This window comes from Rhopalosiphum padi, chromosome 1 (assembly GCF_020882245.1).
Source record: "Rhopalosiphum padi isolate XX-2018 chromosome 1, ASM2088224v1, whole genome shotgun sequence".
Classification (NCBI taxonomy): Eukaryota; Metazoa; Arthropoda; class Insecta; order Hemiptera; family Aphididae; genus Rhopalosiphum; species Rhopalosiphum padi.
In genome coordinates this window covers 83,273,646-83,345,734 of record NC_083597.1, presented here as the reverse complement: position 1 = coordinate 83,345,734, position 72,089 = coordinate 83,273,646, and the positions used below count along the sequence as shown (strand labels likewise).

At 34.2% G+C, this 72,089-nt stretch overlaps 1 protein-coding gene across 2 annotated transcripts; it reads left to right on the top strand.

Moving 5' to 3' along the window:
* The first annotated feature begins 11,486 nt into the window (after nt 1-11,486).
* On the top strand, nt 11,487-71,474 carry LOC132918733 (headcase protein). Of its 2 annotated transcripts, none has more exons than XM_060980169.1 (5): nt 11,487-13,100; nt 30,707-30,806; nt 61,368-61,556; nt 64,742-64,930; nt 65,653-71,474. In XM_060980169.1, exons 1-5 carry the CDS (start codon nt 12,190-12,192, stop codon nt 65,803-65,805), a joined length of 1,542 nt encoding a protein of 513 aa, XP_060836152.1. In that variant the 5' UTR covers nt 11,487-12,189; the 3' UTR covers nt 65,806-71,474. The 2 variants fall into 2 exon arrangements, with proteins under 2 accessions (XP_060836152.1, XP_060836154.1); XM_060980171.1 differs by lacking the exon at nt 11,487-13,100 and adding an exon at nt 22,214-22,350.
* Nucleotides 71,475-72,089: the final 615 nt, after the last annotated feature.

Genomic DNA, 72,089 nt, shown 5'->3' with positions numbered 1-72,089 from the left:
AACATTATTTTTGAATAAATTACGTTTATCTATGCTCCTTCAGTTACAAAACACATTGTTCTCCGATATTTTTATTAATATTAAAAAGTTGTTTGATCAAATTTCAATTCAAAAATGATGAGTCTCTTAATGGTAAAATATTTTAGATTAAATGTATTTTCAATAGACATCACGATCACGTAGACGATTTTTATTATTTTTTCCCTGTTCATTTTTCACAATTTCTGTAAAAAAACTAAAAAGTAAAAGGAATCTTTCAATTTCGACATGTCTAGAGAGGACAATATTTATATGAAATTTCCTACTTCATACATAAAATATAATATTATTCAAAACCGAAGAATTGGAATACCTACTTATTTATAAATAACGTGAAAACGTGCAGTTTATATAGAGATGAGCGAATAAAGCACACAATTGTAAATCCAATACTATAGACTATATATGTATAATAGGTATACACTTTTGAGTCTCGATTGCTTGTCCCGTTTGAAATGTGTAGAATTACTTAGGTACCCAACATTTTTTTCTCGGCATTGAATATTTCGCATAAAAAGTAACTACTAAAAAATATTTGAAAATGCCGTGTTATAATTGTTTCGAATTCCTTAGTCTATGCATAACTTATCGTAACCCAAAACCTAAACTCGGTCGAATGTGTCATTTTTAATACTTGCGTAAATATTTTAATAATCATTATTAATATTACATCGGGATAATCGACTATCGAACGGTATACATATTTTCGATACGAGATCCGTTACAATGGCGATAAAAAAGAACCATTGCGGCTTTAATAGGATACTTGTAATACATAATAATAAATAAAAATGCATGTGGAGAATGACCTCGTGCGTTTGGTTTGTTCTTATAACGCCTGAATGTAGGTTGATGAGCCGATTACCATAACTAGTTTACAATAGAAAAGATATTTTCGTCGTTGACCAAAGGACAAACCGATTTGTGTGCGGGGTTCGCTGTATACCTTCTGATTGTACCTATCGCGTGTTTTTTAACAGACTTTTTTATAATGAAAAATATTATACTAGAAAAAATCTTGACATAGAATGGCAGTGAAACATACACCTAAATACAAGAGTTTTGGAGCAGTACATTTTTTTTTAAAGCAATAATTGCAGTTGAAAAACAAATCTAAGGTCGAACTTGGATTATCAAAAAATCTTTAAGATATTGTAATAACTATTATACCTAATGTGAAATAAATTGGTACATGTTTCGTGGTATAATTTGTGTTTTCGTGATTTTAAAAACACGCATACATATTAGAAAAAAAACCTGGTATTGTCTTTGAATTGTGAATGGTATTGATGATCAGATCAAATTTATACAAATTAACATATTATTGTCTTATTTTCTCTTCTATTATTATTTAAATTTATACTTCTTTTAGATTATTAGATTATTATATTATTCTTTAATATTTTGATAAGAGCGAAGTATGAAGAATATATTATATCAATTTTACAATGATAAATGTTATTTATTTATTTTTTTTTTTATATGTGAAGACACTTTTTAGTTTTTATAGTAGAAAAATGATTCAATTTTCAATTTCATCTTTTCTTGTTGAAAAGTGAATTTAGTATCAACTTGTTACTTTGGAGCCTTAGAGGTTTAAAAGTAAAAATTCCCAGTATTTTTCTCGATAATTTGGAAAAACGCATAAGCGAATAACTGTAGATAGGTACTTGAAATTTTTATCAAATACTTATATTAGCATTTTTTACGTATATCATAATATCTAAAATAGTTTCACAATTTTTAAGCCATTTAAATACATTTCACATTTTAAATTTTTTTTTATGCATATTGATAATAATTTTTTGCTCAATCATAAAACTAGAAATTAATTACATAATTCCTCATATATGCTGCCATTATATAGCTATTTAAAAATATCAAAAAAAATACCTAATCGAGATTTTTTATTGTAGCATTTCAAATTCAAATTTTGTCAAAATTGCATAAATTTGAAAATTATCATGTAGTTAGAAATCTATAAAATGTTTAAAAATGTAATACAATGTAGTAATGTACAATGTTTTTCATAAATTTAATAGTTTAAACTAAAACTAAAAATCTAAAATGTATATAAACACCAATTTTTTTTTTTATAAACATTTCAAGTTCAAATTCTGACAAAAATTACATCCAATAATAAGAATTTTAGTTATTGTGTTGTATTTTAAAAATATTTTTTGTGGTGAATTGAAACTTTGACTATTAATATTAATAATATTATTATATTTTATACTCACAGTTTGACGAACTACCTCCACTGGGATGTCTCTCCATTCTCTGTTTCCCGTTATGTGTACCAAATATTATATAAATTAAGTTTATTATTCTATTATTGAAACAGATCACTTAACAAAAAATACTGCCGAAAAAAAAATATTACTGAAATTTTAAATGCAAGTGGCAAAAATTAATTCAACTTACCGCAAATTACACCATTGCTAATATTATCAATATTAAAATAAATTAATTAGTTAGCAATACGTTTATATCATAATATATCATATTTTGGAATATTAGCTTTCTTCGTTCAGAATCGTTTTTTGATTGCAACGATTTATCATTGAGGTCTATTGTAACATATATACATTACAATGACTTAACTACTCAATGACGAGATACACTCGATACCTATACTGTACTGTAAACCGATTACTAATACCTACTTTCTCCCCTTTTTTAATAATTACCCCACGGTGATAATTCTCATTTATAAGTTTGGTTAAGGTTACATATATTTTATTTGTATATACATAGGTAAATATAATCGGCATGTTTATGAATAAATTATAGATCACATTCACATTATATTATTATAGCGTCTGTATGATGTCCGTGAGTGAATAGATATTCTGGAAGGCTGTAGGTCTTGAGGCGTTGTTTCATTATATTACATTATGTATTCAGTGAGCATATGTATTGAACATTGAATATATACTTACATTACCTACAATACTCAAAGATTAGTGGAATATTTTTTCACATTAGGCAAATACATGTGCATTAAACAGGTTTGTCTAATCCTTTGAAGTCCCGTATGGACTACAATACATCTGCTATGATTTAAAATGATTGATGAAACATTAAAATGCTTTGACTTAGTTTAAATGAAAAATCCCAATAGTAAATAAATATTTAATGTTATCTATTATTACATTATTTCATGACATAATACTAATATAAAATATGCTGGACCCATATGCTTGATGCACATATATGTTGAGAAAACAACATAAATAATTGTGTTATGTATTTTATAGATTTCCAACCATTGTCCCTCGTTCCAATCACTTATTATCGATTCAATCTCATCTCAAAACTTCCGGAGAAAAATATTTTTCTTCCTCACAAATACAATTATTATTAGATGATAAAAAAACAAAGTAATGTTTACTACTTTAATAGCATACGACTTAGAATTGAAAAACAATTTGTCAACTGCCGGATTAATCTAAAACGTTTTAATTCAGTGTCACTGTCTTGTCGGATCTTAGACAGCTGACTTATCTGTTTCGGGAAACAATTTAAACGAAAAAATCACGAGGGAAATGAAATGCCGTCCAATTATTATTATACATTTACGAGCATTTATTATTTAAGGAGCAGCGTTTAGGCAACATTTCGAACACGCTCTCTGGGAAGTTATCCATCCTGCAAATAGGGTAACAACTAACGTATACAAAATCCTAATATTAAGTATTGAAAATTAGATTAGGTTTTTAAATTTTTTTTCAAGCATGCTAATAAAAATAAATTCTCATGTTTCATCATACTTTCAATTTTTGTGTATTATCGTTATTGTTGAAACTAAACACTGTATTATAATGGAATTCGATAAACATAATATGCAATTTTCTAGATACTTTGTACCTACAACACATCTCTTTAACACCTTTTTTTGAATTACTTTGATTATAGGACATAAATATATTGAAAAATATAATAATATATAATCTACAAAATATTATTATCATTTTACTGATACATTTTCCATTATTATCGTCGACAGTCAGACGAGGAGTAATTGTGTAGGCAACTTGCATACATTGTAACGTGATCATGACGTGTACAATTTAAAACAAATAAAAATTCGAGCTGAATTTTTGAAATGTCTATCATACAATACAATTTCGATGTCTTATAGATTGAGCAAAATTTATAGAATTGATAATTTCACAATCGTAGGTATACTTATTTTTATTTAATTGTATTGTCTATTCGATTCAATATTTAAAAAGACAATTTTTAATTTTGTGTTATAGAAATGTACTTACGAGTTTTTAATTTTAAGAAATGTTGACATAATACGAGGTTTTATTGTGACTTTTTTCGAAGAAAATATTATTTTAATTCACTCTACTAAATTCATATTTTATCATAATACTATTTTATTAAAAAATAAATCACAGAAGAAGAATTTATTATTCTGTATTTTGGTAAAGCTGGCAAAAGCAAAACCTCGTAAGTCCGACTTATGTGATTTTACTATTGTAGATTGGGTCGATTGGGATACGGGTCTTTTATTTTGTATGTTATCATAATATGAAAAAATAATAACTGTCATAAATTAATTATTACGATATCAAAATATGTACAGTGTATCCATTTAAAACAAAAAAAAAATTTCAATTTTTCGATTTACGAGGTTTTTCCACGAACCCGACGCTGTAAATGCTATAATGCTATATCATAATATTATACCATTATACGGTTTATAAGATGATTTGTTATGTTTTTCCAAGGCTTACCGCGATATGAATATAATATTAGATTATTAGATATTAATACTACTGTAAGTGCTCAAATGCTCAGTCAAATATTATTCGATTTACGTCCATTTATAGAGCGATAATAGTTAAAAAAACGAACGTTTTCAGTTTTTATACGTCATTATTTCCTTGTACACGAAATCTGTTTGTGGTTAATGGTTATTACCGTATGATTACATAACTGCATCCTTAATAAATAGCGTGCAACTGAATAATTGGAATCCTGCCGGCAGTCTCGGCTAGTTTGAGTATGACAATTGGAACGATTCCAAATGGTTTAAACCCTCTTCTCAGCCATTGATAATAATAGCAATAATAATTGATTCTTAAAAATGCATCGAGTAACGGTAAGCTAACATAGTCACATAAAATTATATCAGTTGTACATTTTATGATCTGCAGAACATTAATAAATTGTTACCTACGTTTTAGATCTTTTTGGACAGTGGGGTTGGGCTTGGATTTTTGATGGGGTTATTTTTATCATGATTCTAATATTTCAACTATTCTGTCAATCATTATAAATATTGTTTCACGTCAATTGTCATAGTTTATCGGATTTTTATTCGATATTTCTAACAGAATGTCAAAACTAAATCACACAAACTTTGTACAAATTTAATTCTGTACATTTTATGCTTTAAAGTTATTACTTAACATACAATTTATTAACAATATACACTATCGTATATTATTATTCAAACGTTTGATAAGTAGATTACTAGTATTCTAGTATTATTATTATTTCGTATATGGTATTTTGGTTACAGCGTTAGACACATTTTGATCCGATCGATTATTTTATTTTGTCGTCAAAGTGTATTAATGTGTAAATGTATAATTTCTAATCATATTAAACACTAATGGACTAGACTATTGCAATAGTGCAATATTATGGAATGTCGATAAACACAGATCCATCAGAACAGTTATATGACATAAGGGGGAAAGGAATATGGGACTTCAACAAAAAGATAAACATACATTTTATGATTATCTAATGAAAATTGAAAATTGATGTATATTTATAGTATAAAGGAGATGCAACTTACCTTTTAAGTTTTATACTCTGAGCGGAGCGACGTATTGATTTTACAATGCGTTTCTTTTTGTGTGTGTAAATACGACAAGTAGTTCAAAAAATGCTTCAATTTTCAACTTTGAGGGTATTTTCAAATAGTAAATTGAATCTAGTTTGTACTTTTGTGAGGTCGAAATTAAAAACTCAGTATTTTTCAAAATAATTTTGGTATTACTCAAAAACGAAGATCCATAGATACTTTAAATCTTTACTAAATATTTATATCATATTTTATATACATGATAGGATTTATTTTGAATTTTATTGAAAATATGTTGACTATTTTTTTTTTTAATTGGAATTTTTAATTTCTTTTGATTGTTTTTCTATAAATATAAATAAAAATGTTTACTTCAGAAACTTTGAAATTTAATAATTTAATAATTTTCCCTATAAAGTGTTATAATAGTTATTTAAAAATATTAAAGATACACAGGTACAACTTTTTTATAAGCATTTGAAGTTAATATTAAGACAAAAATTCGTAAAAATCGCAAAAATTTGCAAATTATTTTATAGTTAAAAATTAATAACATTTTTAATATTCATATAATTCCAAGACATTTAGATAATTTTATGTTATTACCTATTTATATTTTATACCATCTGTATTCATATAGTAATCACTAATCAATAGTCAATACAATACTATGATATAAATATATACTAAAATTATTATAGCAATAAAAATACCCATTAATAAATAAATAATTTTAGTCAAAAATTAATTCAAGTTACCGTATTACTTGTACCATTGATTATAAATAGTATTTATAAATTATGCTATTACTAAAAAAAAATACTTTAATAGCGAATAACGATATAAATATATCATACTTCATTAATTTATAAAATATATGAGATATAGATTATAGAATGAAATATATAGTCCTCATTCAAAATCGGTTTTCTTATTCAATAATTATTCGAATTAAAATTTAATATAACCACTATCACTTTTTATCAATCAATAATAAATATCTCAGAACAATATAATATTAAATCATAGAATAGATAAAAATTAATAAATATAATGTTATTAGTTTATTACCATTAACTTTGGTTCAATTGCGTTTTTGGTAGCTGATCTACACGAATACACTATAGCGAAAATGAAAATGTATTAAAAACAATTTATAAATGTATGTATTAAAAACGAAATATATTTATTGTAAAATACTATAATTATTAATGTTTTTTATTGCATGTATAAAAACCATTGTAGTCAGTATTAACATGTAGATTGGTCGTTTGGTATATTGATACATTTCACAAGATAATGCAATATTAAACAATATTGATGCTTCAACTAGTTCCATAGTTCTCCGTTACGGCATGGCTTTTTTTATAGTATATTAGTATGCATGGTGTCTGTAATAAATTTCCAGGTTGATTATTCTTATAGTTTATTTGTGTCCCATGATTTCAGACACCTTTTAGCTATTGATTTAACGATATGTTGTCATTGCTATAAAATAGGAAATCGAATAAATAAGTATTTTATCGTATTATTAAAGATAAAAAAAAACTACACTAGTCATTACTGATTACAAACAATTATAATCATTGTGACATTAAATTAATTATTAATATTAATAATGATAATAATAATATTATATCATTATATGGTAATGCTATATTAGTAAAGTTATACCGATAAGATTTTTCATGTTATAATTATTAATACCCATCGTGTTTTAATAAAAATTTTATTTTTTTTGTCTATTATAAATACTACAGTTAAAAAAAAAACCATGAAAGTCATCGTCACTGTAGTTTTCTATATTATTAAGAATATTGTGTTATATTTCTATATTATTATTTATTTGTCCTTTACATTTTTATTAAGTACATGTTTATTGAACATATTTTTTCAAAACCAAATCGTATTCGCTTATATTTTATAAAGATACATTTCGTAGAATATTGCTATAGCTCTCATTAACTCTCATAAGTCATAAGTCAATGCCGACAAATTGTAAAACGGTGTGAATAGGTTCAATGATTAATTTATCTTAAATATATGAATCAAAAATGTTTTGAACATTTAATTTTGTATAGTAAATAATTATACATTATTTATACATATTATTAATATATTAATTATATATTATGTAATAGTGACAAGTTTCAAGTCTTCAAATAATTTATATTTTTTTAACGCACTAAAAATCTTGAAATTGATTAATTTATAAATTATAACAAAATAACAAATCTGATTTCATCAAAAATTCTTATTTTTTTATTTCCCCTATTATATTGAAAAGTATTTATTACTTGATCTAAGAAACATACTGAAAGTTAAGATAAAATAATTTGTTTTTCTATTTTTTGAAATTAACAACTGGAAAATTGTATAAAATATTTTTATTAGGGTTTTATGCATAAATATAATATTACATTTTCGATGTATTAATATATTATAGTTTATTTTGAATTATATGTTAATAACATTTTTGTTTCACAGTCAATAAGGTTGAAAATATAATTAAAAGTTTTTCGTCATTACTCAGTTGATCTAAAAAAATAGTTAAAAATATTAAACATTTATTAGCACAACTTTTACAGGTATTTGTAGTTAAAAATTTATGAAATTAAATATTTAAACAAAAAATAACCATATTACTAATTTTAGTTATTTTGTGGTAGTTAAGTCTAAAAAAGACTAACCCCATAAATTAGAGTTATTATACTATTTATACTTATAAATATAAATGTTTCGTTTTCAAATTTAGCAACAATAAAATTTTGTAATTATTTAGTAGACAATTATTTGTCCGTCGTGTGTAAAAACAATCCAACGTATATTTCGTATCGCGTGGGTGTCAATATGGTTTTCACATAGTATTTATATTTGATTAATGAATAATGATTCCTTTTTAAATAACTTATTATAGTTGAAAAATTGAATCGAAAAATGAATTCACACAAAACACGGCAACTATGGCTGGAATGTTAGGGATGGCGAACGTGCTTGTATTTTTATAGATCAACTGTTGTATGTATAAAAAAAAACTATTTTAATAACATCTAAATACAAATTATTATTATAAGTCAATATAACACATCTATGTGAAAAAGCCCAAACCCATAACACGAATTTACATACACGATGTACATTATAGTATTATACATTTATTCACATTGCATATTATTATTATATAAATATTATATTTTGTATTCATAAAATATATCGCGTAAAGCTGTCATCAGCAATTCAAATAATATGAATAATCAATTAATGTTGTCGATCATTATGTTATTATTTTAAATTATTCTATTTGATATTTTTTTCTATTAGCTATTTATGGATTATTCTTATACAATTGTGTTTTAATTCAATTATTAAACATGTGTAATTTTTTTCATATTATAAGTTAAATATTAATTATTTATATGACAATTTAGTTTTAGTTTGTACACTTGTATTGACTTGTCAAATGTAGAGCACCGTAGATAATTTATATACAAGTTAAAATTGGATTTTCCGTTCCCAATTATCGAAAGTAAATAATAACTTGCGAAAAAATCTATAAATAAACTCAATAACTTATGTTTTTTCTTATTAGGGCACTTGGTGGTAACGTGTTTAGAATGCTCTTACATTTTATTGTGATTCCTTATGAGCTGTGAGTAAACATAATAATATTATATATAGCTCATTGCACGAAGTACACATTTATAGTATTATTTTAAACGGCATTAAAATTGCTTTAGTTCTGAAATGTTTATCAAAAGTTTATCTTTTTTATATATTTTATTATATAATTTGTTTTCTTAGAGCTAAATAAACGTAAATAATCTCTTGTTACAGTTTTGTATATATTATATACACATGAATCGGTTAATCAGTATTTTTTATTATTATTATTATTATATTATTAAAATTGTTTTGAACAAAAAAAAAACGGTGTTTCTGCTTATGTAATCATAATACAATTTAATATAGGCGATGAAATTTAAAACTGAATTTTTATCTTTAAAACTCACATTTTAATAAGTACTTGGTCGACGCAGGTTTGTAACATATTATATTCATTTTACCATAATATTAGCTCATGGAATATTCGAGAAATTCGATCGATGGACGTGCACGACTCTGCGAAATTTATTTTCGACGCGGAACACTCGAATCAAAAAAAAAAATTTAAAGTTTGGGAGGTATTACCTACCGTTGGTGAGTAATCGGCGGATCATTAGAAAAAGAATAAACGAAGCCGGTAAGTACGTTAATAATAATAATAATAATAATAATTCAATTAAATTAACCTGAGGGCTGAGAGTAATATTATCTTTATTATAGAGTAGATTGTGAACCACATTGATGTATTTTTCTTTTACATTCTAGATTGTTGAAGCTTTTAGAAGTACTTAGTTAAAATTAAATATTGTGCAACTATATATTATATAGTAAAGCTTGTATTTCATTTTCAGATATTAATATGAAGTAATAATTGTCAATTTTATTAGCTTTAAGAAGTCAACAAAATCTCATAAGTTTTAACCATTTTATACGACCAATATCTATGTGCAAATACTTTTTATATAACAAATTGTTTAATTTTTAAGATACTTTTTAATATTAAATCAAAGGCTTTGGTTTATTATATTTTAATGTATACCTATATATATCTATGTACACTAGGTAGTTACTAAATGCTTTTTTTTTGTAGATATTTTCATTTCAAATTATTCAAATATTACTTTATAATATTATAACAAACCTTTTAAAGTTTTAAAGGTCACCCGTGAATATCTCTAAATAAATATAATATTTTAAATGCAATTAATTCAATATTATAAATATTAACCGATAAACATGACAAAAATAACTATATGTAACATTTTTATTATTATTTATTTTTTCACGAGTCGTGAAATAATATTCGTGGACATAATATTTTCTATATTTAGATGGACATTATAAATTGAGTATAGGCACGAACTTATTAAATCTAACCTTAACGGAAGTAATCTGCTTTTTTAACGGTATTTAATTTTTCAATGAAATATTAAATTTATATTTCAATCGTTTCGACGAAAATGTAGTATTCATATATTATTGCCGGGTGTTTAAAATCAGTGCCGCCCTAATAATATTAACAATAATAACAATAATAATAAATAGCTAATAAATCAGCGGGGACGCGTTCGCCGCAACGGTACTACTACAGCGCCGGCTATACGTGTGATCGGTGTGACGCTAGTGGGCGGGTGGGGCCAACTCGGTGTCCGAAAAATTGCCGAAAATTTCACGGGGACGCCGCCCTCGCGACCCCCCCGACGGCGTCGCCCAATTCTCACTGCGCACTATCGCCGCCCCCCGAAAAACGCATTCGCCGGTCACGTGACGCGCACGCCGCGATACTACCCCGCGACGGCGGCCCGCGGCGGAGCCGAGTGATTTCGTATCTCCGCACCAGTGGGCGCCACAGACGCCGCCGTCGCCGCCGCACCACCGCTGCCCTTGACTGTGACCGTCACACGCACACACACGCACAAGCCGGTACACGGTTTTGGGTGGCGCGCGCACGCACACAAACGCACGTCGACACGCACACGACGGTAAACCGGGCGGGCACAATCGGGATCTGTGAGAGAGCGCGCGCGCGCGGGCCCGCGTACGTGTATCGTCACCGCCGCCGCCGCTGTTGTCGCGCGGGTGTTTCGCGTTCGGGTATCTCCGCGCAGTCGGTCAACGAAACAGAAAGTGGCCGTACGTCGTCCGTACCGCACGCGCCGCGACACACAAAAACACACACAAATACACACACAAACACATACACACAAACTCAAACACAGATACAAACACACACGCACTCCTCGCACACCTGTGACGAAGTACAAATCGTTATTAATAATAATAATATTATTTTTTGTTTACCACGATTTTCGGTTTATGATTATCGTTTTATTATTTTGGTCGTTTCGTCTGCAGACAATTTCGCGGGTTTCGTATCGGAGAGCATGACGATCGTTTCCGTATCATCGTCTTCGTCGTATAGCGTATGTTTGTCGACATCATAATTCGAAGAGAGAAAAATATTAAAAACCAGTAAGACATATAATAATATTATTGTTATCCTTCCACGTCGTGCCGGTTTGCCGAGTGTTTACCTCACGCCGGGCCGATACGTATAATAAAGACTATAAATTGAAATAAAAAAAAAAAAAAAGCACACCGCACAGCAGTCGAAAGCCGCAACTTCACGGACGAGACACCGACGTCCGCCGTCTCGCGCCGAGCGCGGCATGCGATCGTCGTCGTCGTGGTCGTCGACAAGCGTCGCTCGTCGTTGAATGGCTCCTCGCCGGAACGCAATGGGTTTCAACGGTATGGGACATTTCGCCGACTTGTTCGGCCCGTCCACCACAACGGCCATGGAACAGTTGTTCCATCAGCAGCAGCAGCAGCAACCCTATCAACTCGTCCAGCAACAGCACTACGAAGAGTGTTGCGTGCCCACCGGCGACTGCGTTATGCGGTCCGCGCCCATCAGGCCGGATGATCCGCGCGCCGCCGAACTCTACGCCCGCGTGGTGTGCAGCGACGGCGGATGTCCGGCCGGCCGGTACATGCACCGCGAGTGCTTCGACGCTTGGGAACGGCTGGTGTTGGTATACATGAAGAACGCGGCCGCGACGTACGCCAACGGTAACGCGATTCCCCAGTCCAACGGCCGGCGCATCAAGGACCTGTGGACGGTCAACGTTAACAACAACAATGTGGTGAACCTCAACAAGAAGGGCTACGAAATGGCGTTCAAGGCTTGCGGCTGCCGTTGCGGCCGCGGTTACTTGAAGAAGGACTCCGAGTGGCCGCAACAGTCGTCATCCGGCAGCTCCGTCCTCCGCAGACGGTCTTCCGGCGGGAGCGGTGGCGCCGCCGACGACGCGGTGGACGGTGGCAGGACGTCGGCCGCACCGCCGACAGTCGGCAAGAAGAAGAAGCGCCGGCAGCCGGCCGCTAGACAACCCGCGGCCACTGCTTCCGCGATGATGATGGCCGACTACGCCGAGCTGCGGCTCCGCGCCGGCAGCCTGTCCGGTTCGTCCAACGGTTCCAGTTCGCCCGTCACCAATTCCGCCAGCAGCGTGTCGCCCGCCCACTCGGGATCATTCGGTTCCAGCACCAGCACCGGCGCCGGTTCCGGTTCCGGGTCTTCGTCGTCCAAGAGGCGCGGGGCCTGTTTGAAAGACGTTTTCGAGAGGTAAATAGAACAAAAATTATACTCTTAAGTCGAATTTATGGCAAATGTGTCGTGTCGGGTCGGGTCAATAAGTCGAGCTCGACCACTTACTCTAGAGGTTTCCTGGGAGTTGATGGAGTGAGTGATTGAAGATAGTTGGTGAATTAGTGGTCGGATTGAGAGAAGGGCGGTGTCACACTTCAAAAAAAAAAAATTCATATTTATGTAACCCTTATAATATTCCTTCTAATATTTCATATTAATCAATAACATACTTTAATGTTCGGGTATGCACATTTTCCTACCCTCGTGCAACCCTCACTGAAGTTATTGCGATTACCACGACCAATTTAAATACGATAAATGCTACACCTTTTGGCCAAAGAAAACCCGGCTTGATAGTTTTCAGGTATTATTATTTCGTTGTCGCCGCCTATTATTTTTGTTTTTTTAATTATTATTGTCGTTTCGTTGCGTCGTGTGAGAACGTTTTTCGTGTGAGGGTATCGAGATTAAGTTGGTATGCGGCTCGCGTGTGTAAACACCGCCGCCGCCTGTTATTGTGTACAAGTCTCGGCGTCGCGTCCGTAAACACACGAATTTAATATTGTTGCCCTAGTCATACTGTCGACGGCGTGCGTGAGTAACCGCCGCCGCCGCCGACGCCTTCCCTTTTCCCAGCGTGTCTGTCGTACATTTTGGGGGTATAAAGAGGGCGAAAACGTGGCCTTTTTTTCCTCTCCGTTTTGGGGATTGGGATTTCGACCCTCTTTCGAAAGTTCCTGTCTGGTACCCCGTCGCCCCGTCTCCGCACGTCGACGCACGTAATGTTGTTGTCGCGCCCCCAAGACCGTCTGGAGAAAATTAATCGGTGGCCTTTTTTTGTGTGGGCGAAGGATCGAAATATGTACGTAGAGAAAGTCTTAAACGTACCTTTTTTTTTTTTGGGAAAAATCAGACTCGAATTGTAGTTTTCATTGCGATCGCGCTAAAATGACCAAAAGTTGATAAAAATTGTAAAACACGCCGACCAGGCGTTGTATTTACGATTTTGTCTATATATATATATATATCCAGAACTCACCGACTTGACACGTACACCTCAAAAGTTGCCTTAAAATTGTAAAAATGTCTTCAAATCATAAACACAATACATAATATGTATATAGCCAGATAGCCTGTTGTAACCTGGCAAGTTAAATGTTTTTCCAAATCAAAATAGAATACCCATTTTATACGATTGAGTATACATATTTTATTTAATGGTAATCTTAGTATAGTTTTAATCTTCAATGTTATTTCAAAATAATATCAATGGCATTTAATGCTTAACAATGTTGAGCAATAACATCTATTGTTAGTATTATTACAATAGCCATCATAATTTTTATGTTTTAGACAACTACCAATGACTTAATCTGGCATATTATTATTTTTATATTATGTTAAGAGGCCGTCCCAGTAGAAAAAAATCGACCGAAAAACATGCTTTCGTACTTCCAATAGTACTCGGGCCTCGTTGATCGTAGAAACATGATTTTGGTATCAAAATAATCACGAGAAGTTGTACTAAATATTCTTGGAACAGAATTTTAAAATTTTTTTTCGTTCCAATTTTATATGTGTTTGAAATTTGTAAAATTTTTCTTTTTTTTAAAAAATCATATAAAATCGGCAAATTTAGATATCGAAAATCTGTTCCAAGAATATTTAGTACAACTTCTCGTGATTATTTTGATATCAAAATCATGTTTCTACGATCAACGAGGCCTGAGTACTATTGGAAGTACGAAAGCATGTTTTTAGCAAAAAAATTACGAATTTGCCGTCGTCATGTGCTGCTAAAGCGATTACAGCGGCAGCGTTCTGAAATAGTACTTCTTCCACCACCCCGCTTGCATATGCAGCCGTACCGCACCATAGGTCAAAACTGGTTATTTATCGCAGCCGCGCACTGGTTATAAATAGCCAAGTACGTCAATACGAAAATAATAATTTTGTCAATAAATAATATTATTTTATTTTTCGATGTTATAATTCGTAATTTTATTTACTATCGTATTTTACGCAAAATGGAACTACGACATAATACTATATCGTAAAATTTTCACAAATCAGCTAGAAAACGTACGATTTAAACAATTTTTTTTTTCAATTATAGACAATTGTTCTATAAAATTAGCGTATTGACATTCAAGACGAAATTTTTTAAATTTAAATTAGTATAACTGTATAAGTAAAAAACGGTAGGCAAGTGGGTGTCGATCTGCTTTACAGTAGGTTACAAGTGAGTCACTATATACTTACTGGATTATTGTGTTAAATTTGAATTCAATGATATAATATCACTGTATAAGAAAAACGAATCTTATCGAAGACGGAGAGTCAACCTTGATATATTATAATATACATTTTTAACTACAAAATAATTTAAAATTTGACAAATTTTTTCAAAATTCAAACTTAAAATGCTTATAAAAAAAATTGTACCCATTTATTTTTAATATTTTTCAAATGCTATTGTAACGATTTATCTACATGAGCCTTGAATTAAATTTTCACGCTTCTTGACCCAACAAATCTAATAACTAATTTATTAATAACTGTGGAATAAAAAATTGAAAAAATTGAAAATGTCCGTAAAGAGCTCAGAAAGAGTGAAAATTTTTTGAAAATTTTATCAAGTATAGCAATTGATAAAATAGACATATAGTGTAAATTATTTAAAATATCTAGATACAGTTATTTGTTTTTTAATTACAACAAAATAAGAAAATCGCTAGGTACATGATAAATCGAGTGAATACCAATTTTGTAAAAATTTGAACTTTTCAAACACTCATAAAAATTCTAATTTAGTTTCTGGTAGAGATAATTTTTTTTTAAAATTAGACAAACTTACGAGGAATCTTGTATTAAATTTTTAAATTTTAGATTTAAAAAGAAAAATTTTTATGAATTTTTAACAAAATAATTTGCACATTTTCTTCATTTGTTTGTATTTTATATTTTGTCAAAATTCGAACTTTAAATGCTTATAAAAAAAAATGTGATTACTGACTATGTATAAAATGTATTATTAATATTTTTCAATTATTATAATTTATATAAGGCGCCTCGTCCTTAATTTTTAAGTTTTTATTACCCAACAAATAACATTTGATTGACATTCATAGAAAAAAAACTAAAAAAATTGGAAACTTAAAAAGTGAATAGTTAAAAAATAATTTAAGTATTTTAAAAATGTTATCGTGCTTAGAAAATTCTATAATACAAAACAAACAAACAGTTAAAATTCCTTGTATCTACGGTCATTTGTTTTAAAGTTACACCAAAAACCAAAATTGATTTTGTGATTTTGTCAAAAACCGATTTTGCGTGAAAATGTCTGTTTTTCCCTGCTCTTTAGAAAATTACTAGGAATTTTTAATTTTGACCTTCCCAATGCACCAACTTGTTTTCGTGTATGTCATCACGTTTTGAAGGAGTAGAAATAATGCTTTAATTTTTAACTTCAGCCCCTCTTTGAAATGGAAAATGAATCTAAATGATACTTTGGTGAGTTAAAATTTCTAGTAGTTTCAAAAACGTCAAATAAAAACCTAAAAAAGGAACGGAAAAACGGGAATTTTTAAGCATAATCAATTTTCGAAAATATGGATTTTTTTATTTTGCTGTAACACAAAAAATCATTTTAAATACTTGAAATTTTCATCAAGTCTAAATATTTTGACTTTTTTAAGCTATTTATTGACAATTGAAATTTTCGATGTACCTATATCTAAGTTTTTTTGTTTAAAAAATTTTTAAAATAGATATAATACAAGGTTTATAATAAGTTGCACTTAGCGTAGTAAAAAAAAAATTCAAAAATTGTTAGTCACAATTGTTGTTTATAAGCTAAGCATTAAAAGTTAAAATGTTTACTAAATGATATGTCAAAATCGCGAAAATTTGCAAGATATTTTTAAGTTGAAAATTCATAATGTTTTAGTGAATTATATCTAAAACCCAATACAAGGTTCTCTATAACATTTTCTTCAAATCACTGTAAAAAAAAAAACTCCAGCGACAATGTAGAAAAAAATGTACGAGCGTATGAAATTAAATATTTTACGAAATTGCGTAAAATAATAACGATATGTCACTATATTACAATTTAAATATAACTAATAATATAATATAATCCTAGACTGACAAATTATCTCCATCATCATTCAGAATCGATTTCGTATACAATAATGATACCTGTCATTGCATTCAAATTTAACACATCCATTATAGTGACCTACTCTCCAGTCTCCATCACTACTATTATACAGCAGAGCGATACTCGCTTTTCCACCTTTTTTAAATTTAAATACGGAAATTGTCTTACAAATTTTAATTATTTAAAATAGTAAATATGTTAACGGCAAATCAACGTTAATATATTTTCAATATTTTTGTTTTGTTGTTGTTTTTGAATTTCAATAACTCAAGTTAAAATTATTTAGCCCCCCCACCATAAAAAACCCCTGGCTACGCCTCTACATTAAAATTTTGATAACTCGAAATATTTGTAGTTAGTCGAATTATTTTTTTCCCCGTGAACTTTGAGTTACCGAGAGTACACTGTAATATTGTATTATCATTTTCTATACACCATAAAATTTTCAAAATATTTTAATTTGTTTTGAACTGTTTACGGATATATAGGTACTCTGCAGTTTCCAACTTTTTAGGTTTTTTTTCTATAAATGTCAATAAAATGTTATTTGTTGATTTGTTGTGTAAAAAAGCTTGAAAATTTAATAGAAGGCTTCTAACAGTAGTTGAAAAATATTAATAATACATAGCCACATTTTTTTTTTATAAGCATTTAAATTCTAATTTACAAAATATAAAATACATAAAATTGAAAAAAATGAGCAAATTATTTTATGTTAGAAATTCTTAAAAATTTTTCTTTTTAAATCTATGATTTGAAAATTTAATCAAGATTCCTCGTAAGTTCGTCTAATTTTTTATAAAAAAAAATCTCTATTCGAAATCCAAATTGAATTTTTATGAGCGTTCGAAATCAAATTTTTATGACATTGGATATTCACTCAATCATTTCTCATGTAACGATTTTCTTATTTTATTGAAATTCAAAAACGAATAACTGAAAATACTTGAAAATTTAACTAAATGTTTATATTCTCATTTTCTATACATAATAATATTCTTAAAATATTTTGACTCGTTTTGAGCTATTTACGGACAATTTCAAATTTCAATTTTTTTAGTTTTTTTGTTAATAAATGTCAATAAAATTGTATTCGTTGGGTCGAAAATCTTGCAAATGTAATACAAGGCTCCTTATATATATTGTTAGAATATCAGTTAAAAAATATTAAAAATACAGTGTTTATTTTTTTATTAGCATTTAGAGTTCGATTTTTTACAAAAGACGTAAAAATAACGAAAATGTGAAAATTATTTCGAATTAGAAATTCATGAAAATTTAATAAAAGATTCCTCATAAGTTTGTTTAGTTTTATCAAAAACAAAAATCTCTACCGGAAAGTCAAATTAAATTTTTATGCGCGTTTGAAGTTGAAATTTTTACGACATTAGATATATTCACTTGATTTGAAAAACGAATAACCTTAGACACTTGGAATGTAAACCATATGTATATTTATCAATTACTATACTTAATAAAATTTCCAAAACATTTTGACTTGTTTCTAGTTGATTACGAACATTTAAAATTTTAAAATTTTAGATTCTGAGCGGAGCAAGAATTTAATGTATTGGTTTTACAATGATGTGTTTTTTTTATATACCTATATTTTTTTTTTGGGGGAGGTCAAAATTTTAATTTCCCAATATAGTTTTTAAAAGCGCCCAAAAAAACAAAATGAAAATTAAGAAAAAACGAGAATTTTTACGCAAAATCGGTTTTTGACAAAATCGATTTTGGTTTTTGGTGTAAGTCTAAAACAAATGATCGTAAACATATGAAATTTTCACTAAATGTTTATGTTTATACTAGCCTTTTCTATACATGAAAAATTTTTCAAAATATTTTGATTTGTTATAGTATAAAAATCCAGTCACTTTTTTTTTTATAAGCATTTAAAGTTAAAAATTAAAATATTAACAAAATACGTAAAAATGAAAACAATTTGCAAATTATTTTGAGATATAAATTCATAAAAATATTTCTTTTTAAATCTCCGATTTAAAAATTTAATACAAGATTCCTCATCAGTTTGTCTATACCTTTATCAAAAAAAAAAAATGTTTACAAAAAAGTCACATTAAGTTTTTATGAGGGTTATTTTCACTGAAATGTTTTAATATTAGAATTTTCTATACATGAAAAAAATTTCAAAAAATTTTGATTTGTTTTGAGTTGTGTACTGATATACTCAGTTACCAACTTTTTAGGTTATTTTCTATAAATATCAATAAAATTTTTGAAATTTATTTTTTTATGATTTTTAAAACAATAAATTCACAGCCCTGATTATAACATTTTTTATACTTATTTTATGTAGGTATTATATGTTTAAAATTAAAATAAGTAAATACACCAATATTTATTAATCAAAACTATTTAAAATGTTGCTAATATTTATTTAGGAGATTAAATTATCGAACAAAAATTGTTTCATGTCACTTATAAGTTACAACGTAAAATACGCAACACTATTGCTAAAAAATCTATTTAATCGTAATGAAATTATTATTTCACATGTATTTTAAAAAGTAATTGGGTTAGAAATATAAATCGAGTTCTGGTGTATAATAATTTGTAGGCTTAATTTATTGGTTAATATTTTTAAGCAAACAGGAGCTTTAATTAAAAAATAGGTTTGCGACTTGCGAGCTAGTAGCGACGTATAGAATTCACGTGCGACAATTTACGTAACGGCCTGTAATGACGTTTGATGCGAAACGTTCAGCACGACCGTCCGTGAAATAATAATGTACCTCTCCCGCGATTACAACACGCGGACCCCGTCGCGTACACGATGGGCGTGGTTACGGCCTACCGCGACGGCGGCGAGATGGAATTCAACGCCATCTCTTGAGCGTTGTATACGTAACACTTTTACCACGACGGCCTCTTAACATGTCAATAAAGCCACGCATTTAGTTCATTATTACACCCGTGTGAGATCTTTTGGATAGTTGGGTTTTAGTTATAATAATAATAATAATAGTACGTTGTACGTTCCTACTTATAACTATTTACAAGTGTTATAACAATATTGTATGTAATATAAAATAACAAATATATATATATATATATTTATAATATTGTGTATACATTTAGAATATGTTCCCATGTTTATTTTTAAAAAAATGGTCATAGAGCATTTTAGCATTAATTATAATTTTTGTATGACACTTTTCGATATTTCAACGCCAGATACTACGAACGTGTATTATATTTCGGATTTCCAGCACTATATAAATACATATCTATTAACGAATAAGTTTTTTGTAATATAAAATATTAATTAAACAAAAAAATGTCAGAGGGAATCTATCTCTTATTTTATCTGTAAATACGTCATTGCGCCGACAAGATGAAATCGATCGCGAGTTAAAGAAATTTCGACAATAGTATTAAGACGTTCTCTAAAGGAGAGATTGTTAGGAAGGTTTTCTGCGATGGCGGGAAAATAATATATTTCGGTAGACCACGTGGGTCTTTTTTGTGCGCGAGCGCGTTTGTGTTGTGTTTGTGTTGATGAAAAATTCGTCGAAGGACGTCCACTACGATGGTGTACATCGGGTTTTGTTGTTGTTTAGACGGGATCATAAAATATATCTTATTAAACGTTTCTTTGTATTACGTTTTTTAAGATATATTAGACTTGGCTATAATTTTTTCATGCATTACTGCGCAGCTTGTCTAAACTTCTAAAGTGCTTATATCATAGACCCGAGGGTCACCAAATGGCGGATTGTGGACTAACTTTATCTGTCCTGCAGACAAGAAATTAATTTTTAAATATTTTTAGTGGTAATATAAATGATGTGTTCAGTTTATCTTAATTTTGCGATTTACCTAAGATCAATGTGCGCATTGTTTTCGAAAAATCCTAATTCCTAAAGTAGTCCTACAAAAATATTAAATATTGATCAGTAATATGGTTTACTATTTTACCATATTCACGTAGAGCAGTGCGAGTGCGACCGAAGTAATCGCTTCGAAACCGTACTAGATAGATTCCTGGAAACGGTTATATATTTTTATCGTAGTCGTCATAGTATTTTCATCAATATTCTTTTCGATTTTTAGTTTTTACCACGGGCTTTGGTTTATTTGTTACAAAATCTGCGTTTCTTTTTATTATCTCGAAAAAATCCCACGGTTTAAGTTATTTAAATACTTACGTCGTTATTTGATTACGATTGTTCTCTATGTGTATACGATCAATCTCCACGCATCCCGGGTTTTTTTTTTTGCTTGCGTAGAATTATTAGAAGTGTAAAAACGACGGATAAATAAAATGTTTACAAATATTCTTTTTTAATAATAATGACAATATTATAATATTATCGCGTTTCTGTAAACACTAGTGGTGTTCAACAACAACGGTTATTATTCTATACGATAACGGGTTTTCGTAGTACAATCTTGTAAACAACATTCATCAATAGATGTTTTTAGGTAATTTGCCAGAATCCTGTCAGACGGTAATTAAAAATTGTTATCGTTTCAATTTCAACGTTTCAAATTAATTGATTTTATTTATTTTCCTATTTCCTGGTTGCGTTTTTTAAGTGGTTTTCCCTGAGTGTCTGCGTTCATTCGGTTTACTTGTAACCGTGAGTTCGGTACTGAATCAACCTGTGAGGTATGCATTTTTTTAATTGTCAGAAATATACTAGTTTTTGACGTTTGTATTTTCAAATTCTTTATTATAGTCACACAAAACTCGTTGTCTCAAAATCTCATCATATTACAATAATAATTCTTAGTTGTGTTACACTTAAAATTATGAATACAATAAAAATTAAAAAATAAACTACATAATTAGATGTCAATGCCCATTTCGATATTTTTAAATCTTCATATTTAGTTCTATGTTTGAGTTATTAAACTGCTAATAGTTAAAAATGTAAATCATTTCTTAAGACGGGATAAATTTTAATTTAACACCAAAATATACGATAGTTTATGATACCTAGTTCAAATATTATTTCATAACTGTATTATACTTATTGTTCGAATTCTACGGGATGGATCCGTGATAGTGTGACGCAATGGAATTTCGTTCAGGTGAGCATTTATTTTAAGTACTTCCCTTTTATTTGGTACCCGGCGGCGTTGAAGTTCGTTTTGTAAGCAGAGCCACGATTTTTTTCGTTTGTAGTTGCCAGCGGCGAAAAAATCGTGTGGTGCAATGGTGTGTACAGGATCGCATTGTCATAAAAACTAAAACTGGGAGGAAATAATAAAAAACCAAAACCCTTTTAAAATATTTAATTAAGCGTGTTCGTAAACACTTACGGAACGTCGTGTTGACATCGTATTCGGAAGCAATGGCTAGCACGCGTATATAATATTAATATCGGTATGTCACACACTCGATGTACACTTTTTTGCTTTTTTTTTTTGCTCAAAAATGAGGGTCAAAAAATCTACGGCCTAACGGTGAAGAGAGGGTCGCCAGGTCGGCGTATTCGCATTCCCGTCGTATGCATATAAATATGTATACATCCTTTTTTTAACTACGGGTCTGTTATTCGCTTGGAATACAAACCCTTTCGGCGTGGGCGGAGGGTGTACGTACATGTCGACGAGTTGTCGTCATTGCCCTCACTCCTCTGCAGATCATGGTCGAGCATCGTGATGAAGTCCGTAGGGTGTTTTGCGTAAAATATTGCGATCTAATTAAAACCCGAATTTTTTTCACCCTCAGTGATGTTGTGGGGGGGATCATTGGGGAGGGAGATGTCGACGATGACGCACCACGTGCTCTAAAAATGCCAGGCGTTTACTATTATATACGTAAATACGTTGTACAACTATTTTGTAGACTATTACATGCCAACCTCCGTCAAAACATAAAATATATGGATATTTATCATTATATTCTTTTTCATTCTCTCAACAACGAATAGTAAATAATTTATGTAATACCAGTGTGCGGTGCATATGTGTTTATTATTGTTATTAGTTTATTACTTATTATTATTATGGGGGTCTGCCCTCCATGACTTGTGTGTGTGTGTGGTGTGTTCTCTTCCCGGGACCGACTAATAGAATGTTTCATAATTATTAAATATCAACAGCACGGTTGTTAGGTATGGTATAATATATTCCATTTTGGTTTCGTATACGATAGCGGCGGTCGTGTTTTTTTTTAAATTCATCGTTTTCGACAACAGTCATGGTGTTGTAATTTTCAATTTTTACTCAAAACTATTGCCATGTGTGTTTGTGTGTGTGTGTATCACATTAGATTTAATTACTGTTTTTGAATTATTAAAAAGTAACGGTGGTTTTTATAATTGACCACTAGATGAAATTAATAATAATATGTATTATATTACCCGACGTTTGTTTGTATACATTTTTTTAAATAAAAAATCCGTACGCTCCTCCAACGATAACCTTGAAATATCCGTCACGCTACCGTGCACCGCGCTTTGCCCGCGTTCTGACACCCAAGTGTTATAGTACACTATGTGTGCACTAACAGCTGTACTATATAGATGCGTACAACACGAAAACGCACCGGAGCGGTGCAACAGAATTGTGTTGTTTCCACTTTGGGTTGTATGGGTGGTAAATAATAGTTTCGTTTCGTTTAAATTCCTCTGTCTCTCTCACTCACTCTCTCTCTCCCGCGAGTCGATTATAATTCTATAATCGCTCGCGCGCGTGCAATATCGATTTCCATATTAGGATTTATCGTCGTAAACGTCGCGATAATTATAGTGGTTTGTTGCCGATACATACTCTCGTGTCGTGTTTCGATTGTCGTCGTCGTCTCGATCTAATTTCGAAACGAATTTGGGTACGACTGGTTTTTTCGTGCCGCTTTTCCTCCATTGACGCACAGACGTGCCGTGAATTACCGACTCTATTTTACGTCGCATCGCGTACCGGTGCGATTGTTCTTGGCGCCGCCGTTTGGTACCTGCCTTATAAATACGTCGCTCTGACCGTTTTGACGTTTCGAATTCGGTGTGCGAGGAAGATATATTAAATATTATTATATATTATTCGAACTGTGAATCGCCGCTAACGGCACCGGTAATCGACAACAACGAATAACGTTTTTCGGAAATGTCCATGGAACCGTTCGTATACATTGTTGTGTTTAACTCGGCTCCGGTGGAAAGGTGGCACTTTTTCTCGGACCACATCGTCTTTGAACTCGTGCCGAACGCCATAAACATACGTACGACGGACGCGTCGCGGGCGTTATATTATATTATTATTATTATTATATTCCTGATGATAATAAAACTCGGGACCTGAAAGAATTTTTCGGAATTCACAGATGCCGGGACCCCTCCCCCTCGCCGGCAGCAGCTATCATCGTCGGTCACAAACACCTCGTGATAGTGGTTATAATAATAATAGCAGTATATTATTTATTATTATTATTATTCTTTATTTATTTACATCGAGTCCCTTTGGTCGTGTGAGAATATTCGTTGTAATTCTCGGAAAACCGACACAATAACGATAGGATCGCCACCTCTCTCTCTCGCTCTAACGGTCATTCAGTAATATTACTACGCTTTACTACTACGTGCGAGTCCGTAGGGGCGTGCGAAGAGTGCCCAAGACGACGACGACGACGACGACGACGACTACTCTCTTCGTCTTCGGTATAATAATAATAATAATAATATGTGTGGCAGTGGTCGTCGGTTATAAATTATTATTTTATACATTTAAACCGATCACCGAGTGTGTGTACGTTTTTTTCCTCGAATCACCGTGGCGGCGGCGGACTGCATTGTCCGCCAACCGGTTGTCCTTGACTTTTGTGTGCTCATGTGTGTGTGTACGAGTCGGCTAGCATTTATTGTTTATTCTGTTGGTCTTTATTTTTTACGTTATTTATTATTATTTTTTAGGTTAGTGTTATCCGCGGGCCAATTAAAACGCGTGTTAAACGAGCCGATACGGATACCACATAATATTATATTATTACCCGTGTATTATTGTAATTACAGTGGCCCGGGCAAACGTATCGCGTAGTGCCCGTCCGTTATTAATCAGTGGCGTAATTATGGTGAGAATCGGGGGGGGGGGGGGTGATTTGGGTGCCGTATCCCAGTATGACTATTTTTTTTTCAAAGACGGTGGGCGCACGCCACGTTTTTCGTGTTCTCTCGTACGCACTAATATGGTATAAATGTATAATGTTGTTTGGAAATAATAATAAAAAAAAAACCCAATCCCCTATGCTCGCTGTACATAACTTGAATAATATTATTACTTGGTAATGAACACTATTGCACGAACATAATATTATAATATTATATTGCGTTACAAAAATAATCACTGAGCAGTCGAATATTGTTTATTATTATTATTATTATTATTATTTTATCACGGAGCGACGACGCACATCGTCAGCAACGTTGTATTTATAATGTATAACTATATCAATTTATTGTATGTGAATATTTAATTATTATGTAATTATTTGTCTCCGCGTGTGCATGTATTTATACGTCGTGTACTTACGTTTTACATAATATCGGAATGATTGTATTGAGAGGTGTTTATAATATAAACGAAAAAATTGCTGTGAGGTAATAATATGTAAAATATACAAAAATGTCATCCCTCCTCACAAATGACCAAATTACGTCATCGCCACTGGTTATTATTATTATAATATTATATTACACGAATATAGTTAGTTTCGAACAAACGAAACGCATCGCGCGCGGAGCTTGATTTTTTTTTTCAAGGTTCGTTTTCTCGCCTTCACTCGGCCTACGTTTTATTGTCACGAGACCCCGACCCGCGTATGCTAATTTCAACCTTTTGGGCGCCTATATCATTATTCCGAGTCCACAGTCTGTCGATAACAATAATTAATGTATGTGTTGCAGTGTCGGGTGAGATTAGCTCGTGATTACACTCGAACCAGATCGAAAGCTCAGACGATGTAAAGACCTCGTAATAAGTTTCTGGTTTAAAAACGTGTGTAATGTTATTAGTCTATTACGCTAGGTTACGCTGACCCCTTCCTTCAATCCATCATCTACCGATCAATCCATTAATTTTTGGTCGGCATATTATATAGTCTACTCGATGATACTCTACCTGTAGTTACTTAATATAAGTTGTAATAATAATAACAAATGTAGGATATTTTTATATTACAAACTTGACGAATTGATGGCTTTACGAAGTTGTTTTTATCTAACCAGTTGGCCTATAGAACTTAATAAGGACGCGTATCATATACATTTATCATTATCAATATTAAATATTGGAACATTTAGGGTCATCAATATGACAATATGTTATAAAAGCTGTAAATGTATCTAATTTATTACTCGCATGTGTTATATCTGTTAACCTTCTGATAATTTATTTTCCACTTCACTTTACTTTCGCAATTTACATATTATATATAGTTTTATATTATATATTATTATATATTTTTATATAGTTCCAAGTTCCATAATTTTATGATACATGTATTTTTAATGAATTACAACTGACTACTGAGTGTGAACGATTGAAAATCAGGCTGTATGCATAGATTAGCTTAATTGGGAAACTCCGGTTATGGTATATTTTATGTTATGAAAACGGCAAAAACAGTATTAGATATCAGCTATATTATTGTGATATAGGTTCAACCTACGTATCTAGTTGAGATAATCTTTGTTTAATCAGTAGTTTTTTATTCGAATTTCAGCTTCATAATAGGTACGTATAAACGCTTTGGAATGCAATTATGTGGCGCGGCGTAATCAAAATTTTCTGAGCGGCATTCGCACCATTTTGCGATTTACTTTATAATCGTGTGTAATAGTTTCGCTAAGTCGATGTTTATTTTCAAAAACCTTATCCTCGAGAATGTATTACGTACTGAAAACGTGCCCTTTTTCTTTACCACTTGTTCATATCTCCATTCTTTTCGCAATTAACATCCCACCTTTGTTCTTTGGTTAATTTAATTTGTACTTTTTTGTGGCTATAAATAACTGTGTACTAGGCGTTTGAGCAAAGGTGATCGTTGTTTTGAATCTCATTTGGTATTAAATCCGTACGTTGATTCTACGCACTAGCCACCGCCTGCCCTATCTAACAGTAGAAAACAGTGATCGAAGGTCCGCCACACACGCGATCTAAATTTTGACCTACGATAACTTAATGTAAATATAACATTTTGGGTTGGTAATAATATAATGTTATTATTATTTTTGTTTTCGTGCGTTGTGAGCCACTCACCCTTCTATGTGACTCACCCTGTGTGTGCACCATTGTATGCATGTATATTATATTACGTTCGTTTCGTCGAACCCACTGTGTAGAAAAAAATACTCGCAATGTTGTGGACCGCCGTACCGCCGCGGTTCGGTGGTCTAGATGAGGAATGGGTGTCGGAAACTCGGAAAGTGATGAATGATTACAGATTAGCGGTAACAACTAGCAACTTAAACCTTTTAAACATTTTTCGTCAAAACGCAGTTTTTGTATGATTTGTTGTCGTATTTCGGAATTTCGGACGTAGTGCTGGAATACATTTCTTATTTTTCAAATGTGTGAGCGCCGTGCCAGCTGGTTGTGTGCATATCCGGTTCCTCGTCGGCGGTACACTTCAGTTATTATTCCAATGCGCCATAAGAGATTGCCGTCGTTGCACTGCTGCCGTCACACTGGTTGGGTTGGTTGGGTTAGGTTATGTTTTTGTGTTATAACACATATATTATTTTGGAACCATTATTATTATGAACAGCGGAGTCCCGTGTTGCGATTGGATGAAATTGTAGGGTTCTTTTATTTTTAAACGTATATTTTTTTACCGTGTGAAGCCCACACAAGTCTTTTTGGCTGTCGTCGATAAACGACCGCCGCTCAGTGATTGCGGTGGCATCTTTTTTTGTTTAACAATATGCATGTGTGCTGCTACTGTTGCCTCTACTATCCTGCCTGCTTCAGCACTACTGCTTTCGATATAATTCTACAATATTATACGCTCGTACTAAACGAGAAGACGACCACGCGGACGACTGCAACACTAGTAACCTTCGTTATTTCTTTTTCACCCGTCGACAGTTGGTGTGGTAGGGGCTAATCTTTAAAACAAGACGTATAACATCTTTAAAATTACGACACTTAAAATTAAAAAAATAAAAGTTATATTACACGTTTCGATTGGGCAATCGGACGTCGCATGTATCTCGAGTGAGAAAAGGCTTCACCTCCTTTTTGATCGACACGAAGTACGTACGTATATTACTAGCTCGATAATCGTGCGAGTGTGTGTTCACGCGTGTACGCAGTGTAGAACATATTTCGGTTGGCGACGGCGCGCTCCTCAAAATCAATATTACCGAGTGAATCGTTTGACTGACAGACTATAATAATATAATATTCCATGTTATAACCATTAACCGTACTCGTACTATGTACGTATATGTTATGATAATAACGTATGCGCTGACCACACCCGTTTGTCTACAGTGTGCATTGTTCACGTCCCGTCTAGTTTCTCCGATTGGAACGCGGCATAGAAAACACATTTTCATATTTTACTATAGTTTCAAGGTGTACAATATTATTATGTCTCGTTCTTTGGCAATTAAAAATCGCATTATATTATATTAAAAAAAAAAAATTGCTTATTATTATACGCGTAAAAACGTAACGAAAAATATCGACAATAAGTAATATATTGTAGTAGTGCAGTAGTGCAGCATGATAGTCGCGTGTGCTATAAAACATTTTGCGTTTTAAATAAATCGAGAAATTTTTTCTCTACTTATTACGTATTAATTATAAATCTGTTTACGGTTCGCATGTCTTTGATTACCATTGCGAATAAAATAATGTGATTCTCGACGATAATTAATATTATAAATTATTCTTACGAAATGTGTCGGTCGATTGAAAAACAAATGAAAGCCAAATGAATAACGACTGGGCTCAAGCCGGTGGTCATTCAATACACCATATTGTCGTCAATGCACAAAATATTACCTTAGTCTTTTAATTCTCTCGTTAGACGCCAAAACTACTAACTAAACACACTTGGTGCACTATTTTTTCCCTGAGTACGATTTAATAGGTAGAGTGATATGGTAGAGTTCGGTCTGTCGTCACCGCCCGTGGCTATATTATATTATTAAATTATTTTGTAATAATATATACTTTTATTGCGTAACGATTATTTTTCTCTCGAGATTTTGCCTTAGCTCGTGTGTCGGTTGTGTGAGCGAGAGAGACAGACCAACCAATGACCCACAACCGTTCCGAGAGGATTCGAAACAGGACTACCGTGGACGATAAAAATCGCTGTGTCGTCTACTTCGGTGTGTGTGGTGTGAGTTTTATTTTTACGACGTTAATAATAAAACGCCGAGTCGACTACGACGATACAGAAACCAGGTCTAGTGGTCGTCGTGGTTGAGATCGAGGTAAATCACACGATTATAGAACATTATGTTTTACCAATATCGGTTATGGTAATTAAAAACAAAAAACCTCCAGGCCAGGCATAGAGCATGGTCTTCCGCGCGTTGCGTGTTATGATGTTAATAATAGTAATAATAATAAAAGACTACTATCGGCCGTCTATTCCTCGTTTTCCTCCTACTCCCTATGTTAGACAACGTGAAAACGTAAACGTACGTCCGGCGGTTGCGCACCTGACAACGCGCCGTCCGTTGGGCTAGGTTAAGGCTTCTTCCTTTTCCCCCGGTCCACCATTTCTCTATGATATTATCCATTCCCATAATCGACGACCACGCGCGCATGTGTGTGTGTATGTGTGTTTGTGTGTATGATGTGTGCAAGTCATCGCGTGGCGCATACGTTTTAGTCCTACTTATCCGTTTTGTTATCGCATTATTATTGTTATTATTTTTTTAACTACAATCCTATGTTAGTGTAGTATCGCAGTGACGTAACTGTGTAAAAAAATTACGTGTGGTGGCGGGGGAGGGAAATATTTTATTCACCAAAATCGAAGCCATAACCTAATTTTTTGTTTCTACACAAGTCTTAAAATTCGTTTTATGGCTGTGAAACAAATTTATAGGTACTCACTAAATAATATTGAGTAGGTACATAAGTGTTCATTAAAAAAAGGCGTTGTAACTTGTTTGAAAAAATAATTTGATGATCATCCTATTATCATAATTCATAAAAAAATTCCATTGATTTTTTTTTTTTTGAGAGACAGATAACGTGACAACGTTGTGTCGTTGTCAATATGTTAACATATTATACAATGAAAAAAATGGAAAATATATAACACGAGGAAAAATGTATTTTTATCTTATAAATCTATGTTGAATAAATGTAGTATTGCATTCTTTGTTGGCATATTTGGTGGTGATTAGTCCTTTTCCCTCTCACAATAACTAGCAATATGTAATAATTTTGTACCTTATTTTTGGTTTTTTTTTTTGTCAAACAGGCAGTCGTCCATGAATGGCAATGGGATATTTTGCCGCCGTCTGGACTTCAGCACATTCAATCGGCTACCTCGGCACATGCTCAACTCCTATCACGTAAAGGTAACGTACATGTTATAACTATTATGATTCAGCTTTTTTTTTTTTTTTATTATTAACAATTGAGTGCGGGGGAGTGCACCAAAATTGTTTGTCCGCCGTTCGTTTGTAAAGTATATCGAGTTGTCGATGTTTCTGTTGATGAACCGTTTCCGGTGCGCCAGTTTCTTGTCCTCCCAACCACCGAAAACGCGCATATATTACTTCTCCTAAGCACTTTACAGATCGAGTATCGTCAACAAGTTCGCTACCAATCATATATCAATCATCCTTTGTACAACAATAATTAATATAGCATACTATGTTTCTCTAGTCTCGTCCTAATCTATAGCGTAAACGAGTTCATAGTAGTTTTTGTTTGTACAACGGTCGCATTTAAAAGTAAATCGAAATATTGTTCAGATCAATCCGTGGGTGTAGTTTTACTTTCATTGGCCAACTCTGTCTGACTGGCTAGGCTAATAGAATATTAATATTTTGGTTGTAGTAACAATGGCATAATAATAATAACAACACACAAGTGCTTACTGTTCACATACATTTCGTTGTATTTTTTTCTAAACACACCACATCTCACCGCCGCCACCTACTCTACGACAAATTGATAAAAAATTTACCCAAGGTCGCATGTATTTATAGAATAATTTATTTAAGTACACGTCGTAATCCTCGGCACAGGATGTATGTAAAGATTGTTTTGTTTTTGACATTTCCTGCCTTGTCGTCCATTATACATCATTATAGTTTTGACAATAAATTTTACAAGAACTAGCAATTATTATTGATCTAATAACTTTTAGTCTTTGGAAAAACATACTTCATTCGACATTTTTAAAACTATATTGCTGTAATTTGATTGATAAATATCTGTTTTCATACGGTGATTGTTATAATTGTGTACCTATCGGCTAACCTATACATGCCCAATGATTATCAGTTTAAGTTAAATTAGTCACTCGACAATTTTGATTTTTGTTTGTAGATAGTCTCCTCGGTTATTTGTACTCTTCAATGATTTTTAATTTAATTATTATTTTTTTTTGTGAACTAATTTACGCTGTTGTAAATTAACATTAGTTATTAATTATAATATTATGTGCAATTATTATGCAATAATATCGTACATTATTTTTTAGTGATTCATAAATGCAAATTATATTTATATGTTTTGTAATAATTGTTTTTATTTTAACTTTTAACGGAACTATTTATTGTTAAATGTTAACCATATTATTTATCAAATACCTGACGATAACAGATTTTTAGTGTACATTTAATTAATAAACATAATAAACATAACTTCACTGAATAAGTTTTATTTAAAATTAAAATATTATAAAATAATATACATTTATAATTTTTTAATTAAAGTACTCTTTACTGCGTTAAATTTATTTTTGTTTGATTTAATAATAAATATTAAATGACCTTAATATGTAGATTTACTTTCCATTCGGTCGAGGTTACCCATTTGTTATAACTTTATAAGTTTTTATAATAAGAAAATAATAGTTAAACTAACAACAACTGCATTTTGAGATTTTTTAGACACGAATATCATTTAATTGGGTTTTAATGAAACAATGGAATTTGACTGTTAATACGTTATTTTTTAATTTTTTTATTTGCTTTAGTGTTTTTATTACGTTTTTCTATTGCTTTTAAAATATTAAATTTTTGAGTTTTGTGTCCCGCAGCCATAACTCGTTAAGTACCTATGCTTTTAATTGGTCAACTTTATTGTTCTATTTAGTCTGGTAGTTTTATTATTTAAACATGTCTCTAATTGGGTGACGCGAGTCTCATGTTTTGGTCTGTGTTGGGTGTCCCTGATGTAAGTTAAATTGACAAAATTATCATAAAAAAAAATATATAAAATTCAACTTCTTTCGTCGTCTTCATCTCTGTCGCATGTGCTTGGCTTGTCTTCAAGGTTTTACGTAGTCACCTACATAATATATAACAGTAATCGAACCGATTTCAGTGAAAGTAATTGGCTATACGAAATTGGCGCGCCGTTGAATGCGACATTACTAATAAACACGGTAATAGGATATTACAATGACAGATATCTAGTTTGTATTGTGTCAGTTTCATTGTGCGTTAGGCTCTCGGCGACCAAATTGGATTTCGACAAGAATATCGGTTTGGTTGCATAAAAATAGTAATAATAGTTATGAGATTACATATTAATATTGTGAGTGTACTATTTTATTGATATCGTAAACAAAAATAAACCGCAGACGGCGGGTATATGCATCGACGGTAGCGCGCTTGTGTGTGCGTGCATAATATGCCAAACGAGAACACACGACGAAGGTCAATAATAATAACATAAGCCTCTCCCATGGTGTTTGAATGTGTGTGTGTGTGTGTGCGTGCGTGCGTTTGCTGTTACATCTAAATTGACGACAACGATATGATAATAATATGATATTATTACTTGTGTATCGTTTTGTCAACGCGACTGCAATGGTGTTTGGATATCGATTTGCCGCACATAAAAATGCATCGAATTTATATTTTTTTACGATATGAATTTAATACAGCGCGTTCGCAGATCTTTTTTTTCGTTTTGCATGAATGTAAAATTTATAATAATTATATTGTATTGCGTTTTGTTAATATTATATTCAAGTCCTGTAAAGACTTATTCACCTCTCTCTCGTTTCGCTTATCGATTTGCCTTGAAAATCTGATGAGTTTTTGTGGACTTAAATACATCTTCGTCAAACTCGCAAAATAAGCGGGGCGTTTGAACGGCGAATTTGTTTTCGGGTTTTATTATTATACCGGTCCTCGAACGTTTTTTATTTTCGGGTCTGGGGCCGGGCAGCGCCGGCGTATGTCGCCTTGTCTTTGATTGAGCGTGCGCGATCGCATTTTCGGCGGACGAACCGCCGCCCAGCCGGGCGTGTTTAGGGTACCGCCCGCCAGCCCCCCCGCGGTCGCCCGGAGTTGCGTGCTTGGTGCCCAAAGCTCTCGCGCCTGCCCGCTCACCCGACTACACCAACCGCGAAAATCGCCCACGCCCGCACCCGAATTCTCCTTCACTCGAGCCACTCTGTTCTCTTCAACACCTCCCGACATATCAAAAACAAAATTTTAAAATCCGTTCAATTTTTTGGTTTTCAAATTTTCAAACACTCATTTCCCCCACTTCACCACTCGGTTACTTATTGTTTCCGTAACACTGACTATGAGGATCGGTCACTCGATCTGGGAATATTTTTTCATTGGAAATTTTTTTATCCGTCATCTCTATCAGGACTCTTCGTGTACCCACCCACCCACCGACCAACTGAATCACGTTGGTGCGCTGTCCCGTCGCTGCTGTCATTACAACGTTGCATGCCGTCGAACCGCGCGCTATGTATACAACGTTGCACGTCGCCGCCACGCCGTTATATGACAAAAATATTGATCGCCGGCCGGACGGCTCTTTGGCCCGTCTCCCACGCCCCTTCGCTCCGACCGGTGCGCCGCGTGCGCCCAACTGAAATGTGCATCGATGCCCCGTCGCCGGGACCCACGCACTTGTCTGCCGGTTGAGCGTTCCCGCCGCTGCCACACTAGGATCGTGTGCTGCGCGAGTTTCCGACGACCCGACCGCTTGCGCCCGCCGATCAATAGCGGGCGCGCGTCCCTCTACCCGACGGTACCCGACAACGCGACCCGATTATGCACGCAGCGCGTTTTGTAAATTTTTTTCGGCTGAATTTCTGGATGCGCCCCCGCGTGAACAGCGACGCATGATTGCAACAGAGAGGCCACCGAAAATAATACAGGGTGTGCTTAATTTAAAAAAACAAATACATTAAAAAAAAAAAAATGTTAAATTTTCATTGGCTATATTTATGATTGCCACTTCGGTATAAGGCAATTCACAGGCCCATTTCCCTCTTCCCATTCTAAGAGTAACACCAAATCCAAAGCCATCCGTTGATTATGGCTCACTCTGTATAATATTATAATCGGCGCGATTCATTCGAAGACCTTGAATGATTTGCAAAACACGTCTACGTATACCGTATATACACACATCACGTAAATGTCTCATAGGTGCGGCTCGACCGACAGCGTTCTTACCGCGCGACTATGAATCTACGATCAAACTATAGCCAAGTTCAAAATACATGTGTGAAAAATCATTGTACGTTATTCTAAACTAATATCAGAAATATAATTCGTATGCGTGTTTCGCATTTTTTTCGCGTAAATTATAGATATTTAATGATTAAAATTTCGATGCTCGACATACGGCTGAATCGCGTTGCAATATTGGGATCAAAGACAACGCGTGCGATTCACGCCAACTTTTAATAATATAATATGATGTGGGTTATACTTGTGTTAAATTTCACTGCCGTGTTTGTCTGGTCGTGGATTGCAAACTTTATTTGCACACATATTCTTACACATTTTGTGACGATCCGTTGTACACATAATAAGTAACAACTATTACCAATCTTCACGTGGAATTAAGTATTCGACAGACGTGTAAAGGTGTCTAGTGTAACTCCTGGAAGACATGGTAAATAACGTAACAATATAAGTATTATGTAATACCTTATTAGACCATATAAAAGTTTAGTTTGGTGAATTAATTAATTCTACGGTGAACGGTTACAAGAATATATGCAAAGATATAACCACGTTGTAAAATATTAAATAATTTAAAATTTTACAAATTAAGAAAATTAAAAAATGGAACTAATTATTTTTGTGATATCTACTTATTAAAGTTTTGAACATAATTGTCATAAATTTGTCGATAAATCTAAGATTAGACCTGCCAGAAAAAATAATTACTGATCAGATAGAAATTACTGTAATAGTTTTATTTAAAGTAATGGGAAATATTATGTGAGTGAATTTTTAATTATTAAAATTGAATACATATTTTGTTATTGAGTGTATAAGTAAAATACTATTAATATTATGTATTAGTGTCCCTGAAATATTACTTAAGTTATTTAAAAAAAAAGGATATTTATTGGTCATACATTATTTTATACATATATACGAGTCGTGTAGTTGTGTAAAAATTAGCTATTATTCGGGCAAAAGTGTAAGTAAACTGTGTTGTAGTCGTTGTGGAAGCGTATATTCGGTACCGGGTTGTCGTTTTAGGAGGGTTTATTATTCGGTCGCGTCCCCATTAGCTTGTCGAGACGGTCGCCGCTGCCACCGTTAAGGCAGGTTAGGGGGAGATTGCAGCGGAATACGTATTCCTTCTTCCGGGTTTACGCCAGTCAAAACATAGTTTTCTTTCCTTAAAACCGCTAATGCGCTTTCGTCGCACTATAAATATCGCTCGAATTAGACGTCACGTATATACGAGACATTGGTAAGTGGTAACATATCACATAGCTTTATTTAAGTAGATGATACAAACAACCTGGGTACATCAATACACATATAGTGCCGAAAAATCGCTTCAATTGAAAATGAGTACGAATTCTTATTATGAAAATTAAGGATAAGAACTAAAGGGACTAAACGAATTCAGGTTTATTTTAAATAAAAATGTAATACTTAAATTTTAAATATTTATTTGGGGGGTAAAAATTTAAAACTAAAAATAAATACGTCAAGTCCTAGATAATACTTATGTCTTATTGATATTTGATATCTATAAACTTATTATAATAATAGAGTCGGTTTTGATATAAATTCGTTGATTCTTGTAGTTATTTATAGTTGCTAGTAGTTTTTACCGTTTTATTTTTTTCGCTTTCATAATTAAAGAATTAATACAGACCTTAAATTACCTCTTGTATAATTATTATGCGAAATAATATTTATTTATAATTATATTTAAATTAAGATTTTTCATAAAAATTGTTTGTACTAGACCCCCCCCCTCCCCTCAATAACGTTTGTGCTGCTCTTCTCGTCACGTCACAACGTGTCTGCGTGTAGTAATATCAAGATCAACAATAATTAAATACCATACGATATAATGGCACACGCCCTATATAATAACATTCGCTTACTTGCGCCACCAACGCGTGCGAAATGCGTGATCAATTTCGATTCATTTTCGTTGTAGTTATAATATAGTGTTTGTTTCGAAAAAGAAAAGAAAAAACTTCGCGAAATAATATTTCGGCCGTGGTATACGATGATGTGAGAGAGATAGGGTGATAGAAACTCGAGTATCGCCGGCGGGGCGGTGCAGTGTTTTCGGTGGTTGTGCATTTTCGCATCGGTGTACGCGCGTTGCCCCGCGCGCACCGGCCGGCGTCGCCGTGCGTTATCGATCGCGCGCTGCGGTTGTCGTTGTCGGTTCGGCGCGCGCGTCCGGCGGCGCCTGCAGGCGGCCCGACGGAACGCTTTTTTTTTGTGGTTGCACTACTGCAGCACGGCGGCGTCGGCGTTTTCGCCCCGTACGCTACACGGACCACGTGACACCCACGCACACGACCCTCATAAAATACAATCATATACGAACGTTATTTTCGTTTCCTCGACCCTCAACGGACATTTGGGATCGTATAACGTTTTCGGGGGTATGAACGCGTGTGTATGACACTGTGCGTATTATACCACACCGAAAACATTCGTATCTAGAGTTAGGTGGTTGTTGTTGCTGCTTATCCTATTATATTGTATAATATAGGATTATTTGCTTTGCTTTCTTGTTGCCTGTTGGTGGATTTAAACAGGAACGATCTTAAAAAAAAAATCATGGGGGGTAGGGCGTGGTCTTTGAAATTGTCGACTAGATTTTTAAATACCAAATTTTAAATGCCGAACAAATTTGAATTTTACCAAGTGCCTATTGATATTATATTATACAACACTATTGCTGTCGAGTGAGCGAGTTTCACCCTCTCTCACAACTTCCTTTCAGCTCGCCCTTGTCTATATGAAATCGAAAAATACATCGACAAACACATGACATTGTATTTCCTTTTTGTATCAAATTGTTTGTGTATGTTACATTTTTTTTATGCTTGAAATGGTTTCAACGTAGGTGATGTGTTTTATTTATCGACACGAAACAAATGAGATATTATGTTAAAAATAATTCGTAAACACATATAGTATTATATTGTTAGTATTTTTATTAGTTTTATTTAAACACTTTTAGACTCTAAGTGCCTTTATTTTTAGTTTATCAGTTATTCAGTTACAATATTATAACATCTGAATTCGTTTTTTTTTTCAAAACACAAACTTATTTCATATTAGGTAGTTGTATTAATAAATAATCTGATCGTTGTTTGCATGTATCGCGACGGTGCGAACACCGAGATGCAGCTGCAGAGTACCAGTGTGACCTCTCTTTTCGACGACGTCGCCCGACGTCGATTGCAATTTTTCGTGTGTGCCAACTGCGTCCGCCGGTGTTTTATTTATTGTCGAACTGAAATGAAATAATATTGTTTTTTGTAATCGGGTCATAAATGATGTTGAACGTATAATAAGCGCCATTTTATATCATTAAAATAATAATTAGAATAATTTGAATTTGCGAACGTTTAAACGTATGTATTGTATTTTTTAGGATCTATTGTTATTTTTCTTGCTTATCGATTTCTATACGTTTTGTGTAACTATGAATTTATGACTAACCAAGTCATTTTGGTAAATAATTTATTTAAACAAACTATATACTATATAGGTATATCACTGATAAGCATCGTTGTTTCGTGTAACGTTTAATCGTGTTAAAATGGTGTTAATATAGTTATTTGTATTTTGCACATTAAAAAAAATTAAGCAAACAAATTTATATCGTTTAATTTGTGATTTTACACGTTATCGTTTATTTTTATCTGACTCTTAAACACGCTTTCGATATAGTATATTTTGAAGTGCTCGACTTTTATATAAATGAATTCCAGTTTATAACTTAAATCTTTACGTAATATTTTCTTAAATATTGATGACGTGTTTAATCTTTCGTGTGTTGTTTTACATTCAATCAAGCTGATATACTTCTATAAGTATTTTATGGGAAATATTAATGTTACTTAACGGAAACCGACTCGATTTGAAACAACTACGATTATCGATTTTCGTGTCCAAGAGTGTTAACGATATTTTGCAGGAATAGAAATATTGTCGGTATGAGATTGCCTACAAACTATTTAACTATGTACCTATACATTGTATATGAATTCAAAGTACTCAAAAAATTGTTAATGTAATATTTTAAGCAGTTGTACCTTGTACAGCAACTTACATGAAATAATCTGTCATAATTTTTAAACGATTAATATAATTTATAGATTCGTTACCTACTCGTATTTGAGTAATCATTTTTCTCGTGTTTTTTCAAATATGTATATAAAGTTTTTCGTGCCTTCTGCTCTGGAGAATATTATTATTATTATTTCTTTTCGACGAAAACCCCGAGGGTTTTGTGAATAATTTCGCGCCGTACGTGTCACAGATTTCAATCTGGCGATGTCACATTTCTAACGTTCGTAAGCAAATATTTGTCACCGTTGTGTATAATCGTCATCAGATATGCGGGAACACTTTTTTTTATTTTTTTCCCTTAAACGCGCGGCTTTTATACACATACACCACCCCGCGGGTTTTTAAGTCTTCATTTCCTTATGTATAGAGAAAAAATAAATACGTCGCTCTCGCACTTTCTTCCGAGGACGTGTCAACATTAAAAATCCCACTGCAGCTGGTGGTGGTGGCGGTAGCGGTAGACCTCGCTACCCCCACATTCATCCACCACCCACCAATTCGAGTTTTACCGCGGCAAAGGGTGTCACGGAAGTGAGAAAGAATTCCAAAGAAAGTTTTCCCCTTCGTTGCTCAATAGGTCGCGGGGTCGCGCACGGCATTTCCACGGTTTCGGATCTTTTGAATAATATATATTTGTATATACGCGTACGAGAATGTATAATATAATATATCGTTTGGGGAAAAATAAAATCGCCTCCCTGTTTAAACTTAATGATCGCATATCGCGCCTCGAGAGCGTTAAAACGAGCTATGCGGCAAATGTATTTTTTTTCGCTTGCCATCGCCACTACGCCACACAATACTCGATACACACACTTGCGTATGCAGCCCCTCCACCCTTATCATAAGCGTCGTACTTTTTTATATCTTCCCTTTTTTGACTTAGAAAATTGCATTGCGGCCAGTATATATTTATATGATCGCGTTTTATTTTCGAGGAGAACGGTGTAGAGCGACTTATGTGCCACGTTCGTATAGTTGTGCTGGACCGCTGTCGCGCGAAAATAGCCTCTCGTTTTTATTTTGGTATGTAGTTTTTGTCATGGAGTATCGCTTTTTACGCGCGATGACGACGGAAATAATAATAGCGGTTACGGAAAATTGAAGACGTGCCAATCGTTTTCGAACGCGCTCTTGTATAGGCGAGTGGATAGGGAAGATCGTTGGGAGGGACGATAGTGTACGTGTCGCACTTTCAAATGTTTTCGTATACATTTACATTTGGGATAGACGTGCGTAAAATCCACATCGTTTGCGCGGGAATAATAGGCATAAAAATATAATTGGATGTTCAAAACGTGCACCTGCTGCACCTCTATCGTGTATCGTCTCTTTGCTAATCCATCGAATTCATTTTTTCTTGGTTGTTGTTATTTTAAACGAAAAATAAAACGGGACGCGTAATTACGTATTATTATTACGACGAGTTTTTACTACTGCTCACTGCTCAGCACACCCGTTCTGTAATTCGGTTTCTTAGAAGCGCCGTTTCGTGCACCTGTTGCTAAATGCACTACAGTAATTTTGGTGATTTTTATCGCGACCGCGTGAGGTACCTATAGGTGTGGTTGGTTGTGAGAGGGTGATAGGCAATTTTCCTGGTGTATTTTGGATTTTGCTCTTATATCGCAATAAAATGACGCGTAATACTTCACATACGTGTTTATTTTTCCAAAACTTCGTTTTTCTTTAATGTAGTCGACTACTATTGTATTCAAATGTTTTTGTTTCACCATGAATACATTCAATGTCGTCTTCCAATGTGCTCGTACTCCGTTCTTTTTTTTTTTATGACCACTGCGTGGAAACCTTATACGCGGTGACAGTACTTTTTATTTTCAGTCCTTTGCCTAAAAGATTACACACGCCACGTATTAAACACTGGCGTCCAACCTGTTTACTACGCCCACTAACGTCATCGTCTAAAGACCGGTTTACTGTTAAGATTTTTTTTCCGTCTCTCTCGAGTAACCCGATCGGACGAAATTTCCCGGTGATAGATTTTGGCAAATTTTGCACGAGGCTCATATAATATATAATATATAATATATAATAGGACGCTCCATACTGTTGGTAACCAAAACCGGTTTTCCACGTGTATAGCTTCACGAAAGCTTTTGTTCGCCGATTACGATGACGGCGACCGCTGTGATGCCGGACGACACCGTCGTCTGGACCAGTTGGTGCACGCACTCGCCACCGCGTGAGTAGAATCCTTTCTCGTAAACAATAAAGAATTTCACACTGTTGACGAATACATGTTTAAATATTTCACTATTTCTCCTCTAGGACGTAAGTAGGTGATGTACGTTTTCTTCGACACGCCCGATTGCAGTGTATCGTTCTCTATCATTGATTATACTATGTGTGTAAAATTTTATAAATTCATTATGATGCGTGCGAGCGAGAACGGCGCATGGCCACCCGAAATCACGACACGCGAAACAAATTCTCACTTATCACGCAGAGTTGATGAAAAACGATACAGATCGTGTCGGAATATTAACAGTTTTATACTCGGTGAATACAATACGTATATAATAATATAATGCAATAACATCTCATATAGTCATATTGTTATTACACGTGTTACACGTGTATGGTGCGTACAATTATTATTACGCGACAATATTATGAAAACGATAGAGTCGGCACTTGTTGTTGCGTCATGGCTTGCACGAGACTTGTTATTGGAGATTTTTCCAATTTTTTTTTTATTTTATCGATATACATTTCTGTTTATCAACTTCATAAAGGTCACCACTGTGTGGTCCGTGCTTAGAATTTTATTGTTATTCACCAAATTAAATAATATTGTTTAGGTCAAACGATTTCAATAGTTATTAATGAGTAATAACCACCTAACTCACGTTGGAGTAGTTGAATATTTTCAACATCGTTTCAACGAGTTAACCGCATGGTTTTAACTAAATATCGCGGTGACATGACAGTGTGTAGACAGTTAAACGTTGTCAACGCGTTTGTTAAACAGCCAATCACGTACACCTGAACAATGGGTACGCGCATTTAAGTTGCTGCCGCGTGTTCGCAAACGAACCGCAATGCGACGCAAAGAAAACTCGAATTTAATATAATGTAAAATGTTTTGGTTGGCCCCCGATAGTGTTGAGATTTGTTTTCGTTGTTCAACCGACACATTGCGAATTCCGTGTACACGCGTTCCGTTTCGAAAGGCCAATTTACGATTATTTCGGGCGATATGAGTTTTCCAGGGGCAATATACATATAATAATATATATTTCGTTCGTCGCTGCAGCAGCAGTTCTCGTTTACACCGCCGGCTGTATAATATACGTGTATAGGTACTACGTGAACCGGCTGTAACGTCGGATTATGACGAGCGCGTGTGTATGGGGTCGTTTTATTATGGTCGTGAAAGGGTGGTGTACGCGCGCGTTTCTCTCGTGTTATTAAAAACAAACAACGATAACCGGAGATTTTATTATTTCTGACGGAAAGACGTGGATCGAGGGACGCGGCGAGACGTGCGTGTTGTTATTATTATTATTATTACTATTATTACTATTACTATTATTGTTATTATTATTATTATCATTATTATGACTATTACTGTTATCGTCACAGGAGAAGAAAAGCTGAGAAAATTCGCAAAAAGCTACTTCTTGACCCATCCCTTCCATTCTCGTTCCTGGACTATCTCGATTCTTTGGCGCGACAGAGAAGTTTAATTTAAACGTGCTGCCAGGCCATGTGCGTGCGATATATTATTATGTGTCACTCGTTCTCACGACTTGCTTCTCTCTTTCTTCTCTTAACACATGCCAACCAAGTGACTTGAAAAAAAAAATGCCAATATTAAATCACTCCTCTGTTTAGCAGCGGTGGTGATATTAAGTACGTTTCGTTACTAATTTTGTTTTTATTCGAAGGACGGCGGCGACGATGACGATGACATTCGTTTTGGGTGTATGATTGATCGTGTGAAACTGAAAAGTCCTGCGACCATTTCAATTTCATTTGGTGCAAGTCGTGCCAATGAGAGAATTATAGTCGAAATGTTTTTTCAGTCTATAACTCTAGTCTATATTAGTTTTAAATTGTTATTTTGACTTTATATAATTGTAATATAGTATAGATCTATTGGTTTGATGTCGGTCACATTTCATTCGTTCATTGCTGTTTTATATAGTAATTAGAAATCCCTTTACTTTTTATGACTGCATTAATGAATATTAATGATAATTTTTTAATAAAAATAACGAACTTGCAGCAGTGTTTAAAGAAGACACCTCGCAATCAACCAGTATTGTGTCGTTAACGATAACTCACGCCTTAATATTAATCAAGTACACGTTTTTGTATCGCTGAAAATATAACCGATTGCGTTATAACAATGCTAATTTTGTATACACATAATACATATATTGTGTACGCGTCATTTGTTCACGTAATGTTTACCAATGCGTCGGATATTGCGTTCGGCAATATTTCGGTATTTGAATGTTTAGCATTAATTCTGACGATACCGGAATGAAATACTTATACGACGCGCGTAGTGTATGTATTATTATTGCGTCTCCTTGTGTGTTATAACTTATAATATTTAATGTACTTGCATATACAGAGTGATTTTTTTATTTTTAAATTTTAAATGCATTCTTAATATTATAACTTTTTTTCAATTTTAAAAACAAAAACTGACTGTAATTATAAACCTATGTAAAATAGCGTAAGCGTTCCATAACTTAATTAAACATTTAAAAAATCCTTTGTCTATTTCTTAGTATAAGATTAAAGATCCATCCTGTGAAATTTATGCATATATTGCGTTCATATCGTATTGGCGGCATATTAATGTTCGATTAGAATAAGGAGGCACTTTGTCGTTTCTAATATTATATTTCCAACAGACTTTTATTTCCGTCCGCGTCGCGTGTGTAATGTATATCGATGCGTATACTAATGGCGTGGCGATGTGGTGATGTCGACGGTGTGTGTAGACATTAACTAGACACCACGTGTATAATTTACTAACGATATACTTGCTGTGTGAGTATAATATATTATAACCTTGAGTCGCGCGATAGTCACAATAAACCGACTGTGACCGAGATTCGGTTTTAGAAATTAATAAAAAAGAAAAAAAGCGCTCCACTCATATAAAATACAGGAACGACGATGGTCTTTTTTGCGACGTATTTTTTTCCTTAATGCTTCTCACAGAACGACAAATACCAGAAATTCTGTGCCGGGTCCAAATGATTTTCTCCGGTCTCCGTAGACCGCGACGTGATTTACGATAACATCGTACGTGTCCCTGAACATTCCTGATAATTTATTTATCTATACACGAAAGTGTGCTATAATTTATTTTAATGTACCTTCCAATATCTTAACCTACTTGTAACCGAATGAATTTTTTTTGCTGGAGAACCCTTTGTCGAATTCAGTAAATTAGAACTTTTGCTTGACGTGTACACAATATTTTTATTTCTCAAAATTGATTATAAATTCATAAGCGGGTGGTTAGGGTCTTACACTATTGAACCGAGAATCAAGATATTTTCATATATAGTATTGTAGAGACACGTGGTGTTTAAAATAATTTTATGACGGCGATACAAAAGTGTTATTCATAGGAGATCGTTTTTTTTTTAAATTTATTAGAATTGCTACTGCGGGTGAACTCAAACGAGACTTTTTTTTCAGTTAAAATAATTGCAGATTATAATTATAATAATAATAATAATGTGTAACGTCGTACTTAGAAGTTTCGCGTTATTAACGTCTTTCACTCTGTCCTATAATAGTGCTGCGACGATGAATACGATTGCTATGTAGGATTATAACAAAAGATTTTATGGATAAATTTCTCGGACCGTTTGTCGCGTCGGCGGAATGTGACAATTTGAACAGTTTTTCTTTAATTACAACGGCCGAAAAGCTGAGCTGGCAAGAGACGTTCACGGTCGTTAAGTTGCCGCCGCCGTCTCATCAAAAGCTTAATTGTTGCTTCGTCGTTTTAACTTTTTGGGGTTTTACGATGTCGGCGGCGGATGTTTTTTCTTTTAAAGGGGTTTTTGTGTGTCCCGTCAAATCGAGGGGTCGGTTTAATTGTATAAGGCAGCGTTTTTAATTCCAGACGCTAAGACGATATTATACCGAATCATAAAAATTAACCGAGCACCACCTCCTTGCTCCCTCCACCTACGGTTATTATACACTCTTCTCGCGGATTCGATTATAATCTTATATTTATATTTTTTTTTTGTTCTTTTAATTTTGTTATTATATTATTTTCTGTTTCTTTTTCCCTTTTCCGTTTTTCCCCTCTTTTGTCACTGATACGCACTAAGCCAATTGTTTGCCGCGGAAGATTAAAACAATAATTCGGTAACGACCATCGTGAAATCTGCATGCGAATCGTCGCTCTAAATCCCACGAGTCTTTGTTGTTTCGCTCACTAAAACAGAAGTGACGATAATCGTATATTCTTTAAAACGACTAGATCAACTTTTTTGTCCATTGGTGGATACTTCGTGTTGTATACTGACCGACATCGTCGTGTAAAAAATGGCAAACATATTATATGTATCAATGTACAGCTATCGTTAACGTTAATAGTTTTTTGTGTATACATTAAAACATATAAATTTTAAAACGACATTAGGAATGTTTTTAAAACTGCAGCACGCCGGGGTTGACATTATTTATGGCCACAATTTTTTTTACCTACATTTTTAATGTCAGGTAATTTTAATGTGAATTAGGTAATTTACCGAGTGTTCTAGAGACACGTATGGTTATTACGACGGGGGATAATAGGAACGAAATTCAATATGTGTAATATATTCTAGTAGTGTTTGGTACGTCAGTTTAATTATTAAAGAAAAATTGTAATAGTTTAATAAAATTAACATAATCACTAAAAAGTAGGTTTGTTTTATTTTATTTTATTAATATTATAATATATAATTTTATTATTTATTATCATAATATTTTGTCCATAAAAAAAAAACTTTTTGTCGTATAAGTGGTTTAACTATTTTTATAGATATTTAAACACGATTTGTTTGTTCTCGTGGTGGCGAATTAAATAAACGATTTATGTAATACATATTTATATATAAATTATATATACACAGAGGCTAGTGTAATCCGATCCCAGTGCTTGCGAGCCGCCTTCGGCGTCTCGGAGATGGCTGAGTAAAAATTGTTTCACCGGAAATTCGGTCACCAAAAAATAGGATAAACGATTTGGGCGATTTCCATGTTTGAGAGTCTAGCAGTGACACCTTATCTGGTGTAAAAGCTTATCCCATCGATTTCCCAGTGCTTTTTTCTATGTAAAAAATAAATACGAAAAATGGTAATTGAGTGTCTAGTTATCAGCCATTATCGGGTGTAAATCGATATCTTGCTGCGCAATCCGCCTACATTTTTAATGTCGAATAGGTTACATGTGAATTAGGCGATTTACTGAGTGTTCTAGAGACGCGTGTTGTTATTACGATGGGGTATAATGGAAACGTAATATAATATGTATATAATCGTTTGTTTTTATCACACTGTGGATGAAAAATAGTAAAGTCAATTCTCGGTGGGATATAAGTGCTCATGTAAAAAATATTGCAATCCGATAATAGTAGTAATAATAATAACGCTCTAATACACACGGCGTCCACCAGCACACCTGAAAGTGCGTAGTGCAGCAACGAACATAATTTTATTACAAGAAATATAAATAAATAATAATTATTATTTATTAATGATAATACAGTACCGCCTGCGGGGCTCGCGTAAAAGTGAAAACCAATTTGTTGCCATACCCATATAGTGGTTTCGTTCGCACACGTCGGATTTGTTATTCTTGGTTGTCGTTCTTTTTTTCGCCGTACTGTAATTATAATCGGACGATAGGATTTTCAAGGACTCTAAAAAACGACATTGCGGCCGTTTCTACGAATAATAATAATAATAAACAGTAGGTAATTGTAGGTCTTGTAGTGTGGGACACTGCGTTAACGGGTTATGTTACAAAATATCAATTTAATAACAACGTGTAAAATAGTATACATCGCTGCGTTACCAGACATGCACCGTCGAATTATTTATCAATGCCCGTTATACTACGTGCGTTTGACTGCAGTAGTCGAATAGAGAATATCAGCTGGTCGGCTTTTTCCGTGACGTAATTCCACAATGGTGTCCGTGTGGCAGTGATGCGTATGAGACATTTTTGAGAGGTGTATGAATTGAAATATAAAAATAACTTTGGTAAACAGTAGGAAAAGTTTGACCCACGTGTTCTTATTTAAAATCCAATATTTTTATGTATTTTGATTTTTTTTTTTAAATAATTATAATTTAAGGCATTATTTAGTTTTAATTTATTAAATTACACGGTATTTACAGAGATAATTACTCGTTGTTTAGTAATATTTTGAATAGTTATGGTTTTTTATGTAATAATGAATAATTAATACATATTTATATTGTCCATTTTTATTATATTTCCTGTGATGATCCTAGTATTTATTGTTTATTAACTGAATTTCTATTGAAGATTTTACTAGACTAACTTTTCTTATGAAAATTTGTACTCTCGAAAATCATCAGAATACTTGTTTATATTATAATATATAGATATATTCATTTAATAATTTATATAAATATAAAAACGTTGTATTTGTGTTGCTCTTAACAAACGATGGTTGTTGTTGCAGTGTAAATTTAAGATAAAACTCGTTCGTCTTTTGTAAGCAACACCGTTTTGCCGCCGAGCGCACGTGTACTCTATAGTATATTAGTTTATAGTATATTTTTCCCGATTTATTTTATTTCTCTCGACCACATATTTATAATTTTTATAATATCGACGACTTGTATCCAAAGCGTGTCCGCAACAAAGATGACGCTTTGTCGTTTCATGATCGAAAAAAATCCTATTTCCGTTCTAGCCCTCCGCCGCGGCTGCAGTCTTCGACACATCAGCAAACCTCGTCGAAGTTATTGCATGTGACGTTGCTCTTTTTTTATTATTTTGTTCTTTCGCTCTATATTCTACACAAATAATTCGTATTACTTATACGACGGTGTCGTGCTGCGCGCTTTCGTCGTTTGTTTATTTAAATCGCCGTACATAAACGTGAGTATCAACGAAAAAAAAATTCCGGCTGGGCCATCTGGCGATTTCGTAATGAAAGGACAGCTGCAAGTGCAAACAACATTGTCGATTGCGACACAAACATTATAATAATAAGTAATACGACTTATACAAGGCGGGCGGAGTGTATTAAAAATTTTTTTCTGGTCGCCGGAAGTGACTTTTTTTCCGCCCCGAATTATGTGTATATCAGGTGTTTGCCAGTTCGTTAAAATAAGTTTTAATAATCTACGCCAATTTATACGGGTTTTTTTCCTTCTCCATTCACCCCGATTTCGTTTCATCCCCATGCGATCATCGTGCAAAAAGGATAATCTTATTCTCCTCACCCACTTCCGTACTCCGTGGACTATATACATATATAACGTATAAAATAACTACTAAATCCGATTTTTATCATCCGCCATCAGGTTTTTTTTTTGTTATATTGTGCCGAAACTCGTTAAAACCGAATTTTCCTGTGCAGTCGGTCGAATTTTTTTTTATCCTTAATCCGACACTCGTATTCTAATTTTCGGTTATGCGTCGTGTATAATCGAGAGATTTGTGTTCGTATTTATCTTTTATCATACGGAATAGTGTTCATCGTTCAGGAACGTATTATACGATATATAACGTATATTCGATACGACTACCGATATATACATTTTATACACCTTTATAATAAATAATAATGATTTACTAGCCGAAAAATAAAAAGTAAAAATACGCTGGCCATTTGATGGAAATATTTTGATGAAATATATACGTCAGTTGTTGAGGAACATTTTTTATTTTTTGGCACCATAAATATGTAATTATTACAAAAATATTAAAATATACATATTCATAAGTCATAAATACATAAATATTTACATTTATGAAAAACTATATTGTATTATCTCGTATCGTTTATTTTCTGGTAATTTAAATGTTCTTGTCCGACATGCTGTCTAAACGTCAGTTTAAATTGTAAACATTCATTATTTTCAAATGACGTAATTAATTTTAAAATTAGGACTTAGGAGCGATGATAAAATTTGATAAATTAACTCGTCGCTTGTTCCGGGTGGAGTTGTTTTTGGGAGTTATCCGACTCGCAAAATGTTTCCTGTGTCCAATAGATATAATTTTATTATTTGCGACGTAAGTCAAATATTCGCGAGTCATCAGGATATATTAATAAAAAAAACAAGCTTGTCGTCGCAATCTAATCGTTGCGTCTTGCGGTTGAAAGAAACGCTTACAAAAGAAGACCTATTTATGGCAGATAAATATAATATTTTAATAAGAAAAAAACGTCGCAGTTGTCGTAAATTGTCTCTGGAACTGTAAATCTGTGTCAATGGTGTATATATATAATGCCATAAAAAAATATATTTTTTTGTGTCAACGTTTGAAAACGGGGTAATTTTTATTTTGAAAATTGACGTGCGATCGTTTACAGGAAAATACAATTAGAAAAACACCTTGATTTTTGCTTCATATTATGTGTTATCGATCGTATGGTAATGCTATGTTCAAAATTAAACTCATCTTAAAATTCTATTTTTATTATTTCACAACACATTTATTTTCAAACAATTACATTTTTATGTTATTTATAATTACAGATTATATCGATAACATTGTATGATGTAATTTTAAAACGTAACACTACAGGCCTAATAAAAAAGGTATGAATGCCGCCAGTTAGTCGTCCACCCCCGTAACATATACTATACGAAGGTTTTGGCCAGCACGATTCGGTCGACTGAGGTCAGCACTGGTAATCGAAGTGTAGGTAATATCATCGTCTATATTGTCTCATATTATATAGAGTAAATAATGGGATGCGCGTTTTGAGGAATTCACACTGTCCTTGGCGCGATAATAGCAAAGGGCAAAACCACGGCTCCTATTGGCATAAATAAATTAAGAACAAAAAAAAAATTGTCTGAGTGGTGCACTGTACCACCCGGCCTCGGAGAAAGTGAAGTGCGTTCCTTTTCTCTGCATGCGCTGTCTATATATATGTATTTATTTTCCTCGGAGCTATTATTACTCCACTAGCTACTACTACCACTGTTACGACTTGCAGCGAAATGCAACTCGTGCCAATTCCGTCACCTTATATTGTGCGCGTGTACGGCTGAGGACGAATTCTTTTTCCGATCCCCTTTGCGTGTCACGAATTCCATGACGCGCCCGCCCGACGAGGAGGTAAAGCCCGCCACACCGTGTGACGACGATCGACAGAATTCGTGTACGTCGTAATTTATTGGGAACAACCGACGCATCCTCTACTTTGACGTTCGTCGTTTGCGCGCGGACAGTCGTCGTCGAACTTTTTTTTTCTCCTTCATTCGGCCGCTCACCGATGTAGGACAAGGATATCACGTATACACGCACAATTTGTTTTGTCAGCATGTGTCGGACATATATTTAGGAAATCAATCTACATTCGAACGCGTCCTATTATTACTATTATTATTTTCGTTCTTTAGACTTTGTTTTTAATAATTGTAACGCGTTAAATTTTATTATCATGTCAGCCCCCCCCCCCCCCCGATTTCAAAGAGATATTAATACCGACTTGTTATTAGATTATGATTGAACAGTAGACTGCTTGCGATTTTCATGTGAGTTGTGAAACTCGTGAGGCGGAGAAGATTTTATAGTATTACAACATATATAATAAGATAAATACGTGTTTTTCTACACCGGTAGATCTCGTAAATCCTCTATAAAATATCGTAATCGAAATATTATAATATATAAAAGAGAGAAAAAACAGTTATCCTCCCTCGTAATCGTTTATAGTCTATATGTGTAAAACGGGCGAGTATGAAGAGGCGTTATCGTCGTTTATTTACGATTACGGCACCGAAGCCGGCCTCCGTAAGATAATAATATGAATCGTCGATAGAAAAAAAAACATATGAGTTACCGACGAGGCGACTGCCTGTAGCGTGTGCGTGCGTGTTTTTACACCTGTCCGCCTTTATACAATATCTATTATTATTATTATTATTATGTTTATAGAGACCGAGTTTTCTCCCCTTATCTACGAGGAAGACGATTTTACGATGAGTGTCGTCATCGTCGTTGGGCCGAGTGAAAATTGCCGATAAAAGCGCGTGTCCTTTATTCGCGGTCGCGCATGGAGTGTACACTCGCAGCGTTTTGCTTTCATTCACGTTTTCATTACATCGTCGAATAATGGTGTTTCGTAATAAAAATAAATAATATAATAATGTCGTCGTTGTTATAATAATAATAATAATAATAATAATAATAATAATAGAAGTTGTCAGCCGCGAAAGAAGTCGAGGGGTCCCCCCCTGTATTATACACACATAAACATACCTCTCTCTCTTTATATATATATAATATAATAATAACTAGTGCCCGCGATTAACGTCAAAAAAATAAAAGGAAGAAGAATAAAAAACGAACTCTGCCGAGAGATAAGGCGAGACGACGGTGGCGCGGACGAAATGGGTTTCGCGACGGAAATCGTCTAATATATGTGTGTGTGCGCGTGTGACCCTCTGCGGCGTTGATGGAATTACCTCACAATTAAATTATGCTCCTGCCAGATGCTTTTCGCGAAAAAAAAAATAATAATAACGCAATGCATGTAAATAACGTCGATAACGCGCTATTATTCCCCGGCGTCTGTTGATGGCCGTTGAGATAAAAACATTTTTTTTTGCGGTGAGAGGGTACCCCGTGGTATATCGGCCAAATCGTTATGAAACTTCATAAACTTGTCCTTTCTACCACCCCTTCACTGAAGCCTGCGCGTCATTGACGATTTTCGCAGGTGCCGTGCTGTATAGGCAAACTAACTGACTCTTGAACGTCCCCTCTCCGTTTACTATATTATCTTTATATATTTTTCAGCCTTTGGTGCTCTCTCCTGGGCATCGTTTTGGAAATAATCGTCATTTTGTACGGTAATTTAATAATAGAAAATAGTGTATAAACTGTGCACGGCTATAAGTATTCACTTAACGAATCGTTTGTAGTTTTCTCCCCGTTAATATACCGTTGTTTATCTTATATATAATATTATTATTACCATTAATATCGCGTCGTTTGTTTTGTAAAATCATATTTTTCTAACCCTGAAAACAACTGGCGCGCGTGTGTGCTTAAAATTCTCTCTAGTCAGCCGTAAATAAAATATGAAATTCTCACGATTGCGTTTCTTACTGCCCACCCGAATGACGCGTTTTGTCGTTAATAATATAACGATTTTCTGAAGTAGAATTATTTTTATTCAGTGCTTATTATAGTTCTCGAGCGAATCCACGATGTTTCATAGTACGACTCAACCGATTTTATTATACACTCGATGAAAAATAATAATATATTATGTCTCACTGTTCGGTATGTGTCCAATATCTACAATGTAATGTGGTATGTATGTTTTTTAAAATTTATTTCAATACCGATTTGATATCGGCAGTCGCGTTTTCTACGGACTTCCGTTTTCGAGACAACGAGAGACCGGATGCTGTTTCGATTTTATACCGAGTGTCTTTTGTTTGAGCGCTTTTCTTCTAACGTCTTTTCTTTTCATGTATGTATGACGGATTATATAAGCCCGCACATGTAACAGTACAGTACAATAGTCCTGTTGATTTTTTTCGTCTTCCAAAACCTTCAAAGACCCGTCGCGCCGCATTTATAGTATATGTACACACACGCACGTACATGAGTAGATAAGCTATTGAAATTCACCTGAAACGTCTGCGACACTCCGCGTTAGCGTAGAGCCGATGACGGATGGTCGGGCTTATGGGTGGGCGGGTAGAGGCACTAAGTCAGATAATAAAAAAAAAACATACTCGTTCGTCGTTGTAGTTGTCGTCATGTGTGTGTTATTATTATTATTTTTTGTTGTACACACTCTCTGCTCTAGTATACGTGTAACTGACAGAATATCAATCCCGGTTGGTTGTTTGATTTGTTCGCCGCGGGTGGTTTATTTTTATTGTATATATCTATTTATATATAAATATATGTGATATGGTATTTATTTTTTTGTCATGCCCGTGTTTGCCGCCTGATTGTCGACCGCGAACCATATATGCGAAAGGAGATTGTTTGGCGGGTGGGTGGTGGTGTCTCTTCGCCCGAAAACGGTAACAAACTAAAAAAAAAAAAAATATATACAAAAAAAATCCAACTGCGACTTCGATGACGACAATCAGCGGAGGAGAGAGTAGTGTAGCAGCATCAGCAGCCTGCACGGGACACGCGTTTAGGTTTGACAATAGGACTTCCGACCGATTTTTATTTTATTTTATTTTTTTTAGCCACTAACAAGCTTTTGCGGTTTTTGCCGTATGGGTTTTTCTTCCCTCCTACCAGGTCTCTCTTCACCCAAGGGTGATCGTTCTAACCCCGTCGTGGCACGACAATCGCGCTCGCGTGTCGCGTACAGCATTCTAACCGCAAGAAATAGAGAAATATAAATTCTGCTGCAACGTGGGCGTTAGGGGATGTAGTATCACGATGAAGCAGATTTTTTTTATAGTATTTTTCGAAGAAGTATATATTTATTATAATATGATATAATAATCTTGTTAAATTGTAACTCTCGAGATACAATATTTTTTCGATAAGTACATGGTTTAACAAATGTTATTAAATATATTTATTACGAACTGAAACATCGAAATACGTGAAAAAATATTATCTAACTATAACCTCCTAACTCTGTATGTCGTCCCAGACGCTATTGAAAACAGTTAACGCGCGACTGTATCTTATTGAACACGGTCGTTTCGGCTCGAAATTCAGATGATCCGCTTTCGGGGATAAGAAATTATATGGATACGTTTTAGGGGGGGGGGGGGCGAATAGTTTTTGCTATGTGGGTATTTCGCTTATATTTTGTGTCGACCGGAATAGTTTCGGATTACGCGTAAAATCACTTAACGTTGAGTTTTTTACGACCAGTAAATAAAATCGGGGGAAAGTTTCGTCGTCGGTTTTCGGGAATTTTTTTTAGTCCAATTCGAAATTCTGTCTGATTTATTGGTGTTTTTTATGTGTGATACTCGTTTCGGTTCTGTCTTAAAACGACGGTGTTTTTGTCACACTCGTATATGCGCGAACTTCACAAAATATTCTAAATATCCAATTGGTTAAACGGTGAATCAATGCGACGTGCTGGTTTAGTTTTTGTCGGTTCGACTTATGAAAAAACGGGGTCAGGGCGAATAGTGGACAACTGCCTACTTCTCTGCGCCGGGTCAGCCCCCATCCCTCCGTAGTATTACGGTCAGACGATATTTATTGTTTCAATACCGCGTTCAGATTTATATGCAAATGTTATCGTTTTTTTCTGTACATATGTATACAAATATTGTCGATATACAACGACACCAAAGCCAAATACATTTTCAGGCCTATTATACTATAATAATATAATATAATGCTCGTTTCATATTCGTGCTAGAGAGTGTGCTTGTGCTCCTCGGCGGCAGACTGGGCCCGCACGAGTGATTTAATATTTTTTCCCGTCCAACCCGCACCCTTCCGTGTACAGAGTTGCTCTCGATTATATACGTCCGTGTCTGTATATTTTACTAGATAATATGAGATATTCTGAGTCTCAGCACGGAAGAGGTGGAAGCGGTAGCGGTGTATATCGAATAAAAACCGGCCGGGTGAAACAAATTTGATGCTTTTTCTTCGTATATATATATCATAATATACACATATATAAAAAATGTATGTATATATATTTACTGGGGGAAAAAATATTACGTACGTAATAACTCCTTTGCGCGGCGTGCGAGAATACGACGTGTATGCAACAAGGCTTTACCAGATTTTGGGCCCTGCCAATATTCGTGCCGAATGAACCGCTAAATCCGAGCGCGCGCGCGCCTCGTCTCTGGTTATATATTATTACTTTCCGTCTCGCCGAAATATTTATACGGAATATGAGTGTATACTGCATATATATATATATTGATATTACGCGCAAGATTACTACGCGGTTGTGGCGGCGGAGGAGTAGAAATAATATAAAGAGGCTCGGCTGGCCGACTGCGGCGAAACATTGTTCAAACTAACGATCCGTGTCATCGTTTTTGACGGCGTTTCCGATTCGCTTTTTTGGTTCCACGCCACTTTTTATCGGTTATGGATGTTATTATTGTTACATATTCATATTTTACATACAGTTCGAAACTCCCGAAAGTCTGATAATAATCGGTTTGCGTTTCCGGGGTACTTATAATAGGTATTTCCATCGAATTTTATTTCAATATTATATTTATATATATATTATCGCACAATATACCTATTTTATTTATCGTTATTAAATTTGTATCAGAAAAAGGGTAGTTTCATTCAAAATTTCGTCGTCTTTTGAAAAGAGAACCGTTTTTTAATTTAGTTTTTTTTCACTCGAAAACAATTCGAGGGTTGTTATCTACTGCTGCAGGTATACGCGCCTTTCATTATTTACCGGTAAAGTGTTTTATAAGCAGATCACCCGCCTCCGTCGAGTGTTTTCGAAAAAGAGAAAGAGGAATTCTTCTATATGTGCAATGGGGTTGATAATTCGATTTAGAAATAATTTTGAGCGTACGCCTCATGTCGTAGTGCTTGGAGGTGGGGGCGTGTCTCTGCTTGCACGAAAGTATCTGCAAATGGAAAAGCTTCCCTACATTTCCACTTTGTAAATTTAAACGCAAATTCGACCAATTCTTTTGAAGTCGCGTTCGGCATTCGACAATCGCATTTTATTCCGGCCAGTAGTACCTGTACAGTACTGATTTAATTTATAATCCCTTTTATAGCTCTCTTTGTTTCCTGCAGCTCTGTGGGTTAGTAATAAAATTCTTACCATCCCTTTATTTCGTCATTGGCGTCTTCGTGTTTTCATACGCGCCGTATGATGCGAATTGTTTGACGCGACGACGGCGTTTCATGAAAAATTAAATAAATTTATAAAATTTCGCATTTTTGATCTTTTTTAAAATTTAATGATAATATTAGATAAATAAAAATATTGATCTTAAGTATACTACTTAATTGATAAAATCAAATCGCCGCCGTCGCAGTCATTATTATTATCACGTCAATTACGACAGACAAATTTCGTTATAGTGGCCGCGTTTCACGGAGGTCAGCCGTCGTCGTTCCCTCCCGCGCGCAATCAATTGCGCATGCTGCCCATTAATTACGTTTAATAACGTTTAATTGATTCGGCTACCGAAATTCACGAGACGAGAGAACGGGCACGCGGCCGATAATAAGGTTTTCGTCTTCTCCGTCCGCCGCCGGCACCGCTGATTGTCTTCAATTGAACGCTTTCCGTTTGAGAATAAAATAAAATATATTGTTTATTTTAATCCGACGACTACAACAACAATATGTGATCGTAGTGTTTTTTTCGGCCAAGTTTTTGCAAATACCGACATTGCTACGGTTTTTAATATTTAAGATTTATATATATATATTATACTCTCGAGTCTCGACAGTTATTTGTCGCTTTCAAGTCCAAAAACAGTCTGCAAGACCTATTTCCGGGATTAAGGCTTTCGTAGAAATTGAAAGCTTTGTGCCGAGAGAGAGAGAGTTACGAACACACCGCACACGTCATTGGCGTAGAGCCCGTAAAATACGCACTGGACAGGAGACATAAACTAAATATATATTCGGCTGGCGCTGCACAATGGCACATATTATTGCCATAAAGGGTCATTCTCTTAAGTGCCCTCCCCACACTGCCCCACATGTCACCCAACTACCCACTTTACACGGTGGGCAACCGCGCTCCGTGTACACGAGATTCGGTTTTTCGGGATTTTTATGCGTTTTTCGGGATTTTTATTTATACTCTTTTCTTCTACTCACCGGCCCTCTGCGTTCACATCGTGCTCTACTATATAAATTGTATACTCTTTTCAGTAGCATTCTCCTGCTTTGGGCGTGTGTGTCGGTACGCGATAAAACCGACCGGTCCGATAAAAACGCAGTTAAACTTTTTTTCCTTTCCAATATTTCCCCTCTTCCGCGTGTATTTACGATCGGTAATTTGTGACCGGTTTTTGCTTATTTTCCGGATTAGAAAACCGTTTTCTTATACGTGTATTAATGTCGGTTGTGGAGGAGCGTGTGTAAAAAGAAAAAGGGATTACCGGGTACCGAATAGGTTGATTTACTGTACGGTTTATAGAGAACTGCTCTGTAACGGCTCCTAACGGTTTTTATTAACGTTTATACAATATATAATATATTAAAGGTCGTCCAAAGTGCTCTGGATTTCGCCGCTGTACTGACTACTAGATAGTAGATATATACTACGTGTATAGTCCATAAATAATTTGAGATTTCCGCCGATTTAATGACATATACACTATACATACCTACACATTTATCGAGTACCACTATATACATGTTTTACTGCTATAACTTTGCAATTAAAGTTTCGGATTTAATTTGAAACTCGACGTGCTACAGCATGTAGGTGGACGTCAAAGAGGCGTGTAAAGTTTCGTTTCGAAAAATTTTACTCTAAAATTACGTGCGCGTGTAGTATAGTAAACTAAAGTGTGCGCGGTGGTATATTGATATATATTTGATGTTATAATAATGATTATTATCCGTGTACACCACTCGGACTGCTGTCTAAAATTTCAAACGTGTAATGGTTGAATATTCGCATATAAATATATAGAGGAACACATATACTTTTATGTGTATGCTTTTTAAAAATAAATTACACCGTGTGCGTACAGCAATTTTTTTTGTTCTCTGTTAAAAAAAAAGTTTAAAAAGCCGTTTTGCAATTTAAATGACCATTGTACAACAAATGACGGAAGCGACTGAAAGGTTGATTTAACATAGTTTAAATGTGTATTACAAGCGGCGTGAGGTCAAGAGACGGGTGGGGATACACACGGGTAAAAAAAAAATGAAACGAAACAGAGATCAAAATTCATAATACCCCAAAGGCCTGCCGTCGCCCGGCGAAGAGGGAGTTTCGGTCAGCGCATGAATAATTTCCATTTGCCCCGCTTCGTGACGTCGGGTAATAATTTGACGTCGCTTTTGTTGTATGTATGTATGCGCACGATGTTCGAATGAATAAATTTTCGTCAGTCAAATTAGTGGTTATATCATGAACACACACACACACACACACACACACACTATCTCTCTCTCGCACAGTCCGTTGAGGGATCGCCTCGCCTCATACCGCTGTCGGATTACTGTGGAAACCCGCGATCGTTCGGTTGGTAGCGTGCATTACTGTATTAGGTTTTAATATACGTAATGGGTAATGGGTATTCTGAGTATCGTTGTTTGTCGAAATCGAAGTTTTTTCGTATGTAGCTTTTGCCGTTGCCGTATCTCTTGTCTCTCGCTTGCATTCGCATCATCATCATCATAACCCATGCGTCGTTGACGTCGTCGTCGGCATGCACTCAAGTCGTCTCATCTCGCCTGCAAAATTTGAGCACAAACTCGTATTTATTAAAATGGTTTGGCAAACAACACTATGGCAAAGTTTAAAGTCAACACGCGAACGCTCGTGTGCTTAAACTTTCAATCTACAAATTGAATGTATATAAACACACCGTGTGTGCGTATACGCCATTTCGTCCTCGCCGCCGAACTTTAATATAATATATATATATATATATATATATATTTAATATATTATGTGCGGATGATACGTACTAAGTGGTGCGCGATATCCATATGTATATACATGATATACGAATTTAAATTGGAGATGAGTGTTATGTACCTATATACAAGTTTCGAGTGGTTTCGTTAGGCGGAGGGGAGAGGATGTGAAAGGGTTTAATTCCCTTTTAGTGTATAGCGTTTTAATTAACTTTCGCCATTCTTTTATTTTATCGAAAACAAACCAGCCAACGATCGTTCGCCGCTCACTCGTGTGTGGTCACGCGCACGACGGATCACCGGGCGACACCATCTTTCCCCTAACCTACCTACCGAAAAAAAAAAATCCGTTATTTTTTCGCCCGACAGACAATCGCTCCGAAGGTATTTTTTCGTGTGTTTTGTGCTATTTCCTCTCGATTTCGGTGTATTGTGTGTACCGCCACCGAAATGACAATACACGTTCGTTAAGGCGGCGGTGGCGGAGGAGTACGAGTTTGGGTATTAATCGCCGACGACGTCGTTTTGTATTCATTGCAATGCGCGCGCTTTTGGTATATTTGCGACCTGCAGGTTTTCAGGCTTTTATACGACTTACATATACGTCGCTTGCACTCGGTGCGTATATACCTATATAAATTATATGGCGTAGCGGTGCGAATTTTTTCTCTATCGTTTTCATTGCAGATTGTGACGCGGTGGTCCCGCATGTGTATTAAGGGGTGGGTTTATATACATATGGTGTTGTTAATCCAATATCCGAAAAATTGTGTATTCCCACCGGTGTTATATACGCAGGTAGGGCACAGCCGCTGCCGAGTTGATAATAATAGAACTGAGAGAATATTATACAAGATCAGAACGCGGGAGATGAAGAAGAATTCTTTGGAAATAATAGCTCGAATACTGGGGGGCTGGCGTTTGAAACTCTTGTTTATGGGTCTCCGGGTGCAAGAGACGACGACGCGAGGCGTTGTTTATTAGCGTCTTTTAAAGAGTTGCATTCGTTTTCACTTCGTCGTGTATACTCCTCGCTCGCAGTTATGAAATTGGACCGCCAGCACACACACGCGCTCACACCCCATATTTGCTTCTATCTCTCTCTCTATATATATATATATATACATATATATTACGATGGTTGTAAAATAAACAACTCCGGAGTTTAATATTGAGAACGACGACGTCGTCTCGGAGTAATATCGTTTTCTTCCTTATTTTCATGCGTTAAAAGCGTTTTTCTTTTCGTAGCCATTTTTACATACAGATGAGGCGACAAAATAAACGCCGAGCCCGCACCCGCGGTAATTGGCAACGATTACCAAGAGGCAAAACGCCACTTACGCCACTCGTGTTGTTATTTAAGTAAACGCTTTTTTCACGGTGTATCCATAAACCTGTATCTCGTTTAATACATCCATAACCGACTGTACTAAAAAATAACTTCTTCTTCGTTTTCTACGTTGTCTTGCTATATAAGATTAGTGTGTTCCCTGTTAATCTAATAAATAAAACCGTAGCAATCACAATATAACAATATATATATATATATATACACAATAAAAGAGTAAATATTACAGTTTCTAAAGTTTAATCTCTTTTATCGTATTCCGATAGACGTTGCAATGTAGGTATTATAGTCTCGTCATCTGCGTTTTCTATACATCTACACACACACACACACACACACACACACACATAGTGACGTTACGAAAGCTTTTTAATTCGAAAGTGTATATAAAAGTTTTGATATATATATTATATACTACCCGCCACCGCGCGGGGAAAACGTCTAAAAGCGATCCGTGTAAACCCGCCGTTTACACTTACATATATATATATATATATGTATACAGGTACGCCACGTGTGCGAATGTGCAATAATAGGTCTGCCATTGGCAATCTATTTTTCCATTTATAGTTTGTACGCACTGCTCTCTGGCGCCCTCTCCCTGGCCGGGTCCATTAACTGGCCTACTAATTGCTCACCGCACGTCGCTGTATTGTTGCGGGTCGGGTCCTGAACAAATATACTTTGGCGAAAAATCTCGTCCGGGGAGGGAATATATATAAAAAAAAAAGAATCGGCAGAGAGTAATGGACTGCTTTTATTCGATTCGGCAGGACGCTTCGTATAGCGGCGGTGGGCGTGTGGCGGGTCAGAGGTAAAAGTAATCGGTTTAATCAAAAAACTCTACGTTTACGCACGGTGGAAAGTTTTTCACAATGGTATGCTGAGACGACGCGTATTGTTGCTGCTGCCCGCCGCTCTTCCAAGGCAGACGTGCGCTCGCCATGTACGATAAAAGAAAACAAAAATAAAGTCGCGTCCGAACGAGTGCAATCCATCTTGATTGAAATCCAAACCAATTTTGATTAACGTATAGAAGGTATACCGGTAGATAAGATCGGTGTAATGACTTTTTTTTTGTTGACCGTGACCGCTGCTTTTGGTCGAACTCCTTTGCTCGCGACAAACGCGCACACAAAGTGTATTATAACAGTATATATATTTATAAATATATAATCATAGGAAAGCATTAACGTTTTTGATTTATACTTTTTTGCAGATCGAAGACGAGGGCAACCATGGAAATGACGAGACCAGATCGTTCATTTTGTCATCGTTAGCCGCTCAAAATCAATCACGAGTCAATTGCGTCCTGTGCTCGGATGTTATGTTGGTGTTTGACCGTTATCCGCTAGTGGACGGTACATTTTTCCTCAGCCCCAAGCAATACAACAAAAACGCTGTCGAGGTGAATATAATTAATATAATACAATTTCTAATGCTTTGCGTTTTCAAATTCTAAGAACGCCGATATATTATGTTGTCAATTTTGCGTTTCGCTAATACTTAAACAATCTGTTTGTGCTACGAACGGCCTTTGACTGTGACGTCAATTACGTATAGTATATATATTATATTTCATCGAAAATTTTCGGGAGGACTCTCTTATCCTTCAATGTATTTCTTACCCTCGTTGATGCAGCTGGTCTTATACTTGACGGAATCTTGAAAAATGTTCCAGCGGTGAAATATATCCGCGCTTATGTGTATCTATGTTTTTTCTTTGCTCTCTCTCCAAAGGACCGGTAGAAATAAGACTTATAAACATCTGTGTGTGTTAGCGTGCTCGTTTGACCGTAAAAAAGAACCTTTTTTGTGCGTGCTGCGTGAATGTTGACACACACATACACACATGCACATGTACGTGAGGCGCGACGAGCTAATATTTGTCAAAGCATATTTCACGCGCGTGCACAACGGTTTCGCTTCATGTGTTGTCCGATTCCGCCCTTAAGTCGTCAGCGGTCTTTTCACTACGGTAAATCCCTCGTTTATAGGTGGGAAGTGAAGTGGCCCAGACGTTTGACCCCATACTGTTACTATTTTCTTTCCCCGGACGATTGTAAACACAAACGCGGTCTTCGAAAAAAATGTTCCGAGTAAAAAGCACTGCCGTTTACGCGCGCCGGGATAATCTTCGTGTGTCTTGTTTTCGTTCGGTTCAGCGCAAACAAATCCCTAAAAGCCATAAAACAACATAATATATTATTATTATATTCTCGGTTACTCGCACATATATATTTTAAGCTCTTAGGACAATATGTGTTCGACGATGCATCGTATTATACATTACAATGGTGATCCGTCACTTATTTTCGAAGTTTCTACGATGCTGCTATTCTAATACAAAGTTATCTTTTGTTTAGATATATTTTTTATCACTGAAAATTCTGGTTGGATAAAGTAAATGTTTATCAGTTTGCTGTAGTATACACTCGAGCGTTCGAAAATATTATTTTTTTACCCTCCGTGGATTACGAGTAGTGATCTCGACTTTGTGCCCGGCAGTATAGAGAGTGGTGCGTGTGTTGAGCAAACAAGTTTTTACTCCGAGGGCTGTTTCTTTTTAAGCTGCTCGCTTTGCTAATTAATTACGCTCCGGTTGGCTTTTTAAACGCAAATAACGAGACATCATCATCATCGCCAACAACGACCTTTGCTTTCACCATCGGTGGTGGTGATGGTGGTCGGTGTATCCGTTTCATTTCGGCAAGGGGCGCCAATCATCTGCTAGGAAGACGAACGTGCGCGTTCCAATTAAAAAGTTCCTCTCTACGTACATAGTATCAAAAACCATCGTTGCATAAATATGTGCATATATAAGTATACGATTTTCGGCATTTTTCGGTACGTCTTTTTCGGTGTGTTTACCGAGAGACGTTAGCGAAGAGTGATAAAGAGAAACAGCAGAGAGTACAGTGAAGACGTCATTCTCCCTATATAATATACTACAATGTCAGCGGTGGCGGCGGAGAAACTTACTCGCTGGTTTTTGTGCGCGTGCGTGTGTCTGTGTGAGGTGTTCTGTGGCTGCCACACAAGTAAACACGAGGTAAAAAGGCAAACATCTACCAGGTTTATAATTAAAACCTACCCCCTCCCCCTGAAGTTTAGTTAGTGTTGTTTGCACACTCCGCTCCTCCGGTCGGATTTCGATTTCGAAATGAACATTCTTATTCTCCGCCTCGTGCCGCCGCCGCAACGTTGTCGTTTTATTTTTGTATCCATTTAGTCGACCACGCGTTGTTACAGCACGTTTTTGTCGATACCATTTGCCAATGCACGCGGTGAACACAAACAATTATTTTCGTATTTTGGACGCGTACACCTCGTTAATATCAATTATCGACGACAACCTGGAGAGGGAAGCGGAAGAGAGAGATGTATATAGATTGCCAGACAAAATGATTTCCAATGGAATTTTTTAATGGTGCTAGTTTGCTTGAAACGATAGTCCCATAATGATGTTAATACCAGATCGTCTTTCAGCTTTTTCCGTTTATATCCCCTTTGAGCTACTTTGTATGATATTCTAAAATATTATACTATAGTGATTATATTAAAATGATATTTTTTATTTTATTCCTAATTGATATCGATCAAAAACAATAAATAGACAAATCGCATAATGATGTGTGCTCGTTTACTATTTTTTTAGGCATATTCATTTTGATTGTCGTTTGTCTATTTATCTATAGATGTTAAATCGTATATATGTATCGGGATATATTTTTTTATATTAAATGTTGAACCACGTTGTGTTTTATATATATATATATATGTATAGTTAAAAGATAAACTGACTGCAGTACGCGTGGGCGCGGGCGCTCGCGCATGTGTGTTTGTGTGTTATATCCCTGGTCATCCCTTAATTACAGTGAAGACTGAACCTCGTTTTCCCCTTAAACATTGAAAATCGCTTTCGTTATTTGTCTAATGGACCTTCTCTCGCTGCGAACCCCTACACACACACTACCGCGGCGATGGGTTTTCGTTAAAGGGTCGGCGGTGGTGCAGTTTTTTTCTCCATTCTCCTCGAACATGTCGATTTCGGATTTCCCATTAAACGTCGCAATGTTTCCGCTTCATAGTGCGTGCCGCCGCGCGTTTCTTAGGAAAACAACCTTAGGAAATCATCCGGTTTTTGTCTCTCCACCACGTCACCGTTGTGCTTACCTTCTACTATCGGTACGTTTTTAATGATTTCGCCCGCGGCTGAGTACTGTTCGGCGTGCGTATTGCTTAACACACACGCTCAAAAGAAAAAGTAAACTCGGGAGACGGAGAAGAATCGTGTACAGAAATAATCGAGCGATCTCAGAAATCATTATTATAAAGAACTTACGTCGGCGGCGGTGGTGCGTGAAAAGGGCGTTTATTATTATATTGCCGGGGCTACGCCGCAGGGGTAGTTTTTTCGACAGACTGCCGCTGTTACGTAATGCTATACTTTTGTATGGGGTGGATCGGTGAATTTAAGACTTTTTAGCAAAATGTTTTTATACCACTCATAAATTTTGGTTTATTATTTTTGATTTTTGGTATTTTTTGCTCATCTCACGCCTGTACGTTTTTTTCATTTTGTGTCTGCAGGTGAAAAACGAGGGACGAGCTCTGTTCCTGAACGCAGTCTGCATGAAATGTCTGGATGGCAAAGACGCTGACCGGAAGCTGTGTTGCCGATTCTGTGCTACTCAGTGGGACGGGTCATCACTCATTATGGGCACTATGTACGCATACGACGTATTCGCAGCCATGCCGTGTTGCAACGAACGGCTCAAGGTGTGTACACGCTCTCTACTATGATCATTATATTATGTGGTAGAAAATATTTTATGCTTTTAAAATGATTATTTATATTATCATTTATTACGCGAATTCATTTATATTTTTAATCTGTTGTCAACCGCCCCATAACTCAGTAGTAAATAGGTATAATATTGTTTGACGACTATAATTCGGCGAAACGATCTCTTGCAGACAACTACCCTTCTTCGACAGGAGGGTTTATAATGGGTGAGTTGGCGGGCAGGGGTTAGTAAAAAGGGCTAAATTCTGGATTGGCTGCCGCGCCTAGTGAAAGTAATTATGCAGTATTAAGCAGACTTTCATAATTCCCTCTTCGTGTCGTTCAGCTAATTAATTTGCGTCACCAAAATGACGCTGTACAATCGCGTCTATGTACGAAGTACAACTGATTTTAATACGGCCTTTGAAGTTAAAAAATAATTTGCTTAAGTCTCTTTTTCACAGACGTGTGATTTCGTTAAGCGTGCACGTTAACCTAACACGATACTTTTACATTTTAACGGGCACGTTTCAATGGTAAATTAAAATCGTTTTCAAAAATCCAATTGCGCGTGCTTATCTACGTCACGACAAGTACATAGGTATGCAAAAAATAAAGTAGAAAAAATACTTCAAAGGCCTGCCCCGACATTGTGCGTATAATGACATCTAAGTATTGTTTCTAAATTTGTGTTTTTTTCCTTGTGTTTGCACAGTGTAACGGCTGTCAAAAAGCATTGATGTTGTCGCACCAACGCCTGAACTTTTATAGCGATTATAGCCGGAAAGTCACCTGTCCGCATTGCACTTCTGTCGACTATCACTTCGTAAAGCCGCTCGCGGTGTACTACACCCGGCAGTGGCCATAACATACGGCCACGGTCCCGACCTCAATGGTCGGGACCGGTGGCCGCCTACCGGCAGCCACCACCGTCGCCGCAACAGCGGTATCTTGCTCCTCTTCATCTGTCGCCGTCGCCCAGCCGGCTGTACTTCAACAGCTACAAAATCATCAGCACCTGCAACAGTTGCAACAACAGCAACAACACGCGCCGCCCGATTACACTTCGGTGGCCATCGAAAAACTGCTCCATTCCATATGGGACAACAAAGTCAACGACATCATGGCGGCCATTAACCACTTAGGTTTGGTCTGAACCATTTGAATTGCGATTGAGTGTATAGAAAACCGAAAGGGCTTTTTCATCTTTTCAAAAAAAAAAAAAAAAACAAAACAAAAAAAAACAAGGTGTTCTTTATTATTATTATTATTATTATTATTATTATTTGTTCGTAGTTGTTTAATTATTATTATTACTATTATTATTATTATTATTATTATTACGTTTGTGGTTTTTTTTAATTGAAAAAAAACATTGAAATAATCATTATTTATAAGATTTTAAATATTATTAGGTGTTAGTGATTTTCAAAGAAAAGACGTCGTAATGTAATTTTTTTCTTGTTAAAATATTTTGTACAGCGGTCCCCGTTAAAAAAAATTTAAAAAAAAAATTCAAAACGAAAAAAAATTAACCAAATAATTATTTATTGTACAATAATAATAATATTGTGTAATGGGATGATATTATTATATACCTATATGAGACTTCGAGCGGGACCCTCCTATCGACTGCTTTTCCTCGCCCGCCCGCCACGAAGAGAACATCATCAATTTTTTCGATTTTGGCGGCATTTTGTGTACGTATGTATTACATTTTTAGTTCTTTTTGTATAGTTGAAGATTTAAAAAAGTTAAAAGAGTTTAAAATTTTCAAATCGTTTCTTATAGTAAATTCTACACGACTTATACGGAACATGTATAGTTATTTTATATTGCGATCTCCTACATCGTTAGAGTAGTAGTGTTGTTAATATGTAGCTTATATATTGTAGAGGCGTACACGGCTTTTCGCTAACGGTCTACGGCGGCGGGCGGAAAAAGCGTCGTCTGCTGTGGTGGTGTGTGATATTAAAATTTGTTCTGGGTGTCGTCGACTTTCGGCGAGTTTATAATTATTATTTATATTATGTATGATTAATATTCTTAGAACAACAGTACAATATATTATATAATTAATTAATTAATTAATTAATGATAAAAACACGTAGAGTACAATTATTAAAAGTAATGGAATAATTATAATAATATTATTAACGATATGTGGATAATATAATAATAATATCACGTTTAAGTTATATCTGAAACCTATACGATAATTTTACCTATCTGTATGATATGTACGTAGAACGCCGCGCACGCGGCCGTATCGCCCCTAACGATATATTATTATCATCATCATCGTTTTGTGTGTGCGACTTACTGTGGCGTGCGTATTTATTGTATGAAGCGTGTGTGTGACGTGTGTGGTTAGACACACGCGACATTATATTTATTATTATTATTATTATTATTATTATGTATTCTTGCTCTGATGCTCAATTACGCGCTACCTCTTGTTTTGTTTACCAATCGTACTATATGTTAATTAACAAAGCAACAAAAAAAAAGGAACAGTTTTTAACGTGTGTGTTAATAATTATATATACCAAAACAAAAATTTTCGAGATTTAAAAATAATATATAGTATACGGGTATTTTCCTTTTGATTTTAATTCCATCATCATCATTATCATCATTTTTGTTATTATTATTATTTTATTTTTTTTTGTCGATTTCGATCAACTCGGGGGGACACGTCATGTTTTAATACAAAAAAAAAAACTACAAATACAATTCGTTGTTTTAAAATACCTCAGCTACCTCAGCTACCTCGGGTTTCATTTATCCCATGAAAATGAATACTCTTTAGTTAATTTTTTTTTAACTCATTTTAGCCCAAGTTGAGTTGTTTTGATTTCTATATACTTCTTTCCTTTATTTATATTATTTGATATTGTTAATGTATACATATATTGTGAATCGTGATTTTTTTATGCTTTATGTTTTGTTATTATGCACTAATAGTACAACATTAAACAAATTATGTTTTTAATTAATGATTATTTATATAGTCTAAATGAGTAGGTTTATAAATTAAAGAAAAAAGTAAGGGAGAAAAACAAAAAAAAAAACGGAACGGATCGTACAAATGGAAATACTTCATTAATTGATATTATTAGCAATATTATATTATCTATATATAATATTACGTGGATTTTTTGTATTATCGGCGTAAAATTTTGACTATTTTTAACAAATTAAATCGTATTTCTAGGAGAGTTTTTTTTGTTTGTTCGACGCGTTTGGATTGTCGCCGTTATATTATTCTATATATATTTTTTCTTTTCGACATATTCTGTCTGTACCTGTTCATTAGAAAAAAAAATTAAACAAAAACATTATTTTGTTTAACTCGTTACAGCGCATTTGTTAGTGTATAGATAGTGTTACATGAGTGAGAAAAGAAGATAGATGGAGAGAGTATAAAAAACTCACTTTTTGATAATATCATTTTTTTCACCCGTGTATTACGATATATAGTATATTATATTATGTAATCGCTATAATATTAGATTTTAACCCCTCCATTCCCCCGTGTACAGTTATTATATTGTATATTTTTATTATTATCATCATCATCATCATCATCATTTTTTTATTATTATTAATTATTATTATCATGATGTATGTGTAAAAGAGATTCTTATAATTTTTTTCATCATTTGAGAATTTTTTTTCAAAATAGTATTTTGTAGAGTTTTTTGGAGTGGTTTGCGTTTTGTGTAATATTTCTAAGGGATTTAATAAGAGAACAACAGATACCTTCTATAAAATAAGTAGTTTTATTTTCAATATTGATAATTTGCATAAATTTTATTATTAGAAATTAATTTTTTTTTTTTGAACGAGAGAAAAGAACTCGACATTTTTAGTTTTGCATTCTAGTCAGAGTCGGAAGTATATAAAAAAATATTAAATATATAATACACATAGTATACATATTTAAAACAAATAATTCGAACTACCTATTTTATAGTTTTTATTACACATTTTGTTTTTATTTTTAGCACTTTTTTTGTTAGCATTTTTGATTTTAGTTAATTTTTTTTCCTCGTGAGTGTATTTATATAGCAATAGTTAGAACTTTTTGGTGACGGTGTCACGGTTATTATTTTTATTTATCTTACAATTTTATTTTAACTCGCTCTTTATAAGTAAGTTAGTATGTTAGGTCCGAAGCTATAATAAGAAACGATAATTTGTAGTGAAGTCTTGATTGCCGCGTTCGGTTATTATTGAGGAGGGCGTGAACACTTCATGTACGCGACAGCGGAACTATTTCAACACAAAAATATTATCCAAAAATGTGTTCAAAAATATAAAATGTACTTACGTTTTACGATCACTGCTCAATTATGAAAATGATTAAATAATGAATCTTTTCAATATTTATCTGACGCGTAGAGGTGGGTTATTATGATAATTAATTACCGACCCGGGCGGTTAGGTTAGGTAAACGACCGAGTAGCGTTGACGGATTTAATCTAGTCGTGTGACCCACGTAAGTGTACCTACTACACGTGTAATCGGTTACCACATACTTATTTGCAGCCCCAAATTCACAATAGTGACTTTCACGATCACCTCCTCATTAATTACTATACTTATTAGTTATTATATTAGGTACTGCGATTTTACAACGTTTCATTCGTATTGTACTTTTCCGGCGTGTGTATACTTCAAAAAATTATCAAAAGACCGCGAGCACTCGTTCTGTCAGTCACCTATCAAAGGCCACGGACTCCTTGTAATAATTAGAGTTTTTTTTGTTTTTTTTTTCTGTTTTTAATGTCTAACAATCTGACTTCTCTTCGTTTAGCGAATTTTTTTTACATAGTTTTCGCTTCAAATTCGTTAACGTGCATCGTGTATTATATCTTATTGATTATATATATATATATATATATATATATGTCTTTAAACAAAAAGTAGTAAATATGATTTTAGATTTTTTTTTTATATATATATATATAAATGTGTATAGACATTAGGGTGTTTAGATTATAGTGAGTGAATTATGTAACATAACGATTATATAATATAAATATTACTTTAACATAATAATTTTAATATAATATTGTGTACGGTATTTAAAGATAATATATATATATATATATTACATATATATATTTGATTATTAAATTTAAATATAAAAATAAAAAATTTTTAACTAATAAAATAGGTACGATATAATTATATATAATATTATTTATGTGTATTGAAAAATCGTCGGTTCAAAGTACAAAAACTTAAAATAAAAAAAAAAAATAACAATAATCACCTGTCCACTATGTGTTTAGACGCCTATATTTATATTATATTATTATATATTATGAAAAAAAAAAATGTTGAATTTTATTCAGAAGTGTAAAACTGTTGGTGTAGAACGGAGATTAGTGTTATACAAATTAATAAACTATATGAGGCCTAATTATGAAGGGGCGTTTTTTTTATAGACGGTCAGGACTCAGATTCTTCCCTTTCGATTTTTTTTTCAAATTATTATTATTATATGCATTATACGAATACATATATTTATGTTTATATAAAAACGGTAAAGTTTCAACAAGAAGTCTACAAAGTCTGGCAGAAACATCCTATGTTTATTATTTGTTTTCAATTTTTTTTTTTTTATTATTATTATTTAAATTAATATTATTTTAGATAATTTGTTACGCATTCGTTTTTATATTACCAATTCACTGTAGAGATTTTCTCGAGGAGTATTTTTTATTATTATTATTATTATTATATATTTTTTTTTGCTTTCATATAATAAACATGAGATACATAAATTATATTTATGTATTATATTATAAAAAACATAATTCGTTGTTTTTCGCGTCTGTGTACATATGACACGACGCCGAAAACCGCGCAACGTCGTTTCCGGTGTTTGGGTTTTCACTGCAGTGCTCTCTGTGAATACCTTGAAAAAGAATGTTCCTAAATTGTTTTACTTTCCTGATGAGAATAATAATGATAATAATTATTTATTTATTTTTATTTTTTTTTCGTGATCCCCGATAACATAATATTATTATGATCATTATGAACTGTTTAAATCGCTCGCGATGTGTAACCGAAAATGTTTGTATTATACATAAGACGAAGACGATGACTGCGACGTTGTTGTGTGTGTCGTTCAAGTATCGTTTTTCGACGCGTGTGTGCACTGCACTTACAATGTAATATGTATAATGCCCCCACCCCTCTGGAAATTTTTGTTTTTCTTCCCGCGAATGTTTTAATGTTTTACATAATATATAATATGCAGTATGGTATTGTGTTTGTGATGTTTCATTTTTTTTTTTTTAATCATTATCATTATTATTATAATATATTTTTTTTTAGTCGACTTAGAGCGTGGATGATTATATAATTTACGTGGGGACTGGAGATCGCACTACGTTACGTAATAATAATTGTAATCATTAATATTATATATCACAATAATAATAATTAATATTATAATATATGCTATCATTATATGTCGAACGATTACAATGTTAGAATAAAACAGTTTATTATTCACGACCGGCGTATTTGTTTATTTGTGGTTGTCGTTATTCTTTTTTTTTTAACTCCTCCACATCCTAGTGCTTTCCTAGTGTTGTGCGATCCATTAATAATAAGTTATTGTTCATTTTAAATCGATATATTCTATATTTAGATGTTTTTGCATTCCGCGACAAGTGGTCGAAGGATGTGCTGCAAATTTTGGTGAGTATTTTATTTCATTACAGAGGACTTTTTTTGTTTTTACTAACATCTTCACCTAGACTACTCACGTGGAGATATTCAAAACACGAGCGCCCGATTAACGAGCGAAAATAATTGAATATTAAATATACAAAATATTAAATATTTGCAACATCGGTGACTAGATTATAGACTATTCGTTGGCCTTATTGTGTCTTGCAGGTCGTAGAAGATTACTAAGTACCACAAATGATAAAATAACACGCTGAAAGTAATTTGCTTCACATAATAAATATACACTTTTTCTTTAAAAGATTAAATAATTAAAAAACATTACCGACTACACGAAAATAAAAATATTTTGTTTATTCAATTTATAACAACACCCGACATAATGGATGTATTAACGTAATTATAAATATATAAAAACATCAAAACACCGATAAA

Excerpts from the sequence above, each read along its gene's own strand:
- LOC132918733 (XM_060980169.1), top strand. The coding sequence starts at position 12,190 with ATGGCTCCTCGCCGGAACGCAATGGGTTTCAACGGTATGGGACATTTC. Across the intron at positions 13,101-30,706 it reads TTGAAAGACGTTTTCGAGAG|GCAGTCGTCCATGAATGGCA; the intron begins GTAAATAGAACA and ends TTTGTCAAACAG. Across the intron at positions 64,931-65,652 it reads GTTGCAACGAACGGCTCAAG|TGTAACGGCTGTCAAAAAGC; the intron begins GTGTGTACACGC and ends GTGTTTGCACAG.